At 41.3% G+C, this 72,089-nt stretch overlaps 1 protein-coding gene across 4 annotated transcripts; it reads right to left on the reverse strand.

Annotated features, from left to right (window-relative positions):
• Positions 1 to 574: 574 nt before the first annotated feature.
• Positions 575 to 48,681, reverse strand: RANBP3 (RAN binding protein 3). Of its 4 annotated transcripts, none has more exons than XM_042794492.1 (18): positions 48,574 to 48,681; positions 40,444 to 40,499; positions 32,170 to 32,373; positions 26,556 to 26,592; positions 26,382 to 26,468; positions 23,638 to 23,709; positions 22,407 to 22,472; positions 20,815 to 20,907; positions 19,587 to 19,690; positions 13,405 to 13,524; positions 12,671 to 12,774; positions 11,336 to 11,414; positions 10,319 to 10,421; positions 9,291 to 9,400; positions 7,257 to 7,377; positions 6,457 to 6,599; positions 4,356 to 4,536; positions 575 to 3,433 (listed from the first exon to the last, which is right to left on the reverse strand). In XM_042794492.1, the coding sequence occupies exons 1-18, from the start codon at positions 48,593 to 48,595 to the stop codon at positions 3,390 to 3,392; spliced, it is 1,746 nt and encodes a 581-aa protein (XP_042650426.1). In that variant the 5' UTR covers positions 48,596 to 48,681; the 3' UTR covers positions 575 to 3,389. The 4 variants fall into 4 exon arrangements, with proteins under 4 accessions (XP_042650426.1, XP_042650425.1, XP_042650428.1 ...); XM_042794491.1 differs by having other exon boundaries at positions 9,291 to 9,415; positions 48,574 to 48,680; XM_042794494.1 differs by lacking the exon at positions 32,170 to 32,373 and having other exon boundaries at positions 9,291 to 9,415; positions 48,574 to 48,678.
• Between the last annotated feature and the right edge of the window lie 23,408 nt (positions 48,682 to 72,089).

The following is a 72,089-nucleotide window of genomic DNA, read 5'->3' on the forward strand; positions in this document are numbered from 1 at the left end:
ACCTCGGTGACTGGGAACAGGGGGAAGAGTCATGACAAAGTTGGAGGTGCTTTTTATTCCTGCGGGCTTCTAACAGTTTGGAACATCTGCCCAGCCTGGTTTCAGTGGAGGACTGCTGAGGACTAGTTCATTTAGATCTTTCCCTGCCCTGTCTTCTCTGAAGTACATCATGCACTGGGAACCGGACGACGGAAGGACGTTGTAACTACGCATTTTCTTACCTTGATGGTTGTATCTCCTGTGGGTATAATATTACTTTTATGGATAAGAGGTTTACTTCTGGTTTTAGTAACACCACCGTTCTTGAAACATTTTCCCCATCAGATGTGTTCAACTTTATTACACTCTTCAGCGTCTTTTTTATTCTCATGGAAAATTTGAAAAGCTGTGCCCACATCAGTCAGAAGCAAGTAATTGCTAACAACATCCATACGTTAACAACAGACATAAGAGCAAAGATGCAGCAGAAGGGTGGTGCAAAGGGAAGACTGTTGTAAGAAGGCAAACCTGGTCATCAATCTCCCTTCTAGCAGCCATTGCCCAGCACAGGAAATAAAATGTCAGGCTTGGGGTGTTTTGTTTGCTTGTTTTCCAATAAAAGTTTTAATGTAGTTCCCACATACATTTTGATATGACAGTCTTACATAAATATTTCAACACACATGGGCATCATCTGATTTTACCTGTCACTAGTTTACTAAGGCTTAAAGCAGAGAGTGAAATAAGAGTTTTGCTTTGGCCTAACTAAATCTTGCTGTGCAGGGCCTTAACTCATCTATGACCAATTCTGTTAGTGGTTCACAGTAGTATTTTCCTCTTCACTATGAACATATATGCAAAACTTCCAGCTGAAATAAAATCTGTACCAGTAAATAGTTGCCAGATTTTTTTAGAATGCTGTAGGTGATTGTGTACCACCACTAAACTCCATCAGAACAAGCATACTTATTCCATTTTTCTGAATCTTCATGCACCAACAATTTCATTTTAGCTAAAGCACCTCAAAATTAGACTCTGCATAGACCCCACGAAGTTTGGGACCAGGAAATAACACCCGCTTCTCCACAGGTAGGCCCTGCTGACCAAGACACCTTATTAATTTTCCTTATGCTGACAACAACCAGCTTTATACTGCAAGGTTGTTTGAAAAGAGTAGTTTGAATCCGAGCACCCTGGTGTAAAAAGATCCAAGATTCAAAATGCAGATCACTTGTGGGTGGGTATTAAGAAACATGCTATGCTTCTGTTAGTGAGCTGCTTGAGAAGGGGTGCATCAGTAGATTTGTGCATGGTTAAAAACCCCGTAACTAAGGAGAAAAAACCCCACCAAAATGCAAAAAGGCCTAAGTGGACAATCCAGAGAAATCACAAATGCAGTGGCACAGCTAATCATTAGCCCTTTTTACTCCCCAGAAAAGTAATCCAAGATGTTCCTTTAAACAGGCTATCAGGAGAACCAAAGTACCTCCCTGCCCCAACCACTGAAGTCACCAACAACGGTTAACAACAGATAACAGGTAAGCACATGTTCTTGACTCCCAGTAAAGGAAAGTGTGTTTCATTAAAATAGAGGCAATAAGGACTGTTTTGCTATTTGGATAATTTTAAAGTTGCTTTTGTGCTAAAACCTGGATTTTCATTTTCAATTAATGCTATATTAAATGCTTCTTCCCTTATAGTTTTCTTTTAAATGGTACATTTTAGATCTCCTTAACCTACAGGAGAAAGAGCAAGCAAGTGAGAAATTATCTATCTGTAAACTATTTATGAAGGAAATAGAACAGTTTGGGGAATTTTTAGGCAAAGTGACCTGGTCAATGATCTTGGTAACTACCAAATTCCAACTTTGCTGGACAAGAATATAGCATATGTTTTAATAATGAAATAAGACTCAACTTTCACACAAAAGGCCCAAATGATGAGAAAACATCCAAAGCAAAAGGTGAGTTATGGTTACAGTAGGAGTACTTCAGAATTACACACAGGAAAACACATTCTTGCTTTTATTTTGGTGGAACAGAATACAATATCCTTCAGCCCAAACTATTCAAAGCTGGCAATATTACCTTTTTCTTCATGCTGCAAGACTTCAGGAAACAGAACAGGGAGAGGAAGGGTTAGAAGTTAATTTTCTATTTAAGGCCGTTAATTCAGCAAGATATTTAAAAATGTACTCAACTTTAAGCATGAATAGTTGCATTGACTTCAGTAAGATTATTCACATGTAGTTAAGTCAGGCAAGTGCTTAAATGGCTTGTTGAATCAAGCCATTAAATGAGAGCTGCTTTATTATACAGATTTATTTTAATGGCTGACAGAGCTCATTACATGAGCCTATTTTATTATTCCAAGGGCTAACAGCTGTTTCCTCATCAACTTTTCTGAAGGTGTTACCTGTATGCCTCCTACACTTTACTGTAGCCACAGAAACATACAATTGTATGCAACATCTATCATATACAGTGGCTTAGCTCTCCCTTAAATAGTAACAGAAAAGAACAGTACAAAACAATAGTTTCACTTTTTCAACACACAAGAGCATCTTATTGAAAAACTAAAATAAAAAAGTTATCACCACAATATAAATCCCCAAATAATAATAATGAAATGGGAAGAAAGAAAAGGAGTTAGCAAAACATCCTGTGGACTTTAGAGTCTCTTATTACCGCATTACAAAAGCTTTTCTGGTGAACCACAACGTTTTGTTTCTCTGTTTACAAACCCACTAGACAGGGAACAACAGTGTCCACAACCTACACTGGGATCAAAAGGTAAAAACATAATCTGCCCCATCTGAAATCCAAAAAGAGAATGAACCCAAAGGGGCAGTCAGTGAGCATGGGAACTGGTGAGGACACTGCTTCCCTGCAGGAGGCAGAAACGCGTAAGGGGGAGTAGGGGTTATGAAAGCAGAATTCAAGTTGGAATTGTGTTGGAAAGTTCTCTCGGAGGCCTGCAAGACATGAACTACTGAAGAAACAGTCAAAAGGTCCCAATGAAAAGCTGTGACAAGCTGTGATGTGCCATTTCGATTACAAGGAAGAGGGGAAATGTTTGGTTTTTTTTTGTTTGTTTGTTTGTTTTGTTGTGGGGTTTTTTGTTGGTGTTTTTTTTTTGTTTGTTTGTTTGTGGTTTGTTTTTTTTTTTTTGGCTCATCAATATGATGAGCTTTCACATCCGAAACCACATTCAGGTAGTTTCCAAGTCTGCTTTTTTTGTGTGGAATCTACTGATCCAGACCAAAAAACCAAACAAACAGAACAGGGATGCACAGTTCTTAAGTCCTGGAGCCTTCAACACTGCCTGAAATAGTAGCTGGCCTGGGGTATCCAGAGATGCCTGCAAGATGGTGTTCACAGCAGCCTTGCAAGCAGATCGGCTCACATCTGCTATGTGCTACTGACATTCTGCCCATCACCTTCATCATTAGGACCTGAAACAAAGAAAGTAGTTTTCTGTGTCATAAGAAATACCTTTTTTTTTCTTGCCTTGCAATAAGAGACCTTACCTGAGAATCCTACAGAAATCTCAGATTTAGGATTTCAATGGCATGAGAACTGTAGAATTCCCCCTCCCCCCACCTTACATCTTCCCTCTCCAGATTAAGTTCTGTCCACTGTAGAATTTTACGTTCTTGACTAATCTGGTCTGGGGATTCCAGTAGCATCCCAGAGCCTAGAAGCTCAGTTTTCAGCCTCTTCAAACCACCCACTGCTTTTTTGCATATTAATTTCTCCTTTTTTTTTCCCCCTGCAGTGAATCAGGATGGAGCACTTGTCTCTGTCAAAGGTTGGATGTTCTACACCACAGGAAAGCAAAGCACAGATGACTCCCAAGTTGGGAGTGTGGAATGAAGCCTTCCTCAAACTGAAAACTAGTGCTTTTCTTAAATTATGGTCTCCTCATGTACAACTAAATTAATTACACTCTTTCCACACCCCTTTGTAAACCTTCTGCTTTCCAAACAGCACTCTACTCAAGGGTCTGGATCCTGTCTGCTAAAAGTACCTGATACAACTGCCTTGGGCTTTTACATGCAAGCCTTGGCCACAGAGGCAAAAATGCAACTCAGCCAAACCCTGTAAACAAAACCAGAACTGAAGCACAGGTAACTTCTGCTAAACTGTGACATGTAACTCAGATGGAAGCAGCACAGGGGCCTTTTTATCAGTTTGAAGTAGCAAGAAACAGTTGCATTCAAAAAAGTCAATTCATGCAACGAGTCTTATTCCACAAGCACCTGTGAAAAGTATCAGGTCAGAAGTACATCTATAAGATACGATTACAGAGAGAAGTCTGCCTTAAGGAATGACAGAGAAGAAGGTATGGAAAACAGGAAACATTTTCTTGCTTACCACTTCCAGCTGATCCTGAAGGTGCAATGACATCATCATCACTGTCCTCCTCATTTGATTGTGTTACTTCTGGCTCAGGTGCTACATTCTTGACTTCTTGCTCTTGTTCCACTCTACTCCGCAAGGCCAAGATCCGATGGTGTAATGCAGCATACAACTGCCCTGTATCTTTAGAGCTTGCCTACATTTTTTTTTTTGTTTTAATATTCAGAAACAAGAAAAAGGTGCAAGGAATTATAACACAGTAAAACAGTGCTCACATAATATACACCAGTCATTACAAATTTCACAATCTAATTTTCAGTTTTCTTATATAGGGTTTTTCAAACTGGGTCAGAATGGGTTGTGGTATGCATAGCAAGATGTTAAGATATACTAAACTGATGGCAAGAGTATATTCTCTGCTCAGCACCAACTTTCTCTGGCTAACATAACCAGTACTAGCTGATTTTATATAACCTTCTTCACCCAGAAATCACACAGCTTTCCTGACCCCTCCTAAAAGCTTATGCTAAAAAAAAAAAAAAAAAATCTTTAATTAAAAAGTTTGTCTTATACAGATTTTTCCAGGTTTGTCAATCACTCAACTTCACATATCACTTAATGGTAATCAAGTCACTTAATTGTTTCATGATGCACTGACACAAAGTTTCAACATAAGATAAGAAAACTGAATGGACATGCAGTCAGGCAGGTGATTATTCCAATTTTTTAATTTTTAATTTTTTTTAAGCACGCTCTTTTTATACTGGTCAGCTGTTTCAGAGGGGAGCATTTGTGACCACCTGCTCAAGAATATATATTTTTTTTACTCTCAAAGGTTAATGGCCACTTTATGCTTTCAAAAGAGTAAATTTTTAGGCCTATCGAGCTAAGTACTTAATGGACATTATTTAAAAGGAAATACTATGAAACTGTCTTCACTATGTCAATTAAGCCCTCATATTAACTATTACCATTACCCCAAGCTAACTGTAAGGTAACAATCCCAATTCTCAGATTCTTTCACAAAAAATTGTTTCCATCCTCCCCGCCTGTCACTTAAATCTGTCACCTCTATATCTGCAAAGTTCCCCTGCAAAGTGCTGTAGTGAATAAATTATTCCATACAAGATACTTTTCAGCAATACTCAAATCAAAAGTGAATAACCTGACGACAGTTTAACTCAAACTTTTCATATATAGAAAAATGCTGAGAAATATTTATCCATTCATTTGACTGATTTTTTTTCATCAATGAATATTTGGTATGATTAAGTTCTACTCTGGGACTCCAGATCCTAGTCTTACAAACCTAATGTCACAGGGGAAGCCGATCATTGGTTGCTGTTCTCTATTTCTGATCTGTAAGAACACAATTCTTTAGCAACCTGTTGTGCAGAATTTGTGTTTGTCAAAAGAATGTGTTCAGACTTTTCCAAATCTTAAGTGCTCTTAGCCAACATTTGGGAATGTCCTTCCTCTCTTGCTGACTATATCATGATGTCCCAAGCATTTTAGTAATTCTAATTAGGATTGTTGTTTCCCCATTTAGCAAGCACAGAAATCAATTTCACTGTCCTGCTACTGCTTGGAATGCTCTGTATTAAAAGAGAATAAAAGTTAAAATGTGTTACCCTTAACTACTAACACAGTGTTCTTGACAAATACTTAGTGCTTCACTTCCAGTGAGCACCTATACATCCACCCATGCTGCAGACAGACAACGACAGCTTTCCTGTGCTAGAAGTTCTGGCAGATCTAATTTTGGTTAAGCTGTTACATAGAATCCTATCAAATGCCTATAACCCTTGATAGCAAAAAATAATTTGCATTAATCTTATACTACAATTATAATCTCAGTAGGCATGGAACAGATCTCAACAACATGGTCAATGCTTTAGACAATCTGGCTTCCTAGGATGGCCTTTCATGTGGAATTTTTTCACAATTAGTAAGGCTTTTCAGACAAGCAAAGTCTGCCAAGCCCTTTGTCTTTGGGGGGTGGGTGGTGCTAAGGAGGTAGGCTGCAAAGAAGAATGGGAATGTTACCTCAACTACAATTTAAGCAAGCACCAATTTTAGTAGGAAGGTTAAGATGTAAACAAAACCCAGTACTCACTGATATAAGAAAAACTTTAACTCCCTGGTCCTCTGTATCCATGGCGGTGATCCGGATACTCTTCTCACTTGCTTTATCAATCTGCATCTGAGCCCAGAGCTTGGTATTTAAGATTAATCTGAGACTCCCCTGAGTCCTCATCACTTAAAGCCAACATACAAGATCAGTTAGGTGGAAAACGACACAACAGGAAGCTCAAAACAGCCAAGATGGCTTTTTATTGTATGAAAGTTTAAGTCTCTTTACAAATAATATGAACAGAAAGCCCTTAAAACAGGAATCTTGTCACAACTGTTAATCAGAAGAATGTAGGCTATTAAAGATTATTCAGACATGTCTAAAGATACTCAGTCCAAAGCCTTATATGTTAATACATCAAAGTTCAGTAGTTGGATACGAGCTGATAATCTCAGGGTAATGCCCATTCCTGCCAGTCTGAACAATTGTGCACTATTCAGAAAGACTTTCCCCACCACTAGCACTGAGTCCCAAAGAGCAAAGAGCCCAGATCTGAAGAACGTTACCATAAATTTCTAGTCAGACAGTCTAGTTGCTAAATACAGCTTGCTTTTATGGGGATAAAAGTAACTGGAACATTTGCTACAATAGGAGGATATTGAAAGATACTCTTTTTGGAGGAAATGGTCATAAATTGAAACAAGAGAAAAGGTCCAAACTGCTTCTGAGTTGCTGTAGCTAAGACACAGCCTAAAAGTGGATGCTGCTGCGTGTCCCTGAAGTATCCTATGAAAATAGCACTGACTATCATCCAGTACCTCATTTCCCCTGGTTCCTCTTACCCAGACGAGACTGTAACGTTCCATCATCTGTTGAGGCCATATCATTGAGTCTCAGAAGTCCTCGACCTCTTTCCACCCAAGACTGAGAGTTTTTATCAAATACAAACAGCTTGCACTGAATCTGCAACAGAAAATATCTCTATAGTATAGTGGTTGATTGAAGTAATAATATATTTCGTATTTAGTCACCTACAGCTGGTTAAAAAAATTCATATTCCATACTGAAATTATAAACTGTTTATAACTGTGGAAGCCAAAGCAGTCATCCTCTCTCTTGCAATAAATTCCTCAAAATATGCTGTCTGGTTTCATAAGGTTTTATTAACGAAAGCTTTATGTTCTTAAAGAATACTCGTGTTCGAGATCAAACAAAAAACAGTTTTCAGATAAGTTACAAACTTTCACAAAGGAAACTTATTGTGGTAAGAGACTTGGTAAGAGTCATCTATAGTCTTAAATCAGTCAATTCTTTTAGAAGCTGTAGCTGCACTCTGCACCAATGAAAGCGGTACTTGTTGCTGGGAAGACCCAGAACAATGAAAGCAAAGCAAAATTCTTCCTGTATTGAGGAAGAAAGGATGAACAAACGTGAGCTCATTATCAATCCACAAAGCCTGACCCACACAGAGTCATGAATAAACAAGAACTATTTTTCCTGCCTTTCTGGTTCATCAGTTTGAAAAAGTACACCTTTTGTACTTTCCAGTGGTAGAACTGTTCCTGCTTCCCATAAAAGCTCCCTTTTTCTTGCCCTGTCAAACATCTCTACTTTATATACCCCACTCTAGTCCATCTTCATTGTCACCACTGAGGTTTCATACATCAAACTGTCACCACTTAAGATCCCCACATACGTGCACGTACTAGGTGGAGAATATACTTCCACTTTTGTTCCTTCTGTTTCTCTTATTTTCTGCACCACAGAACACTCTGTATAACTCTATATACTCAATTTCTAGAACATTAACATAGTTCTGTCTGTACAAGTCCCATTCGGGAGTGCATTAAAGTTCACAGGGAAGAACAGAAGTTAGGCAAGAGGTCTATTACAACATATTCATGCAAATCAGTCCTCTATTAAGTACACAACTGCTAAAAGTTGTGGATTTCCTAGGTGAAACAGAACTCTCATCTCTTCAGTGTCTTGTTTGATTACATGAAGCACCCAGGAACAGGGAAGTACCAGAACAACTAAAGACTTTTCCTGTCTGGTAAAAAGAAGTCTGAGAAGACAAACGTTACAGATTATTATTTTGTAGGATTATACAAGCAATATGCATCAGTTACTGACACAGTGCAGCTGTTTGGTGTCAAAACAGACCAGCATGTGTTAAGAACAAAAAGCAATCCTTAAAAAATAAGACCATTCAAGTGCTGAGAAACTTAAAAGATCAAGAAAAAACCCCTGTAATTGGAGGACAAAAAGAGGAAAAAGATATATGTACAACTCAGTTTTACACAAAAACCCTGCACATTTTTCTTAAGGACATACTGAAGTTGGTAAGTTATTTAAGTTAATGAATAACTACAAAGTTAAATAAATCATGATTAAAATCAGGAGTCTAAGTCATGATTGAATGTCCTTCTAAAACATCAGTAATTCAAGTACCTCCTGAGTACTGCTTTATGGTTTCTGCTACGCAAGAAGCCAGACTGCTGGCATAATAGTCCATTCTGAGTTTTAAAAAAATCTTCAGTAGAACAATAATTAAAGAACTTAATATTTAGTTCATTTAAATTTTCTTCAAATAATACTTTTGTAGGAGATAGAAGTTTTTGTGTGATGGATTCAATAAAGTATGCTTAAGATTTGACAGGATGGCCCAAATACTAAAATTTATTCAGAAAGAGGAAATTAAGAAACAAGGGAAGGATCTGATAATAAGTATCCAAAGTTTGCATTTCAACACAAAGAAGTACATTAGAGATATAGAGGATAATCGAGTTGTAGGGAATCAGGTGGTGTGCATTCACTGGGCATCCATATGAATCCCCCCATACACTCAAAACTCCTCTACTTTATCCCTTTCTTACCTGTAACACATTACTTTCTGCTTCCTCCCCAGTAATCACTTCTACCTTCGCCAATAAACACTTCCTTGCTGTTGCTTTAGTATAGGCTGCTGCAGACTCTGCCAGTGATTCTGAAATATTATTAGCTGAACAACATTTTGAAAGTTTGAGAATTATTAGCATATATTTTTGTAAGACTTAAAGGTCTCACACAAGTATACCAGAATTTGGAGAAATAAAGTACAGAAGACAGGCATTAATAGAACATTAAAAATAGGATTGGAATTTAAAGCAGAATTTAAAGCTTGTCTTTTAAGACTTATTTTAAAATCACAAGAAGACACAAGGGACCGAAGAGGTAAGTTACTGAAGAATTTTGTCCCTGCATATAGTATTTCAAAACCCTTGCTAACATGTGGACACCTACATATGTGGAGTTGCACCTGCACTGATACTGCTACCAGCTGTACAGTTGTGCTTACACACATACAGCACAACTAATTTTCCAGTTTTATTTTGGTTTGCAAGCAGGTTGCTGGAGACAGCCATAGCTCCCAAAATTTCCAGAAAATCTTGCCAAACTGAAGTCACAGAAGTCTAGAATCCAGCAAAGAGTTCTTGGTTCAAGCAACACACTGGGTGCACCAACTCAATACAATATACATTTGACTCAGACATCCACTCACTGGAAGTATATCAGAATTGTTAAAAAACAGTGTGCCACATTTCTTCTACACTCTGTAGGTCCAACTACCTGCTCTGTTAATTCCCTATACTTTTTATTCTGTTGAAGGTACTTCCAAGTACTGCAGAACCACCATGAAAAAGACAGTGTAGCCTGTACATGTTTAATATTAAAGACAAAAGGACAAAAGTCTATAGCACCCAGCACATCACCTCCCGCTCTCCTACTCTGTATCTTTGGTTACAACAGACAGTAAAGGCAACATAAAAATGTTATGTTTTTATAAAGTAATGAGATACTGAAAAAATGCAATAATTTAAACAAGGATTAACTACCATTCATAAAAGAATATTTTATTTTTCACCTTTCTCCGGTGTGGCTTCCTGAGAAGATGATTCAGACCCAGACTCTGTAGCAGTGTTCTCCTTATTACTCTCAGCACTACCTTCATTTGATTTTGGTGGACTCTATCACAAAAAGAAGAGGTGGTAAACAGAAGAGAGAAAGCATACACTAATTTTGCAGAACAAGACTAGTCATCAACTACCGAGGGAAGTCCTAGCATTTATAGGCCAATACAGCACAAGAAGAATACCACAGATGACATGTTTTCACAGCAAAAGCTATCCTACTACCACTCCGCCAAGGAATTGAATGGAGTGTGACCTGAAAACCCATGCAAATTATTTTCCCCTGAACTGAAACCAAATTTCAACCCTTATTTTTAAGTCATGTTCACCAAAGCAAACCTATTTCAGGTACAGTTCAACTCAAGGCATACTTGACCGAGCTCCCTCCTCAGTGGTTAGGATAGGTACGAATGCAGAGCATTCGGTGTTTCCCTTTTATACCAGTACAGCAATAAAAACAACAGTATGAAATAGTGGGGCACGAGAAGTTATACCTTAGGGTGGTATACAATGAACAGAGAATTTCCTGAATCATCCCTCAGTACCGAGGCAGCTGTCTTACTGCTGGACTTGAAATCCCGTCATCGGGGGAGTCACCTAACTCAACTTTTCTCAATTTGGAGGACAGCAAACAAAAACAAATACATATATTGAAGACAACATTTAAAGCAGCAAGCTGTGCCATAAAGTACAGGGACTTGAGAACCACATGTACTACAGAGAAGGTACTCAATCTCCTTACACTGGAAGAGCTTGGCAGGGAAATCCTGCAGAGCACTCCTGATGCAGACAATAGCTCAGAATGAAACCCCCACGCCGCACTCTAAATAAGTTACCTACAAAGGAAACCACTGAAAGAAAACCATGCTCCAGTGGCAAGTGTAATTAAAGGTTCTCAAAATTCCCGAGTGAGAATCCATAACACAAACTAGTCACAAAATTACAACATCTCATACACAATGGATACTCACTAGGACTCGCTCACTCATGTTCTGTCCAAAAACAAACTTGTTGCTAGATGCATCTGCACTGTTTGTAGAGTTCTCTACACTGAAAAACAAAACAAAAAATGGTTTTATAAGTCAGGAAAATACATGCTTATCTTCTACTGATAAAATTCCTCAAAATGTGAGCAATTGTCACTGGCTTTAAAAATTAAGCACTGGTTGACACGGAAACATAAGCACAAATTAATTCAATTTAGTGACATGAGAGCTTATACTGGTTTTACAGAATGAGAATTCTCTCAGAATGATGGCGGATGATTTTGTTACTGTAAATATCTTCCCTTTAGATATCTAATAACAAATTAAGAATGCTGAATGCTAAGCAAGGGCTTACTGTTTAATCATACAACATACTTTTTTTTAAATCATATTCTACGTGCACAAACTTGAACTACTACACATTTGAGGTCAATTTTCTCAGAAAGGGAAATAACACACAAAACCACTTGCAATATAACTAAAGTAAAGGTAGCAGGGATGGGTAATGACTTTTATTAGACTAGTTGAAACGCTACAGCCTCCCCAAGAAACTTCACAATCAAATCTCATCCCTCACATCTTCCTTATAGAATAAGCATCCTCCTCCCATGAAGGATTTTTATTAGCAGATTTTAAATCCCATTTAGGAAGGACAATAGTTCTACCATTTTACAGACTCAAAAAAAACTTAAGAAGTCATTGTTCATCTGCCTTCCCTTCAGGCATGCCTCTACGACATCAGCATGCTTACTAAGAGAATATGCAAAATGTAGACCACTTGAAAAATCAAGCCTATGTGCATTTCAGTAAGTTTGGAAAATGGGAGCACATATGTCACTATATGATTCAAGCAGAACCAAACAAACCTTTAAATCGTGCTTATTCATACGCGCCCTCTATATTGCTCTGACAAGATTATTATCATGCACATTTAAACTATTCTTCCCCTTATCCATATCACATACAAAACACATTGAACAACAAAAATACTGCACAGATCTCTACAAGATTCTACTGGTAGCTCCAACTTATTCCATCACTTTCTTTCTAATCATTCATGAGAAGCTTCTCTCATCTTATGCTTCCTAGTTTTCTGAAGAGGCATTGGTGAGGCCATGGCCAAGTAAATGATGTCAAATGCATCTCCCTTGACCAGACGATTGAGGATTCCCCCAGATTTGAAGTTTGCAATCTCATTCTTCAGAAGCTTATGTTCCCACTGACCCAGTATAAGCCCTGCATCCAATAAAGAGCAAAATCACAAATAATTCTGAACACAAAATAAGGGCAACTGTCCTAGAGGTTTCCCTGTACTCTCACCTGGAACTGATGTACTGTAGAAAATAATTTGTTGCAGAAGGTACATCTGATGTAGGCAGGCCAGCATTCTGCACATCAGCAGTTTCATCACTTTCATCTCCTAGCTAGAAAAAGAACAAGTATATATTGACAGTTTGAATTACTGACCACAAAATTTTCAGCTTGTTCTTTCTCGAAACAAAGTTCCATCCACAAACGCTTTCTACAAGCCTATGTCCCAGTATTACTTTCTTTTGTCATGCTAGCAAACTTGCGCAAACCTGTCTTCAGCAGGAGGTACTAACAATGCAACTCAATGACTCCACGCACAGGTTTGAACACAGGCTGCCCTATTTTTCTTTTCTCACCTTTTCTGTAAAGTCTTGGTTACATGGGAACATCTTAGGAACATATTTAAACTTAATTCTGACCCAAAAGGTAAGAGAAAATGAAAAAAACATTCCATTGCACTGAGCTTTAGATGTTACCTATGACTGCAGTAGATGCATTTACTTTTGAAAAAGCTTCTTATGCTATTAAATGTCTATAAGACCAGTTTTACTAAATAGCCAACTGAACTGTGTTCACAGCTTCTAATTCTGCATATATATGTGGAGGTTTTAACCCTGTTATATAGTGGCTTCAAAGTATTTCATGAACAGTGTGTAATGCTCATTCCAACAAATAATCTATTCCCCTGCTTACCCTCACTTACATACATCAACTCTTAGTCAAGATAACAAACATGTGTTTACCTTAACTCTATCTCTTAAGTTTTGCCCAAATACAAATGCTTGCTGTGCATTGAGTTCCACCTTCTCAGAGCCGTCATCATCTGAAGTGTTGTTGGACTCTTTTTTCTGATATTCTCCTGCCTAAAGAAAAGAAATTGGAAACTTTACCCTAAGTAATTGAGTTTCTTTAAACAAAAACCCCTGTATTATGACATGGTGAGTCACACAGTCTTTTACAATGACAAGTCAATAACATCTGCTGAGCTACAAGACAGATTTTGCATTATAGAAAAAAAAAAAAAAAAAAAGTCCTCTGTTGTTGTTCAGAGCATCTTTCTTAATGAATCAGAGTAGTTGAGGTTCAAGGGGAGCACTAACAATCATTTGGTCCAAACTGTGCTCAGAGCAGCATTAACTTCAAAATTATGCTAGGCTACCTGAGGACTCGTACAGTTAAGTCTCAAAAAAATCCAGTGATGGCAGTTTTACAGTTTGGCAGCCTGCTTCAATGTCTGACCACACTAAATATGATAGTTCTGTCCTAATATCCAGCTGGAATCCCCCCTTCCCCACAATTGCAGCCTCTCATTTGTTTGGTAGGCACTTCCAAGTCTCGTTCTACCTTGCTACAGCCCCTCACCAGATAGTTGAGGACAATCCAATTCCCTTCTAGTCCAAGCAGAACATACTTAGCTTTCTCACTCTCTTATCAGACATCACGCACTTCAGCTACTAGTCATCCTGGTGGTTTGTAAATATCTATCTTGCACTGGTAAGCCCCAAACTATACATGATACTCCTGGTGCCACCCGCCAGTGGCAAATGAAGGGGAATAATCACTTTTCTGAACCTAATGATTGCAGTCTTAGTTAATCAGCACAGTATGCTGTCTTAATCAACAAAAGGCTGCACTGCTCATTCATGTTCAACTTGCTGTTCACTGTTGCACAGAACATTCAGGTTCCTGAACCTTTTGTCCTGCTAAGAACCTTCTTCTATGCTGCACCTCTGCAGCCTGCTCTCCATTAGAGGCTCTAACCTTTCACTGCAGCTGCCATGGCAGTATTTTCCCCTATTATTCTCATACCATAGTTCTCATCCCATTACACTCAGGGCCTTGCACTTGAAAACCCTTATAGTGTTGTTGGAAAGCAATTGCAACCAGCACGGAAATTCATCCCCTCCTTCTCATTTCCTACCCTGTAGCTTCTAATTTACATTAGAAGACCCAACAATATGCTTGCAAAAAGCCTAACAACTAATCGGCACAGAGCAGCTGCCTCAAAGCATGCTCCAATCAGCATTAACAGCATCATAAGCAAAAAAAAAAAAAAAACACCCAAAAAAACCCAACAAACAAAAACCAACAGTAGGAAGTTAGGAAGTTTGAGCATATCCTGATGAAAATTATATAGTTACTATAGGAAGACTATTATGGGGTATCACCTGCTCCACTGGAGAGGACAACCAGGGGAAGATTCCTGACTGGGGAACCTCTGTCACTTGTCTTTCTGGCTGGCCCATGGGAAGTTTTCCTCTTTCTTTCTCCTTTTGCTCTCCCCTCCTCCAAACTAACTCACCCTTAGAAGTAATACTATCAGCTACAGACCCCACTAATAAATTCTGTATATGAAAATTTGTCTTAACATACTTCATGCAACACCAGGAACTCCAAGCACTTGTTTGAATAGCTGTTTTCTAACCAGTTACTCTCCAGTTTTTGTGACACATGGGTTAACTCACCCCAGGTACCGGACTTTGCATTTATTGACCATCAGTTGGTTTCTCTTGGCTCATTTTTCCAGCCTGCTGAGATCCCTCTGATCAGCCTTGCCTTCCAATGTTGACTATTTTCCCCTTCCCTCAGTTTACTGGCATCCACAAAGTTAACAAGATTCACTCCACCTTGCCAGGTTGTTCATGTAAACATTAAATAGTACTGACCTCAATAGCAGCCCTAAAGGAATGCCTCTAGTAACTGATCACCCATCAAACTTTCAACCACTGACTGCTACCCTTGGTGCTCACTGGTTCAGCCAAATTTCCACCTACTTTTAAATTCCACCCAACCAGTACATCCCTTTCCAATTTGGCTATGACAATGATACTGGAGACTATCCATGTCAAAGACCTTGCTAAAGTCAAAACCAACAAGCAGTGCTCTCTGCACAGCCAATCATCTCATAGGGAAAGAAAACAAACAAGTTGGTCACCATGTTTTATCCATGCTTGCTGCCCTCAGTCACTTCATATCCCTGGACTCCTTCACTAGGAAGGGAGAGGAAGGGGCTGAGCAGTTTCTATTTCCCCAGAACATGTCTTGCCTTTCTTGAAAATGTATGCCATGTTCTCTTCTTCCCCAGAAACAGGGACCTCCCATAGCACATTTTGATAATAGGGAGTGGTCTCACACTGACAGCCAGCTCCCTCAGCACTCATGTCTGGTCCCAGGGACTCGTATATGTCAAACTTTCTTAGACAGTCCTTAAGTAAATTTACTGTAATAATTCACTCCCCCAAACTTTCCCTATGAAAAGGGACCTGGTAGACACTTCTCCAGTAAAAGCAAAGACAAAGGCACTGACCCCTCACACATTCCTTCCATGTCCTTCATCACTAGGTTCCTTTCAACATTTGGCAGTAGGCCATCATCTTGCCTTTGCTGCTAATGCACCAGTAGAAGCCCTTTGAACAGCCTTTTCATCTTCGGTCATTTCCAACTCCAGATAAGCTTTGGCTTTCCCAGTTCTCTCCCCAGACATCCAGGCAATCCTTGTGTACATCTTGACTTTTCTCAATTTATGTACACTCCAAGAAGCTCCCAGTTCATCCACGCTGGCCTCCTGCCACACTTGCACAATCCTGTACATTGGGATAAACTACTCATTCTCTGAGGTAGTTGTCCATAAAGGCAACAAGCTCTCCTGAGCCCTTCTGTCCTTCAGGATCCTACCAACAAGCTCAATCAACAAGCTGAAGTCTTCCCTCCTGAAGTTTGGGTCTTTATTCTGGTACTTATCTTCCCTGCTTCCCTCAGGATCTCAAACTCCATCTCATAGCTGCTGCAATCACAGCTACTCTCAACCTTTGTATTTCTAACCTGTTCTTTGCTGTGAATACCACGTCCAGCTGAGTACCGCCCTGGTCAACTTATCTAACATCTGCAAAAACACCTGTCCAGCTTATTCCTAAAATCTCCAGGAGTCTTTCTACCATGACATGTTGCTATTTTATCAGGTGTCAAAGTACTTAAAGTTCCTCTTTAGAATCAAGGTCTGCAGTTGTGAAGCTTCTAGTTCTCCAAGGACTTTAGCTACTTTCTCTAGATCAGTCCAACTCTAGTGAAAGTTCACCTTAATCTCCCCCTTGTTGACTTCCCTTCTGATCTTAACCTGTAAAGCCTTGACTGACACAGCACCTTTCCCAAACCAAAGCCTCTGCATACAAGCAGCTTCTTTAAGCGTAGCAGAACCCACCTCCCTCCTTGTCTCTCCTCCTTTACTTCCTAAAAAGTCCGTATGTGTCCAATGCAGTGCTCCAGTTGTCCAAGTGAACCTTCTGTATCTGTGATCCCAGTGAGGTTACAGAACTGTCACTGCACACAGATCGCCAGTTCCTCCTGTTGGTTTCTCACGCAGGGTGTTGTTGCCCACAGGTGCTTCAGATGGGCTCCAGCCATGGCACTTTCCATACATATTGCAGAGGGGAAAGAAAGCAGCAGGAAAACACTGGATTGGGTCCAAAGCAGTTTTGCAAATCCCATTTTATGTTTAAGGGACATAACCTAGCTGTGTCATCTGCCAGATTCTAACTCTGGCATTTCAAAGACATCCTCTATCTGCTGGTAGTCAGAAACAGTCATCCACCACTTAATGGTACAGAGTAAAGGAGCATTCTACTGAACAACAGGAAAAATCACTAGCCTAGGATCTCTTTAACAGGTCCTCCACCTTCTCAATAAGGATCACTATCTCCTTGCTGCCAAAAAGGCCAAGAGATGCATAGGAGGCTTGAACAGCTGCCCATCAAGCTTTCCTGTACACCTGATTACTTGCAGTCACCAGACTTTCCCACCAATCAAGGGAGGCTGAATAGAAGGCTGTACCTTGTACCCATCTAAGATCTATATTGCTTAGGGCTCTTGCAGTTTCCTGAGAATTTTCAGGACAGAGACAAGACCTAGCCCAAATAGATACAGGTTGCCACAGAGATGCTCAAAGTAGAACCACCATCAGAGAGGACATTCCCATTCTGCTACCTTGTATAAGCACAAGAGACATCAAATAATATTTTTTTCTGCCAGTAAAATAAGACCTGACTCACATCTGCTCTAACAACAGCAGACAAGGCTCACATATAACTGCAAAACACCACATACTTGCCCTCACAAGGAAGCTTTCTCTGTGGTACATCAAATCTATGCCACAGATATGCAGATACAATTACTAATATGAAAATTCTAATTCCAGAAGTAACCATTCACTCTTATCACACAATCTAATATTCTGCATAGAGACTCCAGCATTTAACACTACTACGTGAACTCCAATTACTTATAGGTGTGCTAGAAAGCTTCAGGCAGATGAAGCTGACTACAAATGCCAAGACGTAGAACATCCCACCACCCTCCTTAAATGTTCAGTTATGAAACTTCATACCATTTAATACTTAGCTTTCAGCAATCCTTACCACCTAGATTTAAGAGCTTTCTCCTATCGGAAAACTTCCTCCCAGGTCAGTATTTCTGGTCTTTGATTTAAAAAACTCAGGAGGACTTTTGGTTGTTAAAAATGTATAGGGTCTCCCTAATGACATACACAAAGGTAAAAAGCACGTCCCACAAAGACTTCATACTGATCCATGCAATTAATTCACTTATTGCTAATTAATTACGACAGTAGTCTTTCACTAAACCTCAGAAAAAAAGCCCTTCACACTTGAAGTCCTTTCACTTAGATAGTCAGACTTCAAAATTGAGACTTCCATTTCAAGTAAACCATTGCATACTCTTGCATCGTTCACAATACAACCTCTATGCTCAATGTGCCATCAAAATCACCCCACTGTTTAATGAAGCTACCAAAAAAAAACAGCCCTAAAATACCACTCAAAACCCACACCCCCTCAAAATCCCCAAACGCCCTCCTCATGCTCTCAGTCAACATATCTTAAGATGCCAACAGTTAGCTCAATACCTGCAGGAATTAAAGGATTGGACACACTTCATACAGAGCAGGGTAGGAACTGTGTCATTACTTTCCTTTCAAGGTATCAAATAAACAACTTTTAATGCACTTAGATGCCTTTTCCTCTAGCTGAAGCTTTTCAGCCCCTTATTACCTGCACTCTCCCTCCACCATTTCCTGTAGGGCACTTATTTGCTGCCTCTGGGTTTTTACCCAGTACCAGCTGCTGTCTCTAAGCTTCTTTGTGTTACTCACTCACTTCAGTTGCCTGTATGCTTTCCATCCTCACATTTCCCAACACCATTCCACATTCAGTTGTTAGAAATCAAGACAACACCAGTAAAACCATCATCCATGGGCCAGGGATCACTTTTCGCTCGGCAGTCTAAGAAGGAAGGCTGAACATGTGGAACAAACTGCTCAGTTTGCCCAGCTCAAAACCAAAGCCTTTTCAGATGGGAAGAATTCAGTAAATGCTTCCTAGGCTTTGGCCTGACAGAAGCACCAGTCAGACCTGGCAAGAGTATGATATATTTCTTCGTGCAATCCGATCAGATGAAAAAGCAGTATTCTAACTATCAGGCAGAACCAAGATACCCAAATTACAGGAATTCAATATCTATGGTAGAAATGGCATCACTCAAGCAGCAGTGAGATTTTACAGCAAGGCTAGAAATAAAAGTTAGAAGGACTAAAAAGAACCAATGAGAATAGAAGCAAAAGTGAGCATTTTTTTTTTTTTTTATATTTGGTGAGGGGAAAATAGATATGAAAAACTATTCTAAACTGCGTGTTCAAGTAATCTTTGTTACAATTCTTGTGTTAGTAAAGATAAATATATGATACTGTTAGGACAGTATAAAATCTACTACTACACCTAAAGTGCACTACCATAGTATGGATAGGTAAGGGGGCTATTGCAGATGAAATTGCACTCACATTACTAAACAGACAGACTGTTCAGAAAGTATTAAAGTCTGTCACCTTGAGTGTCCTTCCAATTCTTCCCCAACTCACCTTGTCTTCAGAGTCAGAACTTCTCAGTGTTGCGTTACTTAGCGATTCTGATGTAGCTGCAGAATCTGGTGGGATATTTACACCATTCGTGCCACTGCTGAGACCTGGAATAAGGAATGAGAAAATTACATAAAAATTCTCCAGATATTTAATTGTCCCAAAAGTTTTCTATAGCAAATTCCATGCTGTTTTCTTGTTTAAGTCCATGAAACGTTACAGTGTAAACTACAGAGTTCCCAAAGTATTTTGCAAGAGACATGAGGAACATGATTCAGCAATTCTTAGCAGAACCAAAATTCCCAATGCAGAAAACTAAGCCAGCAAAAGCCGCTTAATCTATACAAACACTGCAGGAACTTCAACACATACAACTGCAAGCAACCACTCTGCTCCAATCTCATACTGTTCACAGCCAGCAGGGCTTCTCTTTGGACTGATGTAGCTACTCACATATGGAGCTCCCACTGAAAATTTGTACCCCAATATTATGTCCTCTGTAGAGCCCAATCTATGCCAACAGGCATGCCAAGAAATCAAGCTAGAAATGTTTGGTTCTATGCCAGATTCAGCATTAACTGAAGCTACTGTGTTTCAGTTCAACTGAACTTCCAAATAAGAAAAGGCAGGGGGCTGGGGAAACATACTTTAGGAGACATGGACACCTTGAACAGGTTTTTTTGCTTTAACTTCCAGTGTTCAATCATGCTTATTTCTATTAGCTATATCAAATTCCACAACAATACAATAAGCATAATGTACGTGATCAAACTTAAGAATTAAAATTGCATCTTGAAATCCCAACTCCAAAAGGGTCCCCAAGACTCCCAGCACCTCCTAGTGATTCAGACATTTTGTACCACTGTGCAGTCAGCTGAAGTCTACTACTGCTGTTCAAGTGATCAGCAGTACCTCAACTACACCACAGTCAATTCTGTCATTTAAGATTGCCAATCCACGCCCCTAAAGTATTTTTATTCCAAAAATGGATTAGACCAAAGTTAGAGGCCTAACAATGTCAGACAGTCATCCTACACAAAAACTGAAGGTTCAAACTGTGTTATTCCTTATGTTACACAGATATACTTAACATTTAAGATGTTTCTTTTCTGAAAGGAGAAACCTAGAAAAACAAAGGTGTATACTAAGTAAAAACAAATCACTACACTAAACAGATTTTGTATTTTTGTTCTCCCTCTGCAGTATTCTAGAAATCAAAAGCATTATTTACCCATCTGTGAGAAAGCTTTCGGCTGTGGTGCCTGTAATACTGCTGGACGTAGCACACTTCGCTGCTGTTCCTTCGGTTTCTGGCTAGGGAGACCTGCAAGTACAAAGTTTTTTCAAGAGCTATAAAGCTTAAGTTGAAAATTTCAGCTTCATCTAATCTTCTCTGCTTCCAACAGAGCATACACCAGAAAATCAGACATTAAAAAGCTTCCACCCCTTCTTTCCCATCCCTCACCTGGCCTCAAAACAGAATTAGTCCCAAACAGAGAAGATAACTTCCTAGCCTTAAAAGACGCTTTAAAATATATTCTCTACCTTATCCAGAAAAGCATACAAGGAGAATTTATGACTGACTCAAAATTCAAAATGTCAGGGAAATTAACAGTACACACCAATCCTACTTCTTCACTGACTTATTATTCAACTACACATTCCAAGACTTCTTTCCTCCTTTCAATAAAGTAATTTCCAGATACTGGTAAACAATATTTTTTTTTTTTGTTCTTCATACAATCAAATATATTGATATTGTAATAGTCTTACATGCTGTTTCATTTAACAACCTTTTTGAGTTAACTTGGCCTCTTAGGTTTGCTACAGTAAGATACACAGCACTAGATCTCTAAATCCACTCTGATTCAAAAAGCCAACTGACCTTAAACAACCTAATAAAAAACCCGAAACCAAACATCTTAACATCAACTCTAGAAGGTTGTGTCAATCCAAGAAGTTTCAGTTTTCATCACTGAGGAGAACTAAGTTGAACTGTTGACACGATAAAATACTACAGAAGTTTCTCATAGCAACTCAGCTGAATATTCTGCAACTAGTTCCATTTCAGGCTACCCTGAAAAAGGCATGTCAAAGGGCTCGACAACAACTGAAATAACTATCCTAAATTCAAACATTCATATATCCGCTCAAAAACTTGTTCTTTTTAAAATTTATTACTCTTCCTGCAAATGAAATAAACAGTTTCCATATGTAGATGTAACAAATAACAACTTCCATTACCAAAATAGTTTGGTTTTTTTCCCCCCTTCAAGCTCCTAAGGAGCTGTGATATTTGTCTTTCCCACACTGGCCAGATCTACATCAGCAAACAGGAAACTCAGTAAGAACCAAACCATACAGACAAACTGTAGAGCAGAACAGGTAGGATCAAGGACCAGACATCCACCCTATTGTCAAAAGCCAGGGAGAGAAGGAAGTGAACAATATTGCAGCAGACTTTGCTCTAACCTGGTCCCAGACTGAGCGCTCATTAATGGCTGGAACTTGTACAGTGCACCCCTGGAGCACTCCTTTTGTTCCAGTTTCCTACCAAAGGAATTGAGTTAATGGAGCCCAGGATTACTCTAAGAATTGAATCAGAACATGCTAAGCAGAGACAACTGGAAGACACATTTTAGAAATGCATGACAGATTGAAGCCAAAATTCTGATGTGTCTATACACATTACACAGCAGATATGGGCATAAGCACTCTGGGCATTGCCACCTTCCAGTTACAATAGCAGTTTGAGGAAACGCCTAAGTAAGTAAAATGATTGAACTGCTTTCTTTCTATTGCTCCAGAAAACATTGAACTCACCTGCACTGGGTGCCTGACCATGGATAAGTATTGGTGGCTTCAGCCGGAATCCACTGCTCTTTTCCTCTAGAAGCAAAATACAAAATTACAAGGACATAGCTGTAACATACCACATACATTCATCAGTCAAAATCCCTCATGCTCTCCCCACTGTAACAACCCACAAGTTTTCTAAATATCCAAAATCATAAAGAGATTGCCAAACAACAAATTCCTTTCCTCCAAAAGAAGTCTGAATTTCCAGTGATCGTCACAGAAAATATACATCAAAGACAGAAACACAAGTTGCTGCAAAAAAATTTCAAAATTGTTTTTCAGAAGAAACATGAAACATTGTTTTCACAAGAGAAATGGAGCTCCTTCTGTGAAGGACTTGGAGGTAGTAGAGGTCTTAAGTGAAAATCAAACTAAAGAAAGAACAATCAAAAGTATGACTGAACATGACAGGGGCTAACAGACTCAACTGCTAATTATCATAAATTAAGTTAAACTTAATTGCTTAGTATTAGTTTCTTGTAATTCCATTAACTTTTACCTTATGCTTTTACAGTATGAATTTGCTTTTACAAATAGTATGAATTCTTCTCTGCTTGCATTCACTACAGTTACGGCTTCAGATAAATCACCAATATCTCAAAAATACTTCATATTTTGTAACAGCTGTGGATTTTTGAACTCACAAGGTATAACTATAAAATACTTCCTTTTAGGAGCATAATGGCTGTGCTCAGAGTAAGACAATGCAGCACCTTATCATCTTACTGTACTTTGTCATTCTCATGCCATTAGGCATAATACATCAATACCAACACAACCAAACCACAGAACAACGGTGATTAACAAAGTGCTACTGTCACAGGTCATGGATTAACATAATCATGACCACAGATTATGGTTGATTTGATTTTCAGTATCAAAAAAGTCGTATCAAAGTAGGTAAGTTTTATGTTGAGGTTAATTTTCATTTAAGGGAAACAGGTGGGCAGAGAGTCATATTGCAGTCTTCTACCACCACTCTCAAAGCATTTAAGAATTTTGGTATTTGTTATTTTAATTACCTCCAGCAAGCATGAAATCAAGCAATGAAGCGAGCAAGAACAGCTGTAAGATCAGAACCATCACCAATTCCATTTTTCCAAATACGATATTACTTCTGAAGTATCAGAGTACTTTGGATCATGACAGACTGACAGCAGTTTGCTGAGAAAAAGCAGAAAGTGAGGAAGCTCACCTGGTTCAGAGTCAGAATTGCCTGTAGAGGGTTCACAGAAGCTTGATGGCATAAAGACGTTGTTTTTTGTTACTGCAGCCAAGGAAACGGAGAAGTAAAGAGAAGTTTTGTATGTTGTTCTTAATTACGAACTTTGTTCCCAGATATATCAAGGGTGCAAACTGAAAATAATTTTTCTAGTAATTTGTTTTGTTTATTTTAGGCTTCCCTTTCTTCTAAAATAAAACAGTATTATAGCCACAGAAGTAAACAGGTCATTGTCCACAAAATCCCCTTAGTTTCTCCTAAAAGAAAGAGCAAATTTCATTTATTCTGGAAAAATAATAAAACACAGGATTCCCAGTCTGAATTGTATCTGAACTATGAATTAAAAGTGATGTTACAATATATAATATCATTACAAAACACGTATAACATTTCAAAAGGTCTCTGCAGAGAGGGCAGAAAGGAATGTAATGCCTGATAAATAGTGGAAACTAACACCTGGGCTTCTCAAAAGGCTCAAGAGTGATAGCATCATTTGCACTAAGAGCTAGGCAACTTATGTTTGAACTGCCCTATAAGGATAAAAATTCTACAAAGGAGAGTGTATCAGAGTATTTGCAGATGTCACACTTAAGCATAGGAGACAACAAGAGTAAAAAAAATATTTGGAACGAACAGGCAAAAGGACAGTGTTTCCTTTCCACCCTTTGATAGGACCTAAAGAAGCAAGTAATAAATACTTTGGTCAAGGCCCTGTAGAGCAGTGGAAGTACTTTTGGTCTTGTACAAAGAATCACAGACAATGGAGTTTATGAAATAATGGTGATCAGAGCAAGAGGTACGTGTGTCAAGAGTCAAAAGGTAACAATAGCAGTTTGGGTTTTTGTCTCTAACAGATGATCCTGCATGAGGTAAAGTATGACAATATTTATCAGATCTTTCAGCTTTTATGAGGATGGAGTAAAAGCTTAAGTATGTTGAAAAGAGAAAGGAAACTCATCTCTGAACACTGTTATACTAAAAGATGTACAAAAAGCACTTGCCTTTTGTATTTAAGGTTTTTTTCTTACTCGTTTCTTTCCTTTAATTCCATCTTCTCTCTTTTTATTATGATCTGCCTAAAGCTCAAACATGATGCAGGTTTCACATGAGCAAAGTTTCCCTACACTTGAGAGAAACATAACGCCACAAAAAAATTTAAGAGGTTTGGAAAAGGAAAGATTTTCTGTAAACCAAGGTCATCAAATATTGTCAGCAGTATTCAAAGTAGCCTTTATGGAAGTTGCAATTGCAATCAAAGTTGTCACTGTTTGACAACAACACACATCAGAAGAGAACAAGGGAGACAAATGGAATAAACGACCATATCCAGTCAAAATGCATTAACCAAGAAGATGCTTGAGAAAGTATGCTGGACTCCTGAAATATCCAGTACATAACCTAATAGAGCCAAATAAATTGTTTTCCTCTACTTCTTAGCAAATGGTAGCATTAAGCAAAATCTGAGATTTTAGTGATTCTGATCTCAAAAGATAAAGGCATTACAGACTAGAAGAGTTAGTGATTATAGGGAACCTAGTAATATAAGGTCCAAGATTCTGCTTTACTAACAGAAATTCCACACACCAAAACCCCTTATTCATTATTTTCGTGTAGACAGTGCTCTTTTACTAAGAGTGATCAGCAAGCAGACAGCAGCAACAGTGGTCCCCTGAACTGTACTCAATTAACAGGACCGCACCTGGAAATCCACTAAGCTGCACACAAGAAAATCGAGATCTTGAGGAGGGATTCTTCCCATGACTAGCACCAGCAGCAGGAAATGAGAATACCGTGCCCGTAAAATATCAGCAACTACATTTTGAATTCCATAGTCATTAATTTCTCTAAAATTAAAAGCAAAATAACTAAGTTTTCATCTTTTAGTCACAGTCCCTGAATGTGCTCTATGTTAGAGGAATATTTTTTACTGTTCTCCCCTTTACTGTTCTTCTCATGTCCTTTATTTCAACTAAGATGATGGAAACAAAGTAGTGAAGACTCCAAACCTGCCCCAAGCACTGACATATATTAAAATAATTCTTGACCAAAGCTAAAAATCTTCATTTTGTCTGTGAAGAGAGAGGGTATAAATTTTAGAGATCATTCCTGTGGATGAACACAAATATCAAACATGACCATTCCCACATATGTGAGTTGCAAGAATTTACCCCCGGCCTTCCCAGTGATTTTGCTGCCTTGATTGTATATACACAAACTGGCAGCAGTCATTCTCTTGCATTTGCCAGGTGAGAATGTTGCTGAAATGGACTGAATCCTCTCCACTTTAAAAGAAATAGGAGAAAAGGAAAGGACTAAAACAACTTAAGCATGACCTAAGACTTGGAAGATTTGCCTGACAGAGTAATTAAGAAAAAAGTAGCATTATATAAATTTGTTAAAACACAAGCTGATCACAATAAATCAAGAAGATTTCTGGTAAATTCTTCAATTAAACAATGTAAGACTAAAAGCTGAAACTACAGATATATATACACTTACAGATAGAAAATATTTTAAAAACAGTATCTATCAACTGCTTTGGGCTTCACTGAATTTGCTAACACAAACCACAGGAAAAAAAAAAAAAAAAAGAGTACATGGTTGCTGTGGTCTTAAGCCAAAGCACAGCAGACAATAATAAGACCAATGACATGACTGGAAAAAAAAGTCTAAGAAAGAAACCCACCTCTCATATATAATATTATAGCAACATTTACCTGACTGAGAAGGAGGGAACTGAGTTAAAGATGAAGTTCTCTCACGCTTCACAGGTGGACAGTAGCTCCCATCCTCTCGATCAGATTCTGTAGAAAAAGGCAATTAAAGAAAATGCACAAAATCCTGGAGACACATTTACTCATGTTTTTTAATCGCATAATCAAATCTCTTACCATCTCCATCTTCTGGACTTGATCCATCTGCTGATCTCTGAAATCAGATGACAGTAATAAAAAAAAGTCACATACTGAACATTATAATCTCTTTGGATACATCCAAATGGTTTAATCATTGAAAAGTTTGGAGATTTTTTTTCTTTACTGTCAATGATATACACTCAAGATAAAGCATTATTTTTAGGACTTACATGGAGGCAAACTGAGTTTCACCCAGATACAATTAAATAAAATTAATTCAAAATATTTCATTTACAAGTAAGATATCTGAAAATTCATATCCAAGTATTAACATCCTTAGAGACTATTCAACAATTACAGTTACATTTTCCATATATTGAAAATCATTTTCAAATTTGGTTTGGTTTCACAAGTATCATGGAAGTTCCAAGCTCGTCATAAACATAACCGTTATTTGGGATTTCATTCCAAAGCACTTTTCCTAATTAGCATAACTAACATCAGTTCCTTCAACAAAAGAACGGCGTTGGAAGAATGTCTGTCAAAGCACACTCTGTAAATTAGTACTATGATATTTTGATAGGAATTAACAATGGATAGTCTCCTAGCATCTTCCACAGTACCAGGAACAGGAAGCATCACTAGCTACCAGCTATCACAATACTGAAGAAGTCTTTGAACAAAGGTTTCGCATCTTTTCTGAGAATTTCTAGGTGTCTCTCCTCCTACTTGCTCTGCCAGTTCCTCAGCTGATACAGTTTCCCTTGTTCCTGCAAAACAATCCCATGACGGATCCCTTTCACTACAGAAGGTGACCAGGGCAGCATTCGTGCCTCCATCTCATTACAAAACCTCTTGACGTACTGGACCTTCTCCCAGCTCTCAGCCCACTCTTGCCCCTTCGCACAGTCTCACTTCAGAGCCTGGCTGACTTGGAGGAACGGCAGCTCAGGGGCAGAGCTTGCTGCAGCCCCAGAGCTCATCCTTCCCCACTGCAGCTAGTGGTACTTTGCCAAGGACAACAGGCAGACACACAAGGACCAGGCAACACACAACAGGACTGGCTAAGGCTGCACAGGACTATCATCTGAAAAACCCAACTTGGATATAAAAATACCAGAAAGAACAAAACTATGTAGCACTGGATATATTTAGAATCTAGATGCTCCTGGACTATCAGTACTTCACTCAATGCTAATAAAATCCCATTTATACTGCATTTTGCCTATGCAATTAAGTTTAAGAGGTTTTCTGTTTTCTTTCACATTAATAGAAAAGTATGACTATCGTACTAGCACCCTAGTCAAGCACTTTTTAAACCTTTTGTATAGGGAAAGAAAAGCTATTGACAGTTCTGGAACACACCCCACCCCCCATCCACAGATATCTATCAGCCCAATCACATTAATACTGTATTTCCTACATAACTGGTCAAGTACTGCGCACTAGCGGAAGAAGATTGTATTAGGTATCTCATTTGCCAACATACATTAGTTTCCCAAAAGATAAGGCTAAAGTGGAAAATCATTATGTCATCTACCTGTTTCAGCAATCAGCATCTGAAGTCAGAAAAAATTCTATTTAGCACAGAAAGTATTGTCACATATACCAGCAATTTGTTTCAATTTTTAGCAAAAATCCTGAAAGCAAAAGGAAACCATTTGGTAAAAAGTTTGCACGAATGGAACTGCATATCTCTATGTGCAAAAATCCTCAAAAAAATCAAGAAGGGATTTCCCCCTAAACTTCAAAAACTTAAGCCATTATTAATATGTACTGTATTCTCAATGCTTGAGTAACAGACAACAAGTCAAACCTTCATAGCACAAACTTCAAACTGTCACATCATTAGCTGATGCATGCACAACTAAACACACTGTCACTACATTTAGTGGGCAAGGACCATCAACATCCAAAACCAACTCTGTAACCTACTGAGAACAAAGCAGAGATAAGTATCTGCTCCCTCTGAGCTACTTCCATGCCTCCTAGCCCAAGAATTTTAGGAGATCAAAGCCATGCAGGAGTCCCTATGACAAGTGTTACAGCTGTTAATGACACTGCCAATTCTAGTCAAAGCAGATGCTGCACAGAATTTAAAAAGTACTTCCCTTTCTCTCAAATGTATTTTTTCCTACTTAAGCATCTAAATCTGTAGACCACTTGGTATGCTACCTCCCATCCCTACCCATTCACACACTGCTCACACTGTCAGTTATTGTTTAGGGAAGTCAGAACAGACCTTGCAAATAACTCCTATAGGAAAAACGCAACAACAGATTTAAAACTTTCACAGGTTTAGTAATTTAAAGGCCAGTGAAGTAAAAAGTCATAATCCCTCAGGTTGACCCACAGGAACAGACAGGCCAAAGAACCTCATTTATGTCTACCTTAGTACTGAAACTCCTGCCCGAGCATCTAAGATATCCAAGCTCAATTTTCTGCTTTCAAATGAATGAGAATATGCACAAGTTACTCCCCTGAAGAGTTACCAACACTACTGAGAACTGCTTTTTAATTTTGTTATACTCAGCATCCAGTAAGAAACACACACCACTGTTTCCTTGCTTTTATTTAAAAAATTGTTGTCAATATTCACTCCCCAGTACTTAGGCATTCACCTACCAGGTCTCCTCAACCTTGGATAAATCTAAAGTTTTTTCATTATAATAATGCTTTCACCAATGATCACTCTTACAGATCTTGAAAAATATTCCTAAATCCTTTGTTGTTAGAAGAAAGGTTTTTAGGAAAATACAATTGTATGCACACGATCCAATGAAGCCTGATTTCCCAGATGACAAACAATGTGGGAAAAACCTGCAGTGAGAAATCAAATGCTTGAGGCAGCAACATGTTTCCTTTCCTCTCTAGTCTGGCTCTACCCACAGACTGTAGAAGAATCCATTGCCAAGATCTCCGTATCTCTCAATACCTTTGGACAAATCTGACAGAGTTAAAGGTAGATGGCATGGGGGGCAGGGGTACACAGATACTATAAAGTTACTGCTGCAGCCAGAAGCTGCTTACCAGTGCTGCTTATTCAGGAGAAGCTGGGGAAAGTAGACAAAAATAGGGGGAATATATGCATGACAAACAGTTTACTTGACAGACTGGAAAAAACATCAGATTACAATTAGTGACAATAAACAGCAGTCCCAGCCTTTCCATTTCAGGCTTCTCTTTCCAGGCTACTCAATCTGTACTTTACAGCAACACATGTTTTACACAAGTATACTACACAACAGATACGAAAGCCAGGACCATCTCATACTATAAGGAACCATTAAGGTGACTCCACTCTCCATTCAGTTCTTTGAAATTAGAAATTGAAGAGACACTTAAACCAGTAACATCAAAATCTAACCTAAAATGTAATCCTCATTTAAAGAACGTAAACCACCTTTCACTTACTCTCTCCTCATCCTACTTTTAGAAATCCAGCTACAGGAAAGTTACAATTATTTCTAAACAGAGGCTCCTACAATTCTGACATGTTTCCAATTAACCAAATTACTTTTTTAAAGACTTTTAAGAAGTGCAAATGAAGGTATTAACCATCCCACACTGAAGTGCAAACACTGCTTTACACGCATTACTGCCTCACATAGTTGTGACAAACTAATAGAGAAGAATCTAAACTTCAACAAATTTGTCACTTTTGTTTATTCACAATAAAGGAGCAGAAACAGGGAAAGAAACAGAGAATTCAGGTAAAGCAAAAAAATCAGCATAATTAGGTGAAATCTGTAAGAGCACACTTACAGTGTTTATCTTTGAAAGATACATTTAAGATGCAAAAAGTCCTGTATAAAAGGAATTCAGAGCATGATACAGCAAGTCTGCAATCTAGACATTCTGCACATATATAAGCATTATTGAACTGCCATGGCCGTTGCTTAAAAGCTGTTCCAGAACCTCTTAAACAATGGAGTCCTGCTGGCACTGCTACATGCTGTTGTAGGCTGACTTGAATTAGCTGAAAGTCAAGACATTATAATCAGCTCTGCAAGAGGCCATATTTCTGGCCACACCATGTTAATGTTAATATTAGCAAAAATATCTGTCTCTGTGTGTACAAACAATACCAATTAAACAAGAAACATGCAATCTCTCCTTCAGAACTCAGTCTTAATTCATCTCTTTTCCCAAGGTCCTGGGAAGATTACATGAAACTTTCTGCTCTGGCAAACCAGTAGGATCACTCTGAAGATGCATCAGATGTATACTTCAAGGTAAGAGACAGTTTTGCTCTTAAACTGGGATAATTTGAAGAATACTTGCCAGTGCATATGAAGGCCAGTTACATGCCTATACTGAACACTATACTACTATTCCATAAGTTTAAGTGAATGGAGTAAAGTTCAAAGATGCACAGGTAACTGTTGTGTACAGCCAAGAATTCCTGCATACATTCCTGAACAGCATTTTTGGTTCTTAAATTTCTTTCAGACCCAGGTTAACTAGGGTAATTCTGCTCTTTCAGAACAAGTCTAAGATTATGACCACTTGCTGCAATTTTCCTGAAAGACTGGTTAATACAGTTCTCTTGACCACTTCTAGTAACACCAGCAATTTCAAGTGATAGAAAATTGTCATAAAATTCTGTGACTATGTTTACGAGCTTTATTTTAAAATACTAGCCCTTGAAAACTTCATCCTTAATAAAAACTGAAACAGAAAAATTTCTGCAGCAGGTCAGCAAGCAACAGCCCCAACACCAAAAGGTGTTTAACCTACAGCTGTTTGTACCTTGTCATGACAAACCATTCACACTAGTTTTACTGGAAATGGCCCATTCCTGAAAAAACAAAAACAAAACCCAAGAGAACAACAAAAAACCCCCCACAAATGTAATGCAAGAAAAGGGTGTGGGTATTGTGTGGAACAGCCTTAACAGGCAAAGATGTATCAGTATGTGCCTAGTGTGTGGTCACAATGAGGAGTGACACTCACCTGCACCAAGAAAACACTGTTCACCAGCCGGAAAGATTAGGGAGACTTTGAAAATTGCTCTGAAAGACTGTATTATAGCAGTCACTTATTCATCCAATCTTTCAAAAAACATTTTACTGCACCACCAGTAGAAAAATCTTAAAATAACAGCACTGACAGCTTTTCCTATGTCAAAGTACTGATTTTTTTCTTTCAAAGTACCCAAATTCAAAATTCTGTTTTAGCATCATTGCTGCTGCTTTTAATCTGTTAAATACATTACAGGTTGACATGACAAGCTCCTGTTTATATCCAGTGGAATCACAGCATTAGCTGCTCACTTTGTGAAGCTGCAGCATTTTGGCTAGAAGGGAATAAACTGTCCTTTGCTAACTGCTTGAAGCAAATCCCTCATATATACCCATTTTCCCACTCACTGAGAGGAGGTCTTATCCTTAGCAAACACAGCATTTACACCCTAAAGTTTAAAATGAATCCTTGACGTGTCTTGTATAATTACACCCACTAGGGAGTTCCAAACAGCTCTCATTTCTACTAATGGGAACAATGGCTTAGAGGGGACTAATGATTGAAATCAAAAGACAGATAGTGAGCTGCACTACCTGAAGTTAACAGTAACAGATTTCTCCTAGTGGAATGGACTTTTTTCTTTAAGCCCCTCAGCAGCAGAAGTACTTGGTAGGTTCACACTTACCCCTGCCAGTTCTTGTTGAATAGGAGCAAGCTGGGCTTCAGAAGTGGGACTCAGGGTAGCACTGACTGAGGCAACAGCGGGAGCAGGGTGCTCAGAGTCGCGCTCACCAGCTGATTCTTTGTGACCCAGATCATGGTGGGGGGACTCAACCTCTCCCTGGGGGTCCTCGCCTGAATCCGACAAACCTTTTTGCTCTGCAGGGGACTGGGAGCAGAAAAGACAACGTCCCTTCAATGCAAGGCTGCAACATGAGAGCAGTCGTCCTAGTGAGAGGATCTGCTAATCCCATTTTAAATTCCACTGTTTTCATAGTATGGCAGAAGGAATTGCTTGCTGCTGAGATGCCAATCAATACATACACAAACTACATAACAGAACCTGCTGACTGAATTAGCTTCCCCTCCCCACAAAAAGCATCAGTTGGAACAAATGCACTTTTTTGAATGTTAGCTACAAAAAGTCAGTGTCCGCATCAGAAGAGCATTTTGTCAACCATGGGGTTGTTGAGGTTTAACTCCTCCTTCTCTCAAGGCCTAAAGGACAGCTATTTGCTTTTACCCCCAGATTCAGACATAAGAATTACACAGACAATTTCAGTAAATAACTGTCCTTCACTGCTTCTTCAGACCACATTTGAGGGAGGTGGGGCTGATAATTAATTTCCGTGGAGAATTTTATAACGTTCACACAAGACACACAATCCTTTCATATTCACATGACTGAATTATCCGAAAAGCAACACCAATGTTTTCTTCTATAAATTAAAAAGTTTGCATATCTATTTCAAGGAGGGAGTGATAGGCTAGCTAGTGCACAGTAATGGGATTTGATATTTGCTGAACTTCTGCCACAGACTCTGTACATTTCTTCAGATCATTTAATGTCACAGGTCCCCACTTGTAGAACAAAAATTAAGCATTACCATATTCTGCACACATCTGAAGAATGAGAAAGTTAAAGGCTTTGGGACTGAACAACTGTATTGTGATAAAGGACTAAATTATAGTCCATGGATAATATGCAGGCCAAGGATGTTCTCCCAGCTGAGATCTGTGGGCCAAGCCTCCCGGTGTCTTATGGTGAAGTATCTGGAGAATCAAGCAGTTAGGCGGAGATGTCACTCAGAAGCACATAACCTTGGCTTGCTCTCAGAAAACACTCAGTAGAATGAAGAGAGACTAAAAATGCTCATCACTGCCCAAGGTCCATGCATAACAATAAACAGCAACCTCAAAAATAAGCAGCATCTTTTAATTCTTAAGGGCTCAAAGTTCTTCAGCTATGACTTGGCCTGTCCTCAAACAGAAGCAATTATTAAAAGACAGCAATACATGTAATTTTATCAGCAGGTTCATTTCAGTTCAGTGAAGTTACTCAAGTTTTAAATCTTGCAAGTAATTACTATCATTAAGGCTCAAAATAGACAAAATGTATTTAACAGGAATAACATTAGGTCAGATAGAGCTGGGGATGCTAGATTTTTGTATTTTCAAAATTTTCTGGTCTTAATATGAAGCTGCTACTGACAGATCCAAACACTAACATAAAACTCCACAGAATGAGAAAAGAGTTAAAGAAACATTTTGTCTGTCACCAAAAAAAATAAAACCACGTCTAGCATTCTGCTATTCTTACCTCTGGCTCAGAAGAACAGCACGAAAAGGCTATCTGGAATTGGCCACAGCACTTACAACGTATGTATATTATTCATACATAAAGACAAGGGGTAAACACCTCAGTCCTCCACTTGACATTACTCCTAGCCCCTTTTTTATGCTAAGACACACTTTCAAAAGTTAACAGATTCTAAATGTCACTCAAACTGTTTTCTTCCCCTTCAAGCAGAGACAGCCATAAAAAAAGTACAATAACTAAGTCACAAGTTACCTGCATCATACTAACCGCAAAAGCAATTATGCAAGCAGCAGCACTGAAGACCTGACTTTTCTCATGGTTTACGTTGCATGTGTCCTCTGGTTCTCCCACTCCGCTGCCCCAATTCCTTCCCCCACATACTTCACAACCCTACACACCTCTTCAATCCTGCCAAACCTTCTCTGGCCATCCACAGGGCTAGATGCAGTTCATCAGCACTGAGCAGGTAGTGGGGACATGCAGACAAGCATGCATACAGCAGCTCTCCCTCTGCAAGGAAGGTAATTTGGGCCTCCCTGATCCAGTCAGGTTTCTAGTTTTCAGGAAACATGCAGAACAGTTTTAACATTTCAACCTCTATCACCTGGCCAATAGTTACCAGATTCTTCAAGCTTTTTGCTTGGTGATCAATAGAGAGCCAGCATCATAAGCAGCTTTGCTCGGCTTCCTAGCTGCAAGACTTCCCACTTCTCCAGTGGTCTGAAGAGCCAGACCACTACAGAAGAGGTGACTGCAGTAGGACTGAACCGATCACAGACCCAGTCCAACTGCTGTGCAGGTGATGGAGATGACTCTGCTGTTACTTACATAGCCTTTGAAGAAAGCCTGGGGAGAGGGAAGGGGACAGGACCCTACAAACCACAGTGGGGAAAATGCTGAAAGCTATAACCAGAACAGTACTAGGAAATAGGGACTGGAGAGATCATCCTTGTCAACGGCCAGAATGAACCTCAGGGTGAGATAACCATCACCAGGGATCTGCAGGCAACCCGGAACGATTAGGAAACTGCAGACAGACAGCCTCTGGGGATGAAGACAACTAAGAAGATTCAGTGCCCATAAGAAGCAAAACACTGCATAGGAAGAGGGTATTGAAGTGTTTCCACATAAAAAATGGCTAAATACCTTATTTCTTCAGCCATAATACACAGAATTTGGAGAGAAAAGGAGCAGGAATGTAAGTATGAAATCATGAGTGCCACATAGAATGGCAACACAGTTACTTCCACAGAGCAAGGGCTGGAAGGCAGCAAATTAAACTAGGGTATTAGCAGGTTCAAAAGGTTAACAGATTCAAAAAAGTAAAGGAGACAAAAAGCCAGACCTGGTGAACCCCTTGTCAGAGGATCACAGCAGTAGGTCACATGCCTGAGTTCAACAAGCAATCAGAGAACTTAAAAGGAAAAAAAAAAAAAAAGAGGAGCCTTACCGGCAATTTACACTGACTTCTAGCTACAGATGATAAAATTGCTTCTAATGCAGTAAGAGGCAAGAACATTCAACACATACTTGTGCCATGTGCTTAGAAGTGGAAATGACAATAAATTATTTTACAAGTAATTTTTATCAATACAATTTAGGGCATTTCAAAGTAGGCTAAGTAAATATGCATCAGATTTTAGTAATGTGTGGCAAGTATTTTAAAAAAGTAGAATAAGCAAGGTAACCTTCTGGCATAAATCTGATTTCTATACCAAGCAAAACTACAGTATGTGTTTCAAGACTCAGAAAAGAAACAAACTGAAAAATAACAATTATTGCCCATCACCACTTATACAGAAGAATCTGATGCCAAGATGAGAATTTCTTGCCCAGGTCAATACATAAAATTGTATTAAAAAAAAAAAAAAATCAATATATTAAATGGATCAAAAGCTACTGCAAGTTTCAGAATTTTGTAAATATTATGTGGTTTAAGTCATGGAAGACAAAACCAACAAAGGCCTCAAGGATTTGTCAAACCAAAACTGCTCCAGACAGAAGTTTGTACAGCTGTTCTCAAAAAATACATCTGAGGGCAACTGCAAGTTCTTAAAATTCATTTTAGTCTTCAGTTATGCTCACTATTGAAAGTGTTTTCTAATCTCTTAACTTCATAAATTCTGATCTAAGTTCTTGTTCGAAGTTCTTTGGACCTGGTGAAGAACAGGTCCTTTTTGCTGTAATGTTTTATGTCTGTGATGATTTGTGTCTCTCCTTGAGCCTCCTCTTCTTCAGAGGAAACATTCTTTATAAGTACAGCTTTAGGGAGAACGTGGCAGAAATCTCTTCCTGTCTCTTAAATACTACAGCAAAGATCAATGGAGAGATTAACTTTAGGAAGCCACCTACACAAACTCACCTTGTTCAGCCAGATCAAACAACATCTATTTAATTAGGCACAATAACAACACACCTAGACCAAACACATAAAAGTCTACTTGGAGATCTGGCTTCCTCTGCATTGCAGGAAATAAGGAGAGACATGAAGAAATACATAAAAACTAGTATTAACACAATGCTAAAACCACCAAATACAAGACTTGCATAAACACTCTTGGATCAGTTTTTTCCTCCCAATTTTAAGTTGTGCTATTTATGCCCCTCTCCCTTATTTTCCCCAAACTAGCACCCATATCCAATGGCCCAGAAAGACTACTCTCCGTATACCTTTTCACAATCTTTACCTGTTTAGAGCTGAGGACAACTCTATGGCAGAAGTTAAAATCAGTTTCAGAGCAGAAGCACATCTAACAAGTGACAAGAATTAATCACAGAAAAGGTGGTATCAATTGAAATCTTTAATTCAAAAAGTGCTATGAAAAGCACAGTATAGCTCATGTGTAAGTTATTGGGATAAATAATGGAGTAACAGCAATATTCTATGCTTAACATAGCAAGGTCACTTTCAAATCTTAACAGCTATGAGACTTCCTAAGGTGATGCAATTTTCCAACTAGTGTCAGCACTAGAAGCTCTGCTTGTCAGAAAAATGAATAGCAGCGTATAAACAAGATATGTGGATGCTATCATTCAGATATTTGCAAGGACTATATTTCACACATTGTAAAACCAGTTCTCAGAGTTAAGAAGATATGAAAATAATGAAAATGGAGACTCAACAAATGTGGAAACAGTTCACTTTACATCCACCATTAATTGATATCTATAATGCAAATCAGAACAGATTAACTAATCCTGTCTTTTTAACAGTGAAAGAAAACAACCAGAACTTCTTTACTGAAAGTAAAATTAAGAGGCATCATTCTGAACACCTTTTGCCCCTCTAAATAATCTTGACAAACTGCAGGTTCTGATTTTCTACTAAACTGTATACATCCTTAGCTAGAACAATCAATTAAAAAAACAAAATCAGCTTCCAGACTAGTATGCATTTTGCCCTACAACATGCTGAATATTTTCCAACTTTTAATGAAGAAATAGATGTCTGACACCTTACAAGCACAAACTTTAGTAGAGATTTCTAGAGAAATAATATTCTTTAACTTAATAGTAGACAAGGTTAGATCCAGAAAAGTGAGTTAAGACCACTGAACAATATCAACCCAGCCCTAATACCGATAAGGCCTGTAGACACTGAAACAAAATAATTCTGGTCAGGATGTTCTGTTTTACGTGGAAGAGCACTAGGCAAACATCTAAACAATCATCATGGGCAGTTAATTGAATACACTGTGCAATGCCTTCTCCTCACTCTCAGTTTACTGTCAGATTGCTGTGTTGGTGCTGAAAAGCCTCCATGAACACTTTACTTACAGCTTCAGAAGAAAGCCAACCTGACTGGACAGACATTTTGCTAAACTGAAATAGTAATTTACATAGAGAAATTACATATTTTAGAAGTGTGTTGTTTGTCAACTATTTTGAAGTTACTTTTGCATTTTCTTCAAAACATTGCTCTAGGAAAAACTCCCCTGTTAATAGGTTTTCCTTGTTAACTTTAATAAGAGTAATCTTTTGTGGCAGGCAATGCACTTAACCAGGCACCTTTTATGGAATATGGAGTTAACCGTTAACTGTAACATCTCTGTGTTAGTCTTTCCAAAAATACAGTGAAAGGTCTCAATCAGTGTGTAACTGGAGTCACCTCTTCTTGATTAAGTTGATTAAAGGGACACTCAGATGGCCTGAATGCAGGGTTCTAATATACACAGCATATATGAAGCAGCTGTTACATTTGGCTGACAGCACTGTATTCTGACTCTATTAGTTTTTCATCAGCACTACAAAAAACAGCTACTGGCACAAGCAAACAGGCTTTGGCCCTTAATTTAATAAAACATCAAGTACAGCACTGACGATTCTCTCACTCTTTTTCTCTAGTCTCAAATACACATTATATAAGCTACTAAAATTATTATTAAGCACTGCCTCTGCCCCTTTTTAAGAAAATTGTACATCTCCACACGTTACACAGTTTAACATAAGCATTTATGTTTGTTACTAGACCTCTTATACTTTGGAAATTGGCAACCAAGTGACAGATGCCACTGGTAGACTCTTCATGATCTGCTTCAAGGAACAATCCCTGTTCTTCAGCCAAGCTAGATCTATTCCACACCATACTGACTGTGTCAAGAAGCAACGCCACTTTGCATTTAGACCAATTTCTAAATTACGTCTAACCTCTGTGCCTTTAAGATGCTTGGCTCACACACAGGCCTAGAGACACAGGATCTCTCCACCCCACCAGGAAGGCTTTCTGGCTGTGTCCTCCGCACTGCTACCTAACTCAGCATCACCACAGCCCTCAGCATCCTCAGAGGCAGCTGTGAAGACTAAATCAGATCCCTCTCCCCTGGAATCCTGCATCATCTCTGCCAGCTTAAAAAGGCATTAAGCCTTTTTTTTACAAGTATTTTTACAAAAATTAAGATTTTTTTTTTTTTTTACAAATATTTTCTTGAGACATACCAGAGCACGACAGATTTGTCCCACAGCCCAACATAGGAGCTTGCACAGCCTAACACTGAAGGCATGCACTCTGCGCAGAAGCAGAAGGTACAGCATGAAGGAACTGGAAGGTACAAGACCTGCCAGCTTTGCTCTGAAGGGCCAGCCCAGCAAAGAAAGGACATAGGACCACCATCGCTCTACCTGGGCTGCACATCGCTATGATCACTGCTTCCACACTAACTGTGGAAGCACTGCCAGCTTAAAATACACCTGGGGAGAAAATTCATTACAGTGCAACTCCGGGACTTCAGGAACTGTCTGAGCAACAGCAGGTGATTGGGAGCCGTTTCCTAGAAGGAAGCGACACGATCCAAACTGATACTGAAACACTAGTGCTCCCTTCATTCTAAAGTACATGTAAACAGTCACTGTAAAAAATGCGATGGAAGGAACATCTCCGAAGTATTTAATCTAAGATATATTTAATTTGATTAGCTAATATTAGAAGAACAGCAGCTTTAAATCCTTTCCAAGCTGACAAAAGATTTCAAGCCCCTGGTGAGGAATATGCCTTCTAAACCCATGGGAAAGCTTGAGTCTGGTACTTGTTCCAAACCAAAGAAAAGCTACCAACTACAAAATGGTACAATATTTCTATTCAAACATTTGTGAAGATTTTCTGATTTTACAGATAATATAACAATCCAGTGATTCAAAAAAAGTGAATCATGCGTACATGAGTACATTTCTCTTGGTTCCCACCAGCTTCAGCTGAAACAAGGCTAGCTTTGATTTATTTTTTTTTTCCCCCCAAACATAAGTAGCTTTTACTATTAACCAGGCAGAATTAAATATCACAATATATTGAGATTCTTATCAATTTCTTTTAATAAAAATACTTTTACAATATAAGAAACTGAAAGGCTGTTTGGAAAAAAAAAAAAAAAGAAAACTACACCCTAGCATTCATCCATAACATTTTGTGCATCACTTGCAAAGTGAAAATGAATGAAAACTATACTGCACTCTGTCCACATGGCCATGGTTTTCCATAATATCTATTTCAATTTAATAGCAATTTCTGCTGAAGGGGAGGTCCTGCTCCTTCCTTCAACTCATTTCTCTCCCAAGCTCTACTCCTCCTGCAGTCACAAGATGAGTTGTATCACCCTCTCGGTTCAACACAAACTCACCCGCAGAACACCTTCCAGCAGACTATGGCACATTGTGTAACTGCTGCTGCAGACTCGAAGGCAGGGGACAGGAACATATGGCAGTGGTAGAGGGTCAGGTGAAGGAACAGGATTACCATTTTGCAAGGTAATTAGACACTTCACGGCTTACTAACCAAAGATGAGATACACTTAAATATACTGAGGTGAAAATCAATAATCTAGACCATGGTTTTCTTCGCTTTGTCTTAATTCTATTATCAGAAAAATAAACGTCATATTTGCAGTTGCATGAGAAAACAGTCATCACTCCTTTGACATCTGCTCCTTTCAAGCTGTCCATCTTCTGTCTGAAGAGCTACCCATTTCATGCCACTACCATACATCTTCCCACTTTTGACCCTCCAATAACTCTTTGCCATATGCCCATTAATAATATTAATGCTATACTATCCATCTTCAACTTCAAAACAATACAAACAGTTGCTCACCATGGAATAAGACAGGGCTGCAACAAAACAAACAAAAAATTATATCAGCATCTCCTTACCTTCTGTGCTTTATCCTTCTGAAATACAAAGACAGGTGGAGCAATGGCAGGTTTTTCTGTAAAAAGAGAAATCATTGGTTTTGTTCCAGCCACAGTCATTACTGACTAATATGAAAACGTTTTGTTCTAGGATGCTTTGACCAGTAATCAATCCTTAATCCAGTTAATTCTCAGTTACACAAACTGTTTCCACCAGTTTATGGTAACATGATTATAAGAACTTGATTTTCAAACAGAAAAAGGAGTGCTTTAAGAACAACAGTACAACTGATATCTGAAAGCTATTTGTCTTTTCCTTCCAGATCTATTTCAAACCAGTAACTTTACTGAAGTCCATCAGGAGGAACAGGCCTTTTGCTGTAGTAGTTTACTTTTTGAACACATATAAGTTTTACAGGCAAAGGCTTTTCCTTCCCCATAGCAATGAATTAACACAAAGGGAGTTTTGCAGTACACAACCACACACCCCACTAAGGTCACTTAACTCTGACACCTGACTATAATTGTATTTCATTATCATAAAAACCTTTTAAAAACTAATAAATCTTCAACATTTTCAGGTCTACAATTTAAACCAAATATTCCATGCATATTATCACAGAGCAACCAGTCTTCTTCGCATAACTTAAGAGCACGTCTGCTTCCTACTTGAAGTTCCTACTCAAACATTAGCAGGACACTATTTTCTAAATAAGCACATCAACATTTAGTTTTCAAGAATAAAATTAATTTCTAGAATGAGTGTGTTTTCCGTTGTCCTTAATGACCTTTGCACTTATTTAATCTTAGAAGCAGGAATAGACATTAAAGAAAAAGATTTAAAAAAATTTTAATTTAGAACTTGAAAGGCTACCATAAAAAAGACCTATAAAGACATCAGGAACTACCTTATGCCTAAAAAAAGACAGTATCACAAAATCCTCCATAAATCAGCTACAGAATCAGTAAAGCACTTGAGTCAGCATATAAGAAAAAGGGGATTAGACTGTCCATTTGGGAACTGCCAGCTATGAGATCAGTTTAGCTGAAAAAGTGAAACTTTACCTGACAAACACATAACAATTATGGAAATTATTCCAAGAACTCCATGCATTTATTTGTAAGGGTAGAAAACTCTATTTCCACCCTTCTGTAGGTCTAACTCATAAGGATAACCCAGTAAAAACATCAATACCAATTTTGCAAGACCAGCATAACTTGTTCCACAAAAGGCAAAATTAATTGTGAAATAAAGCTCCTTACTACAGCATTTTGCCTGCTCTTTTTTTCCTTTATTTTCTAAGTTTTTCTATCCTTCACATACTGCTGAATCTTGAAAATTCTTATTAGTGAGAGCAATTCAGACAATCTATTTAAAAAATGAAAAATAACATAACACTGGTCATCAACAAAGTTGATGCTATAACCGCTATACCTGTCCCCAAAAACAGTTTGTTGAAACAAGCCAGGGATCCCTTTTGATTCCCTTGGCCTCAGTATAACCTGCCTGTGAGAGGCTCCACTGGTGTGAGGTCCAAGCTTTTAACCCTTTACTTCCAACTGATGTTCATTTCTCTATACCAAGTTTGGTATACTTTAGTATTCATTAATACTATAATTGCAGCAAAAAGTAGCATGCATTCTACCAAGCTACTTTTATCCAAGACTGTCAAAGCAATCAATAAAATGCTGTATTACTGTCCGTCCCTTCTGCAGATCTGTTCAAAACAGGATTTGACTGTCTGTACCATATTCCACAAAAAGAACCAAACAAAGAAGAACTACTTGTCTATTTGGTGCTTAATAAAGGATTCAAGTAATGAGAGAGAAGAAAGCAAAACAAAAAAAAAAAAGCAGATCCAACAACAATGCAAAGTGCAGAGGAAACATGGGACAGCTGGCAAAAGAATATAATGGGGAGCCAAAGAAGTTGATGCAAACAGGACAAGATACAAGAGAATCTGGTGACTGAAAACTGAATACTTGGGGTGAAAAAAAGAACAGGGATGCCAGGAACAGAAGAAAGCTCACAGAAAAGAAAAACTGCAAGATGGAAGAACCAAAGAGGAAAACTGAGTAAAAAAAATAATCAAATATTTGAGATTGTGTCCAGCTACAACAAATGAGTCTGGGAAAAGAATCTAGAGAAACAAACTATGACCAGTCCCCTTAGTCAGGGTGGAAAAGGTAACACTCTTCTGCAACATGTGAGAGTTTCTATCGTCTGAAGCAATGCAGTCCTCCAGTACTCAAGACCTAGGAATCTCACTATTACTCCTGCTGGCTGTGAGACCAACTGACATGACAGCATGGTAGAAATGACAACAAGACAGCAGGCACCCATGGCCAGAAACTACACCAGTGCTTAGCCAGGCACATTCTTTACAGGGGAACACTTGTTCACCATGTCCTTTCTAAAGTCTGTAACAAAACCACAATGCTGAAAAGTTTCCTCCATTCTAGCCCAAGGCAAGAAAGGATCACTAGGTTGTCTAATCTGACTACCTTCATTAAACACTGATTACTTTTCTGAGGCTTATTGTTTTGGGGAAACCTTTTCATCAAAAACATCAATTATTTAAGATATTAAAAGCAAAGTATTATTGCCCTTGATCATCCATTACCTCACTTGGTTAAAAACACCAGTGCCAAATTTCCCATTCAGCTGTCTGGCTTCAGCTTCCAGTTACAATTCCTAGTTCTATTTTTTGAATGCATTTACGTACTAGATAAAGAGCTCTCTAGTATTTAATATTTTTCCTACAAAAGCACTTACACAAACCATGTTTTCCTATCAACTGAAGAACCACCACAACAGGTTTTATTTTTGTAGAACAGAAATGCATATGTTCGGTAGCTGTTGAGGTTTTTCCCCAACTGGTGAGTATGGCAGCTTAAGTGCTACTCCAAAATGAGAATTAGTCATTTGTACTAGCCAACATCAGATGTGGACAGTCATGTTCTCTGAGCAAGCATGCTTCCATTCCACCAAGGTGTCTGAAGGATGACCTATAGTAAAATGGGTCTGCTGGGTCCACAGAACTGTCATCAAGTTCAACTGAAAATAAAGGAGGATAAAGGAACGAAAAAGCACACAACCTTCAAACTTCAGGTATAATGCACGTTAAAGAACATGAGAACTTCTCTTTCACCTACGAGATTAACAGACACAGCACAGAGTTCTTAAAAATTGTGGAACAGACGTGGCTTTTCTCCAGACAAGCAGACAGAAACAAGGCAAAACAAAGTTGGAGATGCAGAAACAATGTCACTTTTCCAACAGTCAGTCTCAGTAAAGGTGCTCTGAGAAAGCCCAAGCATGTAAGACGGAAAGCAGACTTTTCAGTAATTACTGTCAGAGACAGTAAGTCCCCAATCTGAGACTCATACAAACCACCCAGTTTCTTCTGAATGGTAGTAGGCCATCAAACAAGTCTGAAAAATGACTGAATCCACAGAACTCCTTCCTGCAGTTTACTCATAAGTTTCAGACATTTCAACCTGCATGAACAATTGCAAAAACCTTAAGAGTTGACTTTCACAGGCTAAATTCCTTTAACATATTTCACTGTCAGGTCATTAACTATCAAGATATGCCCTATGTGCTATCAGAAAAATGTAAGTACTATTAAGCCTACTCAGTTGTCTTCACAAATCTTGGAAACCAAAACATGTCGGAAAGTACAAGAAACATGACTGGATCATTTATAGCCAGACTTCACAAGTGATGTCACAGTGAATATAATTGATATCAGGAAAAAGATACTTCTGCCTCATTTTCAAAATTTGGTAAGTTGCATTTTATGAAGTAAAACAACCGATGTTCTCATTCACCTTTAAACACTTTATATTTTTGGTCTCATATAGCATGAGTAAGCAGGCTAATTCCAAATAGTACTTCCACAGCTGACATGGGAAGGTAGAATGCTGTTTATCTATTCAAGATGAAACAAAAATTCCATACACCATATTTAAAGCACAAACCTTTTGTGTATGCAGAGCACGTGTTATTTCTATTAGTGACACAAGGGATTGGGAAATGAAGTACGTTACATTCTGCATTTGGTTATTTTACTATTTCAGCTCAGGTGCTTCACATAAAACAAATGTTACAAGTCAGAAATGGAAAAAAGTAGCTTATTTTCATATGACAAGAAGAAGAAAATGACAAGGCAACCCAACTACTTTGCAATGTAAATAAAGTACTTATAAAGAACTCTAAGAAACTTTGACAAAACTTAAAGTATTTAGGCATTTCTGTACTGTAAATGAAACAGTACTTTATGGCATTTGGGTGTGAATTATTAGGACATCTCAAACAACCAAACCAAATCACTCAGCCTAACTTTGTGTCCAACAGTTTACCTGAAGTAAATCACCACAGGGAAAAAAAAAAAAAAAAATCTTGCTCATAGGGTCTACAAACATCAGGGACAGTGATGCATGCCAGCTGTTCCCCTCAAAGTAACAACAGACCCTCCTCCCTCCAACAGCTACCATAAGGCAAGTAGAATTCGACTGACACAGGAAAAAAACCCAGGAACAGCATGGAAGCAATGTGAGGATTATACAAGTCTGGCAAAGGAATGATACTTTTACTCTGAAAGGAACTGCTTTGATTCTCTCATCTTCTGTACATTTAAGGCAGTTACAGTAAGCTTCTTACTATTATGAACTGTATGCTTAGCAATTTCAGAAAGCAAAATAAATTGGGTTTGGTGTCTAAGGAGAGAGTTTGCCAACACAGGTGGTGCAGGCACCACCTGAAAGGGAAATGTGAAATAAGCCATCAAGTTTTAGGTCTGAGAAAAACCTGTACCTTTTCAAAGACTGAAAGGTGATAAAGTAATTTATTCTCAACACAAGGAGATCCTATCATCTAAAGAGCAGCTTCAGCAGCAAAGTTATACACAGACAAATTACTAGTTGTGTATTGACAGCACGTTAATGAGAAAAACATTCAGGTTTATATGAATATACATGCCTGGCAAGAAGTTTTCTAGTTCTCCACGATACTTCACTGCCACACGTGTGAAGTGTCAGTTTTAAGGCATGATACAGCAAAAATACCAAATAACACCATACCAAAGGCTTCAGAGAAAATTCCTAATACCATTCAATAACTACTTTATACAATAGTAATAATAACAATTGTGCCTACCACTCCAAAATGCTGGTTTTCAATAATCAAGCTTCTCACAATGCCAGTCCCCAAAGCCTTTACCACAATGTCACTATATCTTTGTGACAAAGTCAATCAAACTTCACACAGCTGGGGAGAAGTTACTCTCTCCTCTTTGGCAGCTCCACACTTACCAGCTCTTCTCCTCTCATGATAAGGGGCAATGCCAAGACCAGGACCTCTTCCTAGAAAACTTCGCAGTACAAACATCTTTGACAAGTGGCTCTTGGACCACCTCATCCTTCATCCCCCTTCTCTGCAGTAGAGTACCCCCTTAATCCAACAACCTTCTGCCAAGATACAGCTTGTCATCAAACCATTAAAGAGACAGGTATACAGTTCCACTAACTCACTAGAGAAAAAGGAAAGATGGATGGAAAAAATTCAAGGAACTATTAGAATGAAGAAAATGAGGTAATCATGAGAACATTACAGGGAATGCTTGTAGCTTTGAAGAAACACATCACAGAAAGATCATCCATTAAAATAGTCTGAAGGCTAAAGGACATTGGTAGAATGGTTACAGCACTTTTCAAGGCCAGAAGGCTTGTTGCAGTAATCAAACAGGTGAGTCTAAGCAAGTTTCACTTGTATGAACAGACAAGAAAAGATATTGTTCAATTACACTAAGCAAAAAAAAAAAAAAAAAAAAAAAAAAAATCTACAAACGCCTGAAACCTCTTTCTAGGTATTTATGTCTACTATGTGTCAAAGAATAATTAGCTCCACACCTCACAGTGAAGGACAATTGAGACAGCACTGTTGTGCAGATCAATCAATACTGAAGAATATTAAGAGCTTTGTCTTAACCATGGTTGGTTTGTGAACATGAACATTTAGCTTTCAAATATTTCAAACAAGAGAAGATGAATACGAAGCAGAAGATTAAAGAATTATCAGTACCAAAGTAGTCATATACTTGAGTAAAAATACCTAGGTACAAGGAAGTAAAACATTCGCAAAACATTCACGTACAGTAACGGAAAAATAAAACAGATGGATTGTTTTCTCCTCATTCTTAAACACATCAAATCCACCCAAGAACAGCATTTCCATATCACAGACAGCAAACAAGGCAAGTAGAAAGACTATGGAATCCACTGACTTTCAGCAGAAGGATGCCAATTCCAGAAGGTACATGTATTTGTGCTGGTGTATAGACACTTCAAATGGAACCAGAGGAAAGAAAACTAACATCAGACAATGCAGCCAATGATATCAGAATGAGCAGAAAAGACAATAGTTCAGAATCAAGCTGATCTTGCTTAATATTATAGAAGACTGTATCACATTTTTATTGCAAGAAGAAGCAGAACAGCAAAGGATGAAGATGACACCTCTGGAAGGAGATGTAAGCACAAACTAAAAAGATTAGCAGGTGAGGGAAGTCACTGGAGTCAAGAAAGGGTCTAAAGAGAAAAAACAGAGAAAAAAGATCAGATGAAAAAATAAGGATGGCACCACACTTCCCCCCACCCTGACAGTCTACACGTTTCTGCAGAAATACAGAGGTAGGGGTAGAAACACAAGAAAAGTCAGCATCAAAAGATGTAATAAACATTGGTAACTTGGAATTTACCATTGAGCTTAATGTTTCCCACTAGAATGGGGAGGTAAAGTGAAGGTCTTGCACGACTTAAGACAGACATTCCCAAACTTCTGGTACTAAAAGAATATAATAAACCATCAAAGTTTATTATAAAGTCATTATAATAGCAGTATTTACACGCTGTCATTAAGTTTCTCACAAATAGTCATTACACGTTTGACTAATTAATATCATTCTTGAGACCACTTATCATGCCTCTTTGGGCACTGACACCTCACCTCGAGTTTGGGAGCCAATAGCCCAAGACACGCTGCATCACAGGATTTGTCACATAACTTAAATGTAATTATGTGGTTAGCTGCTTGTAGACTTCATGTTCAAAAGCTACATCTACAATAGATATTTGCTTCCTGCTGTTTAATGTTAATATCAGAACCGTAATTGCTAGTGGCACAGAGCTGAAACGTAAGAAAATCTTGAAAGATGAGGCCTCACACACTTTCATTCACCTCCTTCATTAAGGATGGGGCATTTCCCTCCTCCATTCACTAGCCAAGAAAAATGATGAGAAACAGAGACACACCTAGGGCAAACTTGGTTTTGCAGAGACTTTGAAGGAAGTTGGTCATTCCCAAAGACAAACTGTTGATGCCCACTGTCACTTAAACATTCTACACAACCTTAGAGAATACCCAAATCCTAAGGTAGTGCAGTCCATGTTTTCCTAGCCCTCTTCAGAGAAAAATGAAACTACCATTTCTCTACTTCAGAGGTTTTCAGTTTAAGAAAATACATGTATTATTATACCTCATCCCATTTTACACTGCCACCCCTACCAGCCCCTCAGCTAGAGGAAGGATTCACATGAGCGGAAGTTAAGAAAGGATTTACAACAGTCCTAAAGTTGTGGACCACGGGCCCAGTAAGCAACCGGACGCGGGAGGGGCACAGAGTGCCTCAGCACCGCCCCGGGAGACGCGCAGCGCCCGCTGCCACGCTCCGGTGGCGGCGGGGCTGGCTCCGCGGCGCCCGCCGGCGGCAGGGCGCGCTTTCCGCGCGCACGGAGCGCGGCAGCTCCGACCCACCGGCGGCCGCCGCCTCCGCCAGCCCGGGGCCCCCGCCCGGCGGGAAGCACCTGCCACACGCCGCCGCCCCGCTGCCCGGCCCCGGCCCCACCGCAGCGCGGGCACCCGCCCCGCCGGGCCGGCCGGGCTCTCCCTTTGTCCGGTCGCTCGCCCCAGAGGGGCCGGGGCACGGAGGGGCCGCGGGGCGGGGGCGCTTCTGCGGGCGGGCCCGCGGCCTGGCGCGCCCGCGGGAGCGGATCGCTCCGAGAGCGGATGGCAGGGCCAGGCTCAGGCCGGCGCCGCGGCGGCGCCGGGACGGCGGCCGGCACCGCTGCGCACCGCTAGCGCCCGCCTACCTTCGTTCGCTAGGTCCGCCATTTTACTTCCTCAATCACGCCCACAATGCATCGCGCAACCGGACGGTTTCCACTTACACCAGGCCCCACCGGGCAGCGCATGCTCCAATTGACGGCCGCTCCGCGGCGGCACCGCGCATGCGCAAGCGGCTCGCCTGCCGCGGGGCGGGGCGCGGCGCGGCGCATGCGCGGGGGTGAGGGCCGGGGGCGGCCGCTCGCCCGCGGGCGGGGGTCGCGGGTGTTGCTGCGCGCCCGGGCGGTTGCTGTGGCTCGGTGTTTCTGCGGGCCCCCAGCACCTGCCGCCGTCTGGCCGAGGCCTTCGGGGCCAGCTGCCCGCCGATCTCGGTGCTGTTTTGCCTGGCCCTGCACGCTGGTGTGCCTCCGCGGCCTCCCGTGGCTGCAGGACCCAGAAGTTCACTCCAGAGTTAAACGTATCCTTGATTACTGCTTTCGTTAGTACCACACGGTTACAGCCCTGCGGGATATACAGGACAGTATTTCTCCATTCAGCTGCTACGCTGTGACTGTAACACTTGGTGGTGCCTTGACCTGGCCTTTCCCCCAGGCAGAAGAATTAAAGCCCTTTCAGTTTATGGAAGCCTGCTGCTCCTTCCCAAAGGTCAATATTTGCTGTTCTCTGTGACTCTTAACTACCACCTCCAGATCTGCACACACTGCTCAAAATGTAGGTGCACCAAGGCTTTAGATGGCCACAAAAAGATACTGTATAGTACATAACCACACTGCTCTCATCGTTCTCCTGATGATGTCTCGTGTTTTGTCGGCTGCTTTGGTCAGTGCACCTGAGCTCCCCTGACTGACTACTCATTAGTAAGGGTTTATACTCATCAGTAAGGGAGTCAACAACAGCTAGCTTAGAGGTAGACACCAAGAGATGCACAACTTTTGTCTGACCCCTAATGATTGCGTCAAGGCAGTGGCACAGGGGAAGAACAGCATGCATGGTGCCTGATCAAATGATCCCTCGAGCTGTCACGCTAGCACAGAGCAGGGCTGGGCTCCTGCTCCCTTTTGCAAGTACCATGAATCTAAACCATCTGGTTTAGCTGCTAGGAGAATTTTCCATCAAGTGTACAACAGCAGGACTGGCAAAAGTTAGTGGGAATAAATGAGTGGCACAGATTTAGAAAAAAAACACAGGATACATATCTTTAAATCAATGTCTGTTTTCAGCATTTGGTGGAACTTTTCTGTAGATCAAACAATAATATTTGGAGCTGTTTGACTCCTAGTGCAAGCTGCATTACCTCTTGAATGAGCAACACAGAGGGCACAAGAAATCCAGGTGATTTCTAATGAGTGTTAGGGACAAATCCTTACACTTGCTGGATGGTCCATCTAATTCAGCTGGACCCTCCTGGATCCGATATGACCAAAGAAGGACTGTTTGGGGGTGTGATAATTGGTGGCAGTGTTGGCTGTAGCAACCATGGAATTTTGGCATTCAAGATCCTGAGGGGAGTGAGAAAGGCAAATGGCAGACCACAGATCCTTTGAGAGAATTGACATTGGGTTATTCAGGAATAGGTGAGGTGAGATTCTGTGGGAGGCTGCTCTGAGAGACAAATGAGCTCAAGAGAGCTGGCAGCTCATTAAGGACCTCTTCCTCCAAGTACAAGAGCAGCCTGTCTCAGCAATCAGGGAAATAAGTAGATGTTTTGCAAGACAAATTCAGCTAAACATAGAACTTGTGAATGAACAAAAGAATATGTATACAGGAGATGGAAGCAAGGACAGACTACTAAAGAGGATTATAGAAATACTTCTTCAGCATGCAGGGATGGTGTTAGGAAAGCCAAAGCTCAACTAGAGTTGAAACAAGGGCAAGGAACATCAAATGCTTTCTTTGTCTGACTCTCCACCAAGGAGGTCTCCCAGGCCTCTGTGCATAGAGACAGGGTTCAAACAGAGACAGGATCAAGTCAAGAATTTCTTGAGAACTCAGCTCTCACAAGTCCATGGGACCCAGTGGGCTATGTCAGAGTGGGCTGAAAGCTGGCTGATGACACTGAGCAGACACGATCCATCATCTTTAAAAGGTTGTGGAGATCAGGGAAGGCCACGTCCACATTCAAGGGGGCACTTTAAGCAACTGAAGACTTTCTTTAACCTCTCACTCAGCAGGCTACTGAGGCAGAAGAAGAATACCATTAAGACTGTTGCTTTTCACCCAAGATGGGTCCTGCCACCCTTGCCTGACTTAAATAAACTTGCCACTATGCAAAGTACTACATGGTTCTGAGTCATCCCCAGGGTCTCTGAGGGTAGGGCTCTGGCCATGGTATCCACAGACACCTGGAGGACACATAGCAAGGCTTCATAAGAACAGGAAAGAGGTTTGGAAAATTATTGTTTGTCTAGAAGTCCCAGCTCTTCAAGGCTGCTGAACACATTGACTTCCATGGGGATTAAGCATCTAAATTCTGGAGAGGATCCAAGACTTAAAAGGGACACAGCAGAGAAAATCGTTCAAGGAAATTAATAATAATTAATATTAATTAATTATACTATGTTTGATGCAGAGTCTGAATACAAAGTATTTGAATGCAAAGCCAGATGTGTAATCTCTCTAAAGGAGGCTAAAAAGGGACCCTGGGCAGTTAACTCTTCAGAGGACACCATTGCATCTGCTCCCTGAAGAGCAAAAAACTTTGAAAGAATTGGGATATCACTACTGTCTATCAAGTGTCCTATTCACAAGGCAACCATGAAAAGCTGAGCAATGTTAGTGTCCTCTTCATGTAAAATTTTGAGTGGTAGTCTTATACACAGCAACAGGATTTTCATCGTGATGAGTAAAGCTGCAGCTGCACCCAGAGACTAAATGCAACTTTAAAGAGACTAAATGCAACTTTTGACAACTAACAACAGCCAAAAAAATGTCCAGTCAGCATCTATGATAATAGGAGGTCTGAGGTCTCACATCATCTACCCAACAGTGCCAGTACTGGAATCTGAGAGTGGGCAGCGCAGAAAGTGAGGAGAAAGTAGCTGGCAGACAGGCCTTTAGGTCAGGTCTTTGAATATCTGTTGTTATAGTGAGCTGATGAACACCAACACTGCTAAATCAGAATTAGCCTCAGGCAATAACACCGAAACTCTGGCCATTAGGCTGCAGCATTTTTTATTTGATCCCAGCTGACTTAAAGCTGATTTTATCATCATCTCTGATCACGGCCTTAGACTTTGAACAGCTTTGTAAGATGTTTTTGTTTCGTGCATGTCCACTGACAGTTTGCAGGGCTAGGCACTAGTGCTGATAGGTCTGTGATGTCCAAATGGCAGCCTGAGTCTATGCGTGGGTCTAGACCTTGTCTCTTCCTCTTCCCTGGAGAACTGGATCACATTTGGTGCAGACAATTTGCAGAGAATTTATCCAAAAACATTGGCATATCTTTAATTACACGAAAACTGTCATTTTCAAGGATATACAATGTGGCTGACTGAGCTTCAGTTTTTATGGAATTAAGTTCCTGTCCCAAAGCAGACATGCCCTACAAACCGAGCCAAACACTAATATTGAAAAGGTGTGAGAGTAATTACCCATTATGTGAGCATCTAAAAACCAATAATTACCTTTCTAATTTAAGCCCTTATTCTGATACAGATATCCATTATGGAAAATTTCACTTCAGAGCATTAAAGCCTGTTAAACCTATAAGAAACTGTGAACATGCTTTTATCATGGAAATGTCGGGCAACTTTAATTATAGGAATTACTGTACTGTGCTTCTCTAATGAATATGTGGTACTAGCATAGTGGGTGGTGTGACCTAGTTAAGGGAAATGATTTAGCAAGAACATACCTCAGAAAGTTACACTTACTAAACCTTAAGAGCCAGCAGGTCACAGTGTGTTCTCTATTCATGTTCTAATTAGAGCCTATACTTCTCCAGCATCGTTAACATGAGAGAGGAAAATTAACAGTTTTATCCTAACAGATACTGGAGGCCAGATTCTGGTTTAATTTACCTTCAAGTAAGACATTAATAATACCAGGGTAAATGTGATTTTAGCACTTTATTATTTCAATAAAAAGTAAACTCCACCCATACCAACTTTACAATTCCTATGACTTTTAGAAATTAATTACAAGAGTTATCTGTGCCCTGTGAGCTTGTCAACTTGCTGATATAACTAGAATCTATTTTGGGTGCATGCCATTAAGAGACTATAAATGCCATACTTTCTGATTAGTACTATTGTTAGGTCAGCATTTCTAAAGGGACATGGCCTAAAAGTCTCTTTGACTTTGACAAATTATTTTTCCATGGCTGAGCTCAAAAAAAAAAAAAAAAAAAAAAACAAAACACAAAACCAAAACAACCCACCCTGTTTGAAGGCTTTTTAACTTCTAGACCTTCTACTTCAGATGTGTTGAGATCATAGCTGTAAGCATTCATCAACAGGGAAAGAAACAGGCTCTAGAGTGAAGATAGCAGCACAGGTAATCATGATCTCATTTCCAACTCTATCACTCTACCCGTGCCCTGGATGAGAAGGTAGTCACTAGATGTTCGCACAACATGTAGGTCAGTAGATCCACCACCTTGTCTGCTGTTGGTGGTAGACCTGGCTCAAGCAGAAAGTTGTACCAGAGGCTTCTGGTGGCTTTACCAGCACTTCTATGATTTTCAGTGACCATTATTAATTGGGAAGCAGATCTAGGACTCTGTGTAAGTCAGGTTCTGCTGGAATTGATCCAGTTTAAAATCTATTTTTTTAACTTGTCTCTGCACTGATGGAGTTATTTCTTAGAGGACTCATTCTTTATGGCACGAGAGAGCTGGCAGAGACAAGCAACCTCAGGAAGGATAGGGCTTCCTTTTTCAGCAGCAGCATGGGTTTCTGTCACACTCAATTGACCAATGTCACAGGCTTTCCCAGCTGCCAGACCATTTCTGTGGGTCTCCTAGACCCACTTCAGAATGTTTTGTTAGAATCCTGATCCCTCTTGTGATGGCTGAGATCTCCTGTGGCATTGTGACCCTAACCTGTGAGAAGCTGCTGTGTTAATGACATTGAGTTACTGAACAGCTGCCAAGCCACAGTTTTACAAATACTTGCTTGCTGGAAGTTACACCAATAAAGAAAACACATCTGTTGGCCTGATTTCAAGGCACCTGCAACTGTGAAGGCAGTGGTTCATCACTGGAAACTAACAGTTGTGCATAAGCTGTTCTGGGGGTCTTCAACAAGATGGCAGTGATGTTGGTCACCACCACTAATGTTTTCAGAAGTTCTAACTCAGCAGGTGATTTCTTGTGAAACATTTATTTCTTGCTTAGGTAGGACTAAGCGATAGGTTTTTCCCTAAGGAAGGAAAGCCATCAATCTTTCTTCAGCTGTAAGGAAAGAAGTAATTTCCTGACAGTTTTGAGGAAGCCCATGTGAGGAACCAACCAGCCTACACCTTGTATTTTCTCTGTCATCTGGTATAGTTTCAGAAGGCTTCCAAGCTGTTATTAAATTCAGTTCCCTCTAACATCCTCATCTGCAAGGAATCACAATGATTTCCAAGAGAAAATCTACGAGGTAAAATACTTGCTATGGTGAAAGGATCAATAGGTCCTATCAGTGGATTGATTCACGAGTGAAGCTACTCATGTGCTCAGTGCACCGCAGAACTAAACCTGGCTTATAAAAATAAGGGAGTATTGAGGGGCTTACTTCAGCATTTCTAGGAACTGTATGCAGATTTAACTGCAGACCCTGTAACAGCATGGGGCAGTACACCCCTGGCATGAAGGGGAATGCTTTTGTGTTATTTGCATTGCAGGCAATGCACAGACTAGCTGAGTGAAAATCTAGAATTGAAATGACTTCCTGCTGGCACACAGCTCTGATCATCCAGGCATCGCATATGGCTCAGCTCAGAAGAGCAACCTGGTCTCCATGGGCCGTCCCGCAGCCCTGTCCTGTGGCTGTGGTGTGGGCAGCACCAACTAGATGGTGGTCTGGGACAACAAGGAGGGAGCTTCCTAGGAGCTGAGAGCAGTGTTGCTTGCCGTGAGGGGCTGAAGGGATGTGCCAAAACACGAAGACCTCTGGGCACACCCCTGAAAATACCGCGGGGGGATCACTGAAGCTGCCTTCCTGGGAATAGCTGATGTTTGCTCAGAGTAAGCAAGCTGTGTCACTCCAAGTTGTGGCTCACTTCCAGCAAAGTGCACGTGTGCAAGGGCAACTAAGCCTACTCACAAACATAAAGCTTCATAGTCTGTAGTTCACATCTCTAGTTCACTTGCAGTGTGAATGCTGCTCCTGAGCTTTGACTCTCCAGGCACACTGCTTCGTGACCCGAATCAGTGTGCTGGTGGTCCTCTAGCTCTGTGTGGGTTCTGCAGGACAACAGAGCCTGAAAGTGTGAGCAAAGCTTTCCGTAATTAGGGCTATTCAAGGGATGAATTAAAAGGCTTAGAAATCTCATTCACCTCTGTGCATCACTGGGAGACCCTGGCAGTCTGAGCCTGTGCTTGGCACAACCTAAGAGCTGAAGTGCAAACAGCGTCTTCCTCTGCAGCCAGCATGGCATGCAAACAAAAAGTGAGTTTTACACCCATTCTCTGACAGGATTAGAGAGCATTTTTTTCCTAGGACTTTGTTTGCTTGAAGTGCTTTCCCAAGGTGGTGGAGCAGTACTGGCATATGGACCTGTGAGGTAGTGAATCTCCATCCTTGGAGAGTTTCAAATTCAGCCGGACCAAATTTGACTGAGTAACCTGATGTAATTTTGAAGTCAGCCTTGTTTCAAGCAGCAAGTTAAAGTACAAAATCTCCTGTCCTACGTATACCTTCTATGATTCTGTGATATATTTGATCTTTTTAATTCTTAAAAGACTGTCTGAAATGTGCAGGTAGAAGTCAGAGGACATGGACAGTTATAACCGAAATTGCCTGTCTGAATAGGAACTGAACCCATCTGAATAGGATCAACATGCAAAGACACGTAAGACCACGTTTGTGGTGTGTGATACATGCACACAGTTGAGCCTCCGGAGACCAGCAGCTGATTTTTACTGGAGCATTCTTCTTTCTGAATATAACCACTAGATGGGGAAGCAAGCACTTGTTCTTCACACTGAAAAATTTCACTACCTTGGTTTTGGCTATGCTCATACAAGTCACTACGTTCTTGCCTCTCTGTTTAGTACCTCTAAATGGCTACCTGCTCTCATACCCTGTGCTGTAGCACTGGACCACCGTATTTCAGCATATCTAAGCTTAGAGGTGCTGCATTAGACCGCAAAAGAAAGGCCATAAAACTGGAGGTGTATAGGGCACTGGTTCAGGTCTGCAAAGGCTGTATAGCAGGAGGGTGGCTCCTCCAGAGAAATGATTTAACAGATAAATCTGTGGACACACCTGAAAACAGGTCAATACTTTTGGTCTCCTCTGTCGTCTTTACCTCCATCATGTTTTTAGATTCGCTAGCAGTCTGGAACATTTTTGCATGTAACAAAAGCAGTCAAGGCATGTCTTGACTTCAAAATCTAGCACTGAAAAAAATACAATAGAAAACAGTTGTGAAAATTAGAAATATAGACTGTGAGCATTCAAAACTGTAGTGTATATTAAGGAGGAAATAAAACCTTCGGGGTATGATGCCAGTGTGTCTCATAATCAGTGTCTGTCCCTAAGGATGTTGCTAGCTGGGGTTATCAGCCACCATGACTTTTGGCACAACGACTTTGTGATTAGGTAGCTAGAATGCTTACCTGGGAAATCACTGACTACATGAATTCCAATTTTTATTCTAAATGGCATCTTCCTAGGCTTGCAATGTCAGAGATGAACCTGAAGCAGAGCTGAAGGCTTCTGGCTAAGCACCGCTCCGGAGGGGCCCTGTATGTTCAGCTCTGCGTCCAGCTCAGGACGAGCCTTTGGTCCACTGTCCATGCTGAGCAGGGCACTATACCTATGTTAACCACCAACTACAGCAACCCTGACCCCGCTCAGGACCTGCCCTGTGCAGCTGCAAGTCAGCACAGGTTTCCCATGTGTTTCTGCCTCCCCAGAATTAACCCAAACATGCTCCTCCCTGGCTAACACCCCTATGCAGTGTAGCCCCTGGGAGGCATTAGGCATGGACCCAGCAACTTTTTACTCAGCCAGAGCGTATGGGCTGGGCACGTGCTCTCACACCAAACAGCACGAAGGGTCAGGGCACTGGAGGTGCTGAGATCAGGGTAGGGGGGAAGATCCCAAGGTACCAGGCTGGCAGCACATCTGCCCGCCCTCATTTCTCAAATCAATGGCCACGGGAGAGGGCAGGTGCAGAGGGGCCAGACAACTTGTCAGAAATCTGCCTTGGCACTGCTCCTGCCACTGCTTACACCAGCACATCTTACCTCCAGGAAGATTATAGGAGGTGCTGCCCAAGAGACATCACACTGGAGAAGCTGTGGGGAAACAATACCAGAGGTGTACAGGAAAAGGCTATGGTCAATAATGACCTGCAGTGACACAAGGTGAGCAACAAACTCTTATCTCACTGACAAGTTGGAACTATTTCCATCACCCTACCCCTGAAACTTTACTCAGGGGACAATCAGGGGCATAGCAGTAACATACCACTGGGATAATGCAGGCACCTCACACTGACCAGGGTGGATGACACCAAATATTCCTGTCCAAAACACACCTTGTGCTCCTGGACTGGACAGTGGAAACTTAAGAAACCAGTGACACTGCATTTGCCACCTCTGCCAGACAACAGCACCATTCAGGGAGCTGAACTGGACAACCCTCTGCAACCTGCCCCTGCAAGAAGGGGTCTGCAGCCATAAGCATAGGGCCCATTGCACCTGAGTGCAAGCACAGGTTTCTGCACTCCTGTCTGGGACCCAGAGTGAGGAGAGTGTTTGGAACTACAGAGGCTGGTTCTGGAACAAAGATGCCCTCATCTCAGCAGCGCAGTAAATATTAGTTACCCACATTATTAAAGCAACATGCTTTACATATCAGCACCCATAGCTGCAGCACTCCTTCCTCCCAAAACCACACGTGCAGATGGGTGTCACTTCACATGCTGGAGATCAACTATCTATCTGATCTGTTTATCTGAGTCTGTTTTCTTCTGCATCACGTCTGCTGGGTGCCATCTCGGATTAAAGAAAGGTCAGTCACCCTTTCTCCAAGCTAAGTGCTAGCACACAGACATTTCCCGAAAGACGAAAACATGGATTTTTATGTAAACAAACCCAAAGAGAACATACTTTTGTGTATCTTTTTAACAAAAACTTTTCAAAACTTTTACATTCCAGCATAATCATGGCCAAAATGTACTATCAGCCTCCTTCCTCAGTTTTGCAAAACAACCTTATATTGAGTTTCACAGCAATACTCTGTACAAATCCAGTATCAGTCTCCAGTAGTCAAACTTTTATTGTTTTAAACCAGTAGAAGTGAGCATTTTTTTGCAAAGGTTATTCAAATCATTGTTGCCATTCCGCTGATGAGGATGGTGAGGCACGAATGGGCCCTTCAGGATCCAAGCAGATCAGAGCCACATCTAATGTGTTTATGAAAGCTGATGGACAATCCATGCTACTGATACTTGCTTAACTCTAGAGCCAGAAAGGAGATGTCTCAAGTGGAAAATCAGGTGTGGAAGATGCAGGGCAATAGTGGACCTTGCCCAGGTACTGTTCTCTGCAAAGCATTGCTGACTGCCTTATACCTCACTGGCCTAAAATAATAAGAAGTACAAAGCTGCTGAATAACTGAACCATCCCTTCCTTGCTAATAATGTCATCCTGATGGAGCTAGGAGGGCTGCAAATGATGTGACTGTAATGAAGGCAGGCTATGAAAAGTGCACAGTAACTGTGGCAGGTTGCCTCTAGCTTTCACCTAGCAGAGGTCAGGTCTGTGGAAAATGGTTCCTGCAAATTAGCTGAGAAGCAATTAAGATTGATGGATCTCCCACCACCTCTCTAGTTACAACAAATTCATTCTCCCTGCCCTTCACATCCTTCTTTTTCTTGGTGCCTCTGTGGTACAAAGTGTAGTGAAAGTCAGACAAATTAGTGTGTAATGGACACAAAATCCTAGCTTTGTTCACTTGTCCTGCTGAGACAACTATAGGAGATTTTGAGAATCAGCACATTCCTGAATCTTCATAGTTTATTATAGGATCATCACTGTGGTCTGCAAGAGGCACTACTGGAAAAAAGGTATCCTAAGGAGATCTGGAATTCTGCCAGTAAGTAAGCTTTTGGTTCTAATCACTGCTCCTAAGAGGTTTTGCCTTGAGTTTTACTTCCCTATTTGGATGCTACAGACTTCAGAAAATATGTGGAACAACTGGAGATCCAAGAGAAAGCAAGAGCCGGAAAACATCACCTGTGAGGAAAGATAGATGGATTTTCAGTTGTTCAGTCGTCAAACTGGGATGGTCTCAGTGGTTTCCCCAGCCCAGTGTACAAATCTGTGCCTGCATTTCTTCATCTGTACTTGTTCAGTGCTGCTGAATCAGTGCTGTGTCCTGCAGGCATCTACCAACCTCAGCTTTCTCTTCTGGCTCTTCCTTACCACATGGTATCTGCATAAACTGGATTGGACCCAACAAGGGACCCAGAGTATTCACCACTTGGAACAGGTAGATTACACCCCTAAACTGTGGGTTTCAACCCTGCCGGGGTGGAGAAGAAACCTGAATCCAGATCTTCTGTGGCTCTTTTGAATGCATTCATTGCAGTGCAAGTGGGCACTTCCAAACTTTGCTTTGTATTAAGTGGATCTATAACTGCCTATGAAGAAAACAGTAAGGTGTTTATTATTTTGGCAGGGAAAAAAAAAAAAGAAAATGAAAAATAATTTATAAAGCTGATTCTCAAAGGCATATTACAATAAAGGTGATATCTCTGTTGAAACAATGCTGGTATCTGAGACTATTCTTGCATTTTTCTAAGGTGACTGTTCACTGTAGATATGGAAATGGTCATTCTTACTCAAGGAGAAAAGGAACATTTGCTGAGAAGTATTTATGCGTGCAGCACCCTGTGACGCTGAGCATGGGAGTCTGTGTGGCAGCTGCTGGCTGCAAAGGCCACGTTTACACTGTTGTACAGGACACTCAGCTGGAGGTCAGCTGTGCTGTCTGTCTCCACTGAGGACCTGCTGCACAGCAAGAGCTTTCTAGAAGGATCCCACCGCAGCCTTCAGTGTGGCCCTTGTGGTGCCAAGGCAGCCTGAGCTAAGGGAAGTGGTCAATCTGCTCAAAGAAAAATAAGCAACACCCTCATACATTGGTATGTGGAATATATAAGCACCACACAAAGCAGCATCACCTAAGCGGTCCGGGTGTGCATTCCCAGTAAGGCAGTGCGTCTGCAAGATACCACACAGCACATGAAAGAGCAGCCACGCGGTGAGCAGCTCTGCCACGGGCCAGCAGACGTGGCAGCAAGCACGGCATCGGCACCACCTGTGCTGCAAGTCACAACTGCAGTGTTCAGGGCTCGGGACCGAGCTTGTCTGGCCTTCCTCAGTGCGTGGCTGTGTGCTCTCAGAAGGTCCCCTTGTGTTTCGACTTTGCAAATATTCACTACCAGACATTATTAATTAATCATTAATACCAGACAACATTATTATCAGTTACAGTCAATTTTATCCCCAGGACAAGCTCTGTCTCCCTCAGCTCTCAGCACTGCAAGACCTGACATCAGGCCTTCTGGCTCCTTTATGCTTCTCCCCTCGGCAGCTCCTGCTGCCGCCAGCTGCCCTTGCCCAGCACCCCCCAGCAGCAAGCGAAGGGGTTCTGAGCGCTGGCAGCGCCCGCTCGCTGTGCCCGGTGCTCAGCCGGGAGGTGCCGTTGCAGCGCTGCAGGCTGTGCTGGCCCCGGGCCCCGGGCAGCGCCCAGCTGCTGGAGCCGTGGCAGCGGGACCTCGCACACAGCGCCCGGCAGAAGTCACAGGCACGAGGGGGAATAAGGAGCAAGCTGTGGATGTGATGCTTGTGGCTAACTGCTCCTCTCCAAAGGATTTCCTTCCCTCTTCAGAAGGTTTGTGCCTGGCTTTACTCTGTAGTTGGGAGTTGGCAAATGCTGTCGTTCAACCTGAGCAGGCAGAGGTTGGTTCCTGATCCAGCCTGGGCTCCCCCCTGCCTCCTGAGCCCTCCCCAGGCTTTACTCCAGGTCTGCGTGAAGGTATGGTGGGAACCTTATAAAGGTAATACTCACTGCTGTTCGATTTTGCATGAAGACTTTGTTATTCATACAGGAGATAGCAAATGTGGACACGACTCCTCATCCAGAGAAGCATTAAAGTCCCTTAGAAAGACCAGGAAATACTCTTTCTTATTTCTCGTTTTCAGAGATTTTGTGCCATTTCCTGTTGTCACAGGAATAGGTAATAAGGGTATGGGATATCTCTAATACAGTTTGTTCTTACAAAGTTTATGCAAATCCAGGTTTTGTGAACAGAAGCTCACACACTTTTCACATTCGAGAAGCAGCTTTACTTTTGGACTTAATGTAAATAAAGTCAGGATATTGATTGTGTCACCTCACTCAGTCTAGTCTTTCACATTTTGTACCACAGCTATGCAAGATACACATTTTAACCAGAACTCAAGAATTAATTTTTGTGCTAGATACCTGGAAATGTTGGCTAGACTGAGCAAGCATCACTTCTTTCAATTTAAATCTCTATTCTGATACCGTATTTTAAATTAGCTGACCTGGAAAGTGCTAACAGACCTCCCCCATCAACTCCTTTTTGAGGCAATGTTTCAAACGTGGATGAAACTTATATATGCATCTAAAAACCTGTGTAAGGGGAAGCATATCATGGAACTGAAGCCTTATTAAATAATCCTGTTACTAAGTACCTTGGTAAAATCCTTCAGAGAGTGTTTCTTGCCTGTGCCTCACTCCCCTTCTTGTCAGTGCCAAGAGCATGTTATTACTGCAAGGTGGACGTTTGGTCCCTTGGATAATCGCAGAACCGCTTGCTCTGCATTTCCTTGTGCCTCCCATGATCAGAAGCAGCGGGGTGCCCTGTGGCCATTAGCGAGTGAGAGACTCCATGTTTTAGGAGTGTTAGGGGGAAAAGTCTGAATAATGTTTGTTTCTTTATTTGCTGCTTAAATCCAACAGTTTTTCTATCATTTCATTGCACAGAATTGCAAGGAAAACAGCAATAGCACATTTAGAGTGTGAAGCATAGTTTCCAGGATTTACAGCTGTGTAATTCCCATGGGATTTATTCCCATTGGTTAGCACTGTGTATTCTGGTGACCTGAGTGACATTGTAGCAGGAGTCTTTCTGCCCAGACACTCCAGGCTTTTCTCACCTCCTAACAGGGGATTAACAAACCTGAAGCAAGTACAGCTGCAAATTCAGAAGGTAAGACCCTGTGTGTGGGTGGGAATGCACCAAGAAGAGGGAAAAATGTGAGCAAGTAAGACAGAAGGAGAGATGGGGGCTGGGAGAACATGAAAGTTTTCAGATCCTTAGCTGCTCGGGATTCCTGCAGTGCTGAAAGGCTAACATTTATCAGTATTACTTTTTTATTCATGGTTTGATGGTCTTTAAGTAGGAAGAGACTCTTGTAAATTTTTTGACCAATTTTACGCAAGTTAGGAGGTTTTGAGTTAATCTGGGGCAAGGAGAGGTTGTCTAGAGTTGATCACTCAGCTGAGGTGCAAGGAGTGAAAGCATCAGAGGAACTGGTTTCTTGTGCTCAGCTTGGCCAGAGCTGGAGGAGGAGAGGTCAGTTCTGCTGGTGCCCCTATTCTGGAGCCTCACCCTCTGTGTCATTCCATATTAACTGTCAACAGTGCTAAAAAAAAAAAAAAAATATATATATATATATATAAAGAAGACCAAAGTAGGCAGGACACTGTTCCAGAGATACTTCTTATCGCATTGCTAAAATAGGGCTGAGCGGATAGTGCAGGTATACTGCCAAACGTGACACAATTCATGGGAGCAAAGCAGAGCAGCAGACTGGTGAGCAGATAAACACACTGCTGGCAGGGTTTACTTCCCAAGCTCTTCAGCATGGTCTGCTGTGATGAAGAGTGGAATTTTCCATGTGGTTAGTCAGACTGCATGTTTCACACTCCTGGCTCCCCACCGTGGCTGCTTGCAGAAGCCCGTTTAGCTCCAGGCTATGAACTGTGAGATTTCTCTGGGGCTTCTCCTAGGTCAGGAACAATCACTGGAAAAGTAGATCAGAGAGCTCACAGAGGAGGTGGCCTGATAATCTAGGAACGTGCCTTCCCTCCGGCTCAGTTTCTGTAACGAGCTGGGAGGCAGCCTGCGTTGCCTCTGTTGACAGCGCGCAGCCAGCACCCCTCCAAGCTTCTCTGCAAGGGCTGGGGTGCTGCATGCCTGCCCGAGCTCAGCCCCACACCCACAGGCATGTGGGGCCACCACTTCACCCCTCGGCTTTATGATCCATGATAGTGGATGGGGAGAAAACTCCCTGTCTGGGAACTCATCCAGGATGTTGGGTCGAGGCAGGAGGGGTCACGTACGGTGTGATTGCCCTTACAGGGCTGCGCGGCGTGCTGGCAGGGGACCCCCGGCTCAGAGCACCCTCCATGCCTACGAAGACCTTCTGAATCACAGCCCAGGACTGTTTGTGTGTGCTGCCTGTGTGTGTCAGGGAGACCCAGGCACGAAATCTGTGCAGTGTCATTGGGTGGAGGGTGCCCAGCAGACCCTTCTGTAGCACCAAACGGGACAAAACCGTCACTGAGACACTAGCTCTAGAGAACTGTTTGAAGGGGAGGCCATACTTCCCCATGAAATACTCCAAAGTGATCGAAGATGTAAGGAAGGGAAGCGCATGAAGCTCAACCTGTTCGACTGTTAATGTGACAGCTGGTTTATTGACTTAAGACTGCATTAATGTATTTACACCTATAAAAGAGTGATCTGCCAGAGATCCTGCTGACTGGACAAGATAGATAGGCAGATAGCTAAATACGACTGTGATATAGGATACCATTTTCTGAATACAAAGGCAGATAGGCAAGGGTATGGATTTGGTATCACCTGAAGTCCTTAAGAGGAGATTCTGTATCTTTCTGATACAGCTTCCAGGGGATGCTTCACAGTGGGGAAGATGAGAAGATTCCTGTTGGATCTGGGAACCTTTGAGTTCTCCACTGGGGGGTCTTACAGCAAGGCTCTACCCCAAGGTGAACAGATGTTTTGTCAAAATTAGGAGCCTAAGAACCATGACAGAAGGGTGTCATAAAAAGAGTTAAATAAAGTCTCTCAGGAAGAGAGAGGTAGATCATGCTTTTCCTAGAGAAAACTTGAGAGAATGAAAGACAGAGTCCATCAGGAGTGGCTGAAACCCGGGAATTCTGCAATTCAGTGAAGGAAAGCCAAGGATGTAGATTTCCTCTAGACCTTTGCTTTCTCTGAAGTCCTGTAGTTTTGAATTCTTCTCCTTCCAGAAAGCCATTGAATAGCTGGATAGCCACCAAGTGAAAGCAAATTGCAAAATCAGACCCCTGAAGTCAACATAACACTTAGGTCTGTAGTCTAGATCTCACTTGGGAGGAGGAGGAACCACATGGGTCTATACTGAGGGAAGTGATGATCTGAGGGGGCATCTGGAAGAAAATTGGAGGTAATGCTGTCCCAGTGACTGCTGCAGGATCATCCACCTTGACTAAGCATTTAATACACCAGATCTCATTTCCATTTTAGCCTCTCAGGCTGTGACTGCAGGTGCTGTATGCACAAATGTTTGCATATCCACACTGATTAAGCTACAGGCTCTTGGTGTGTCAGTGTCAGTATTGCCATTAACATTAGCGAGTTCAGTTCAGCTCCTCTACAGCAGCAGCTGACTGCTTCTTCCCAATCATCATACATAATTTCCGGGGTCAGGTAGACCCAGGCTTATATAATTTGCCTGGAAATGTGGTGAATTCATCACCATCAGAAGAGAGTAATGCAGGTTCAGAAGTTTTTCTAAATAGTATATTCTACTTAAAAGAAAATTAATTAACACAGGGCTATTCCTGTCCTGAAAAAGGAGGTCAGACTAGATGATCACAATTGGTTCCTTTTGTCCTTGTAATACATGTACACATATACAGCATTGGGAGCTGTTGGAGAAGAGCACAATGCCAATGGTAATACCATGCGGAGAATGCCAGAGAAAATGGGCCAAGTTAAATTTGGACAAATATATCATCAGAGCAGCAGAAGTAAAGCATTTCCATCCTGTTTTCCCAGATCAGAGCAGACAGACTTAGCCCGCAGTAGTATCAGATCAAGCTGCTTGAAACAACAGTAAGGCTTTCTGACTTTCTTCAGTTTGTACAGCTCACTAATACAGGATGCCCAAAAGGAAATTGCATGCTCTTGTTGGAAAGCCATGCAAACCATTCCCTTGAGGAAGTTAACTGCCAGTTCAGGCATTTGAGGTTATTAAAATGGGGCAGGGTGTACATGAAGGTGCTGTGTTGCAGTGTCTCATCCACAGAAAAAAAACATGCTCAGAACAAATAATAATTGTGCCCCCTAGAGTTTAGGTGACTGCTGCTGCTGCCAAGAAATATTATTTACTATTTTTGTATTGCTTGGCTACATAAACATTGCAGACAAACAATATGGTATACCCTACATGTCACTCTGCAGCTTTCTCTCAACACAGTTGCTCTTTCAGTTTTGGCCTTCCTGCTACCATGACTGTCCTATGGGATGCCACCACCCTGCACTGAAGGCTAAATTTCTCCCTCCATGGCTTCTCAAGGACCTGCTAACATCACTCAAGCCATAGACTGTTCCAGAGTAATTGTTTCCAACCTAATATCCTGTGTTTCCTGAGAGCCCAACTCTTATTCTGAAATTGGGTGGGATTCCCTTCTCCCCAGCCATTCTTGGTTGCCCCATCCTCATCCAGCTGTGGGGGCAGGGAGGCTGGGAAGCTGGCGAAGAGCAGCAGGAAAGAGCTGTTGCAGAGGGAACAGATCAGAGAAAGGGTAAAGTGAGAAAAAATCTGTTAAGGTGAGTATCCCAGGCTCACTAGAGATAAGCCTGGGGGCAGCACACCAATGTTTGAGGGATGGTGTGTTAGTGAGGCCCTTCAGTCTGCTGTCTCAGTGGAGGTAGGGGATGAAGATCCATGTGGCAGCAAAGGTGCAAGTGTTATTGATGTGTTAGAAACCACAGAAGTGCCTGAGAATGGTCACGTAGGAATTAGGACTTCTCACACAAAAAGGTGGTGGGATCAGTAGCCCAAGTGAGGTGCATCTGCACCAATGCACACAGCATGGGCAGCAAACAGGAGGCGCTGAAAGCCATTGTGCAGGAGGAAAACTATGATATAGTTGCCATCATGGAAATATGGTGGGATGGCTCGCACAGCCGGAGTGCTGCAATGGATGGAGTTTGTACTCTTCAGAAGGGATTGATCTTTCAGGTCCCTTCCAACCCAAACCATCCTATGATTCTATGATAGGCAAGGAAGGAGAGGTGATGGGGTAGCCCTGTATGTTAGGGTGTTTTGATTGTCTAGAGCTTCATGATGGTGATGATAGAGTTGAGTGTTTAAGGGTGAGAGCCAGGGGGAAGGCCAATAAGGCAGCTATCATGGTGGGAGTCTGTAATAGACCACCCAACCAGGATGAAGAGGCAGACAAGATATTCTATAAGCCGCTGGGAGAAGTCTCACCATCACTAACCCTTGTTCTGATGGGGAACTTCAACTTACCAGATCTCTGCTGGCAATACAGTACAGCAGAGGAAGAAGTCTGAGAGGTTTCTGAAGTGTGTGGAGGACAACTTCCTGAGACAGCTGGTGAGGGAGCTAACTGGGGAAGGCTGGAGCTGTTGTCCATGAACAGTGAAGGACCTGTGGGCGATGTGATTATTGGAGGCCATCTTAGGCACAGTGATCAAGGAATGATAGAGCTTTCGATTCTTGGAGAAGGAGTGGGGTCAGCAAAATGCTCCCTTGGACTTCCAGAGGGCAGACTTTGGCCTGTTTAGGGGACTGTTTGACAGAGTCCCTTGGGAGGCAATCCTGAAGGGCAAAAGAGTCCAGGAAGGCTGGACGTTCTTCAGGAAGGAAATCTTAAGGGTGCAGGAGCAGGCCATCCCCATGCGCTGAAAGACGAGCCAGCGGGGAAGAAGACTGGCCTGGCTGAACAGAAAGCTTTGGCTGGAACTCGGGGGAAAAAAACAAGAGTTTATGACCTTTGGAAGAAGGGGCAGGCAACTCAGAAGGGCTATAAAGATGTTGAGAGGTTATGCAGGGAGAAAATTAGGAGGGCCAAAGCCCAACCAGAACTTAGTCTGGCTACTGCCTTAAAAGACAATAAAAAATGTTTCTATCAATACATTAGCAACAAAAGGAGGGCTAAGGAGAATCTCCATCCTTTGTTGGATGGGGGGGAAGGAAACACAGTGACAGAGGCTGAGGAAAAGGCTGAGGTACTTAATGTCTTCTTTACCTCAGTCTTTAATAGTAAGACCAGTTGTTCTCTGGGTACCTAGTCCCCTGAGCTGGAAAACAGGGACAGGGAACAGGATGAAGCCCCCATAATCCAAGGGGAAATGGTTAGCAGACCTGCTACACCACTTACACACAGTCCATAGGGTCCACTCGAGAGTACTGAGGGAGCTGGCAGAAGTGCTCACTGCACCCTTTTCCATCATTTATCAGCAATCCTGGCTAACCAGGGAGGTCCCAGTTGACTGGAGGTTAGCAAATGTGACACTCATCTACAGGAACGGCCGGAAGGAGGATCTGGGGACCTACAGACCTGTCAGCCTGACCTCGGTGGCAGGGAAGGTTACGGAGCAGATCATCCTGAGTGCCATCACACAGCACATACAGGACAACCAGGTGATAAGGCCCAGTCAGCATGGGTTTATGCAAAGCAGGTCCTGCTTGGCTAACCTGATCTCCTTCTATGACAAGGTGACTCGCTTAGTGGATGAGGGAAAGGCTGTGGATGTTGTTTACCTGGACTTTAGTAATGCTTTTGACACTGTTTCCCACAGCATTCTCCCGCAGAAACCGGCTGCTCGTTGTCTGGACAGGCATACTCTTTGCTGGGTAAAAACCAGGCTGAATGGTGGGGCCCGAAGAGTGGTGGTGAATGGAGTTAAATCCAGCTGGTGGCTGGTCACAAGTGGTGTTCCCCGGGGCTCAGTACTGGGGCCGGTTCTGTTTAATAGCTTTATCAGTGATCTGGACGAGGGGCTCAAGCACACCCACAGTAAGTTTGCAGCTGACACCAAGTTGGGTGGGAGTGTTGATCTGCTTGAGGGTTGAAGGACTCTAGAGATGGACCTGGACAGGCTGGACCGATGGGCTGAGGCCAGTTGTATGAGGTTCAACAAGGCTCAGGGCCGGGTCCTGCACCTGGGTCACAACAACCCCCCACAACACTACAGGCTTGGGGAAGGGTGGCTGGAAAGCTGTCAGGTGGAAAAGAAACTGGGAGCATTGGTCACCAGCTGGCTGAATGTGAGCCGGCAGTGTGCCCAGGTGGCCAAGGAGGCCAACAGCATCCTGGCTTGCATCAGAAATAGTGTGGCCAGCAGGACTAGGGAAGTGGTCGTCCCCCTGTCCTTGACACTGGTGAGGTCACACCTCAAATACTGTGTTCAGTTTTGGGCCCCTCACTACAGGAAAGACACTGAGGTGCTGGAGCGTGTCCAGAGAAGAGCAACAAAGCTGGTGAAGGGTCTAGAGCACAAGTTTTACACAGAGCGGCTGAGGTACCTGGGGTTGTTTAGCCTGGAGAAAAGGTCTCAGGGGAGACCTCATCTCTCTCTGCAACTACCTGAAAGGAGGTTGTAGTGAGGTGGGCGTCAATCTCTTCTCCCAAGTAACGAGCTATAGGACAAGAGGAAATGGCCTAAGGTTGTGCTAGGGGAGGTTTAGGCTGGATATTAGGAAAAAATTATTCACCGAAAGGGTTGTCAAGCATTGGAACAGGCTGCCCAGGGAAGCGGTTGAGTCACCATCCCTGGAGGTATTGAAAAGATGTGTAGACATGGTTCAATGGTGGACCTGGCAGTGCTAGGTTAATGGTTGGATTTAATGATCTTAACAGTCTTTTCCAACCTAAACAATTCTATGATTCCATCATTCTATCCTCCAAAAAGACCCTTGACTGTAGAAGAAACCACCTCATTTTTGAGCCTCACTATTTGAAAAGCATCACTCAAAAGGAATGGAGTGAGACCAGATAAAGCAGGAGATAAATGGATAAGAACAGATCACTTTCATTTCACTCTATTATGGGCATTCAGCTAACCTGCCAGTCTGAATTGCCTCTTGCTGGGCAGATCGTGTCTTTCAGAAATAAAGGTGTGGAGAAAGGGACAGGGAAAGGCCCAGACATTGTATCTACCCTGTCTTCTCTCTCCTCCCAGGGCAGCTGTGGCAAAGCACATCCATCTTGTGCTGTATTGAACATTATCCTCCACAGCAGGAAATATTCTCACTAAATGAATTTGCTTGTGATAGTTTCAATAAGAAATAATATCTTTGTAAGGGCAATCCCTGGGAGTGATGCAATCCCTCATTCTGGCAAGATGTGTTTCATAGTGCTTCAAATGGTGCATGAATATGGACCCGGAGAAATGCTTCTACCAGGCAGCTGATGGCTGTTAGCATCCACGCTGAAACTCTGCTGCACACAGGAACTGCAACAGTGATCAGAGAGCGAGCTGCAAAACCTGGGAACTTGAGAACTGGGGAAGCTGTTTGTGCTGTACAAAGCACAGCCAACACAGGCTGCAGGAGGAAGGAAGCATAGATGCAGTCTGCATGTGGAAGAAAAGGAATGAAAACAGTGCCACATTGGCGTTAGAACTGTCTCTGCTGCACAAACCGTGGAAGAAAGCAGCATTCCCGAGTCATGAGTAAAATATAAACTGAATCAAGCCTCTTTCAAATACATCAGGCAGAACAACTGCTAGTAGAAAAGCATGGGGCTGGAAGGAAGAGTCGGAGGTGGATTAGGGCAGGGGAAAAAAAGCTAAATGATTCCTCGCACCTATTGTCATTCTGAGGGAATCCAGGTGAGTCTCCACCAGGGAATCTTTCAGGGAGGGAACGGGGGATTCACTCTCCAGTGGAAATGTCAGTAAAATTTGTTAAACAGTTTGATAAAATGGTGTTTTTAAGACTTCAGACATCACCAGAGCAACCACCTTAGGCATCTGCAGTTTGCACTGGCTGGGCCTGTATATACAGAGATTTCTGAAAAAAATGGTACAGTAAAAATCACACAAATTCCCAAAGCAGAACTCCCCCTAGAAGTGTGCAGCACAAGTTCTCTGTGCACCTATGCAGGGAGCACGAGCTGGGATTCAAAATAGCTGAAATGTCTCAATCACATACACTCTTAGCAGAACCAAGGAGAAAATGATGGCACTTTTGAATGACAGAAACTTCAAGAGCTTACAAAAGTTCGTCTCACTCATCAGTTGAAACTACCTAGTCAAAAATTTGGGGTAATTTTTGTCATCAGATATACCATTTTTTAACTATCACTTTCTTGGTTTCATTGTCCCATCAGAAATTCTAACCAAAATGTCCTGGCAGGTGCTGTCAGTGAGAACTGCATGACATGCTCTTTCTCTTTTAGCCCTCCTGGCCCTGTTCTCCTTGGCCTTTGCTCTCCCTCTGGGCTGCATGCACCATAGCAGCTCAGCTACAGGGGGACACTGCAGAGTATCATGAGTTGCAGTCTATCCAATGAGGTAAAAAAATTACTCACATGAAAAAGTATTACAGCTCAGGTAGGAGTAGATTTACGTCAGTCTGATCCAAACCAAAACATTTCTTTACATTTCTGAATTTTCCTGAACTCCGTGTGTTGCAAGAGTTTAAATTTTGACTTTTTGTTCCAAAATAGGGCAAAAATAAGTGCTGAAATATCAGCATTTCCCATAGGAAGAAAATGCCATTATTTGAGCAGCTCTCTGAAACATGAAGGAGATTCATTTGCAGAAACTCTGCTAACTTGGAATGAAGGTCACAGCTGCATAATTGGACTCTGTGCCCTGGGCCAAGTGAGCAGTGCAGGATACAAAATTAATCCCAACCCCCAAATTAAGGTTACTGTAACAAGGAGAACAAGACTACAGGATTGCAAAGCCCAAGGAAGGAAGGGTTGAAGGACAGTTTAACATACAAGAAAATCACATCCTTCCCCACAATAATTAGCAACTGGGAATATCCCAGTGGCTTTCTTCACTCCAGCAGAAAACATCCACATACACACAACGCATAAGGATGATTCACGTTCATCCTCCCAGTCACCCGCACGTCCAGGTGACAGGGCTGTGCACACTTACACCTGCGATTCATTACGACATGCTCCTTAATGTTTTGGGGTTTTTCAGCAGTTCAGACAAATTGAAATCAGCCTTTGAAATTGCTAATGCAGTAAGCGCTTATTGGAAGACAGTGAAACCGTGGGATGGTGGACACAGCCATCTGCTTGGGTTTTTCTAACCCAGCCCTGCAGCCTCAATGCCTCATCCAGGTTGTGTATAGCAAACTGAATTTGTCATAGCTGCATGCTCACAGAGATCCACATTTGGGTTTTTCCCTTATCATTACTTTATGAATCAGCACATAGCCCATCTTCAGGTGTTTTGCTTTTTAAAGATCCAATAGATATCTTCCTTAAAAAAACAGAGATGATAAAGAAGTAGTTCTACTGGACCTGCACACCTCTCTTTTAGATACAAAAACCCTCTGTAAAAATTTCTCAAGAGTCCTTTGCTCAGAACTTGACTTGTTTAGGACTGAGATCTTTCCAAGTTGGGCAGAGATACAGACTGGAGGCATGTTTAGAGGGAGTGGGTGTAAAACAAACTGCCCTGTCCCTACGTAACATTTTTAGACTACTTGTGAGATTAGCATAAATCATTTTGAAAGGTGCTTTGTGGAGAAAATCACCAGGGAGCTGATTTGGGAAAGCTATTCCAGGCTGTTTCCCAACAAGCCCTTCCTTTATCTTCACACGGCCGTGCAAGGATAGCATCAGGAGACCCTTTACAAGGTGACTAAGTGATATGAGGTGCAATTGTCACGTCTTTTCTCATTGCCTTTCACAAGGGTGATATGGCGAGTTTCCTTTTTACCCATTGTTGGTAATTTACAGTATCAAGTGGCCTCTGTGTGATGTGGGTGATCAAGTGTGCCTGGCACTCACCGAAAGAGGAGAGACTTGGGGGAGTTAGCTCTCCGTGGTGTTTGTTCACCAAGGATTGCTCCAGCCTGGAAAGACTCCATCTGGGCATCAGGCACCTCTGTCCCAAGGGAGCAGCACTCTTCACCTCCTCCATAGCTCCAGACTGTTGCTCTGTGCCCTATTTAATAACTCAATGGTGTCTGGAATTTGCCACAGGTGTAAGTCAAAATAAAACATGGAAAAAGTTGCTGAAGAAGGTTTAAGGAATTTGTCACTGTGAGTTTATGGCTAAAAAAGGCCTTGGGGTATTAACCTGGGAATTAGTACAGGTTCTAGGAGCCGAGCTGAAC

This window comes from Tyto alba, unplaced genomic scaffold (genome assembly GCF_018691265.1).
Source record: "Tyto alba isolate M040663 unplaced genomic scaffold, T.alba_DEE_v4.0 Super-Scaffold_20000042, whole genome shotgun sequence".
Classification (NCBI taxonomy): Eukaryota; Metazoa; Chordata; class Aves; order Strigiformes; family Tytonidae; genus Tyto; species Tyto alba.

Bases quoted from the DNA above. Each gene is read 5' to 3' on its own strand.
- RANBP3 (XM_042794491.1), bottom strand. From the start codon at position 48,595: ATGGCGGACCTAGCGAACGAAG. The intron at 32,374-40,443 runs GTAAGGAGATGC...TTCTGCTCCCAG, and splicing joins AGAAGGATAAAGCACAGAAG to TCCCCTGCAGAGCAAAAAGG. The intron at 9,416-10,318 runs GTGAAAAATAAA...AATGTTGTTCAG, and splicing joins GGAAGCCACACCGGAGAAAG to CTAATAATATTTCAGAATCA.